We start from the raw sequence: 66432 nt of genomic DNA, 5'->3' as shown, positions 1-66432 counted from the left end.
ATCCTTATCCCCTTCCTCTCCCTCCCCTCCCCCTGCCCCTCCTTTCCTCTTTGCTATATAAAAGATCCCAAAGGCTAAGTTTACTTCAAATTTATAGACGCTAAATCAAAAACATTCTCACGAGTGAATATACAAGATTAATTTCACTTTCAATCGCCCCTAAGAACTTTTGCGCTGTGATTAAGTTGTATTCTTTGGTTCCAACTAATTATTCTCTATTTATAATACAAAATCAACAGCAATGATATCCATTTCATTATTACATAAAGAGTTGTTTGCTAAACCTACCTAATGCTTATGCAAACGAAAAATATCGTAGGTTAAAAAAATATAAAACTAATGAGAAGATAAAACAGAAAAGAAATACAAAATAAATGAACTTGTAAATAAAGAAAAAAAACCAAGCCCAAGTATAGCATCATTTAAAGCAATTAAGCTCATATCATTCTCAGAGCCAAAAACAAGATATCTTAAAAACGTATACAAAACGCAAATTAAAAACCAGTCTTCACGGAGACCAAATGGAGACCTCTATAAGAAGTCTAAAATGCGCTTGTGCCGGCAGGGAAGACATCTTAACAAGACGTCTTACAGAATAACCAGTTTAAGACGTCCGCAAGACATCTTAACAAGACGTCTTACAGAATAACCAGTTTGAGACGTCCGTAAGACATCTGAACAAGCCGTCTGTCGGAACAACCAGTTTAAGATGTCCGTAAGATATTTTAACAAGAAGTCTTTTGGAATAACCATTTTAAGACGTCTTTAACACATCTTAACAAGACGTCTGTTGCAACAACCAGTTTATGACGTCTTTTGGAATAACCAGTTTAAGATGTCTTTCAGAATAACCAGTTTAAGACGTCCTTAACTTATCTTAACAAGAAATCTGTCAGAATAACCAGTTTAAGACGTCCTTAACTTATCTTAACAAGAAATCTGTCAGAATAACCAGTTTAAGACGTCCTTAACTTATCTTAACAAGAAATCTGTCAGAATAACCAGTTTAAGACGTCCGTAAGACATCTTAACAAGACGGTTGTCGGAACAACCAGTTTAAGACGGCTTAAAAAGACGTGTGTAATATATATATGTATATATATATATATATATATATATATATATATATATATATATATATATATATATATATATATATATATATATATATATATATATATATATATATGTTCAACAACAGAAATATATACAGTTATGGTTAAATAACTTATACATAAAATGAATACAGGAAAGCAAAAATAATTTGTCACAGTTTTAAAGAATTTAGCAAAGCCAAATTATGGCTAACCGCAAGAATAGCTAAGAATTTAATATTAACATAATATGATTTACCAGCTATATATAACCTTAATTTTATTTGACAAAAACTAATGGGTTATTATGTGCTTTTTATGATAAATGAAAAAATATATGAAATATGAAAAACAAAAATATGAAATAGCTGCCGCATTTTTAAAGATAATTATAAATTTAAATCATTTTTGAAAAGGTTTTGCATTATCAGATGAATTATAAAATAGCTTGGTGAATGAAGGACTAAGCTGGCGAATGAAGGACTAAAGAATTGAATGAAATCAGATCTTGATAAAAAAGTATATTTAAGCTTTTTTATATTTAGCTATACTTTTTTTAGTCATTTTAAATTTATCCTTACAGGTCTATTTTATCATACACAGACTTTGTTTACACGAAAAAAGTTCCCAAGTTTATAAATGTTCATCTTGAAAAAATGATAAAATCTATTCGTGCCGACAACTAATTTCCTTTATCTTGGTGTAATTTGTTTAGTAATTTGTCAACACGTGAAGTAGTTACTTTATCATGAACAGTCTTATTAAACAAATGCTATAAAAGTTTAAACTAATACAAAAAGTTAAACTGTAATAAGTTGCTCGTCCACTCATACATCCGTGCTTTAATTCCTTCCTTAATTGCGTTTTTTATTACGTCTTTATACCCGTTTACGGAAGAATGACAAGAATTGTGTGGTTTAAAGTTATCCGGTCTGACAATAAAATCAGTTGAACACACTGTTAAAGCTAGAACTTTTCTCTGTGATGCTCCAGCAAGATCATTTTTAAAATGGACTGTTGCTCATACTGGATATTATTCTTGTGAAAGGGTGCATTATCACAGGTTTTTGGGAAGGAAGAGAAGTAATGATGTTTAAAATAGTTTAATGAAGAACAAGAACTTTGCAAGCGAACAGATTACGATTTTAGTTGCCAGTCGTATAAGTAACATCAAAAATATTATCTCTTCTTATAGCTACTGGTATTATATATGTTTCCGGATTTCTGCGTTGACTATATGCAAAAGACTAACTAATAATTCAAAAGAATTTTGAACAATTTCCGTAAAGGGCCTATGGCTAGGTTATTACAATCACATGGCTAGGTTATTACAATTTTACAGATTACAATCACATGGCTAGGTTATTACAATTTTACAGATATCTGAGAAACTAATCGAATTTAGAAATTACATTGTTCGCTGATGATAAATTTCAACATGGATAGACAGAGAGGCGGATAGAGAAATTTTAAAGAAACCCACCTTTATAAATGTGTAATTAGTAAGTGTCTTCTAACGCTGCTTTCCAAAAAAACAATGACTTTCTTGACCTATTATTGCTTCATTAATTTTCTCTTTTTAGCGGCTGTCTGAAAGACATATCCAAAGGAATCGGAGAAGACAGTCCATAAGTTTATTCAGGGTGTCTTAAAAAACGCACCAGCATCACGAAAATATTAATAAAATTTTATAGTCATGTAATCTTTTTTTTTGGATGTTTTTGTGGATGATATTTTTCTATAGTAAATCATGTCTCTTTTTTCAGTTATTGCATTTGGATAGTTCATATATTCACACCTTTCTATTTTCTATCACCACCTTCCAGTCTCCTTTTAATACAATATAAATATATATATTTATGTTGTATTGGCAGGAGACTGAAAGGTAATATATACACACACACACACACACACACACACACACACACACACACACACACGCACACACGCACACACACGTCTTTTTAAGCAGTCATTAATACGTGTTAAATAAGGCAACTTTAAGACGTTTTAGTTAAGACGACTTACTGTGTTTCATTTGAGAGCAGTTTAAGACAACTTTAAGACGATTTAAGTAAGGCAACTTTAAGACGTTTTAAACAAGACGACTAACTATGTTTCATTTGAGACCAGTTTAAGCCGTCATTAATACGTGTTAAGTAGGACAACTTTAAGACATTTTAAATAAGACGACTCACTGTGTTTCATTTGAGACCAGTTTAAGAAAACTTTAAGATGTCTTAAATAAGGCAACTTTAAGACGTCTTAGATAAGACGACTTACTGTGTTTCATTTGAGTCTAGTTTAAGACAACTTTAATACCAATTTCAAAACGTCTTCAATTTGTCTTTAAGACGACTTGTTGTTGGGTGGGAAGCTCTTATATCATCACATATGCGTAAACACTTGTAATTAGAAAGAAATCATAGTATTAGTAAAATAGAGAAGTTAAGACAACTTTTTGACAGATTAAAAATACAAATAACAAGTCTCAAGAATTTGGCTATTAGTAGTGATATGTACGGATCTCTCCTTATCCCAGTAATTTTTGAAAAGATACCTGAAGAACTAACATTAACTGTCAACTGTCATGAATAACGTCTTCAAGATGCAATAATGTGTTTGTAAATTGTATGATTCGCAGTCAGATGGGAAAAATAATATCAAGTTCATAAAGAAAACAGTAACTCATTAGTGTCTCAGGGAAGGTTAAAATAATTCCCCACACAACCGTCAATTTAGTAACAATGACAACTGGGATATTAAATCAGTTGTTGATCTTCTAAAGACTAAATTGCGTGCGCGCGAACAAGCCTTAACTAACTCATTTGATAAATCAGACAGGTTTATTACTGCAGAAACATTTCACACTAGTGCAAATAACAGAGAATCAAATTGAATTCGTTTAACTAATTCATTTAAAAGGATACCACATTGGTACAATTTATATCCAAATAATACAAGTCAAGCTTCCTATTTTGAAAGGAGTAATTCAAGAGATCTCCAAAAACTGATTGAAGACTTAACTTAAAAGTAATAAACCAATCTTTTCATTGAACTGAAAAGATTGGTTTATTACTTTTAAGTTAAGTCATTTATCGGCTGAGATACATTCAAAGTTAAAAGTTAAAACATTAGGTACGAAGGAAACAAGTATAAAAACATTTGGTAACAATAATACAACAGAAGTTTTAGAAAAAGTAAAGTTACGAATTAAATGTCTACTCGGCCGAACAACACGAATATTTTATTACGTAAAAGAAATATGTTCTCCTCTTAATGGAGAATATTTAAATCTTGCTTGTGAAAAGTACAGACACTTACATAATCTTAAGTTAGCAGACTGTAATTTGAGAAATGGTAGTATGAAAGTAGATGTTCTGATTGACGCTGACTTTTATTGGTCATTTGTCGAGAATACAATTTTTAGAGACCACCACAATGATCCCATTGCTTTAAAATCTAAACTAGGTTTTTTTACTAAGTGGTCCTATTTTTGTTAAAAAGGTATTTGAAAATAATGAGCCAGGTAGTTGTATTAACACTGCACATGTCATGTTAGTAGAATCGTCTGTTCCTCCAGAATCTTTAGTGAAAGAATCCATGGCGTCAGTTTGGGAGATTGGGGAGTTTGACAATTCCAACTTTGAGATCTCGCCTCACAATTAAATACAACAATACCCAAAAGAAATATAGTGTTAGATCACCTTATAAAGTAAACTACCATCCAATTTGCGACAATTATGACTTATGTGTAAAAAGGTTTAAGAGCCTACATAAGAAACTAAGTGAAGATGAGGCACTCTTTCATACAATGGCATTTTAAAAGATCAATTTTTACAAGGTGTTATTGAGCCAGTAATCTAAATTGCTGAAAATCAGCGTTTTAGATTACTGGTACACTAGGTACACTACTTACCCCACCGACCTGTTTTGAGAGAGGATAAAATTACAAATAAGATAAGAATCGTTTTTGATGCAAGTAGTTCAGCCGAGGATCCATCATTAAACGATTGTCTGTACTCAGGACCATCATTGATAATATCCCTTTATGGCGTCTTATTTCGTTTCCTTGCCCAAAATATTGTCTGCATATAATATATAGAAAAAGCCTTTTAACAATTAGCATTGTCTCCCCAAGATCGTAATTATCTCCCCAAGATCGTAATTATCTCCCCAAGATCGTAATTATGTCCGGGTTTTATGGTTCAAAGATCTCAACGACATTAATACGGGCGACTTTCATACGAAAGAAATTCAGACTTTTATTATCACAGACTTTGTAGGGTACTATTCGGTAATTAGTACAGACTTTGTAAGATACTATTCAGAGTTACGCCATCTTCATTTCTTCTTTCGGCAACACTAATCACACATGCTGAACGATACATAGACAACGATTCAAATTTTGTTCACAAACTAATGAGCTCATTACACGTAGATAATTTCATTACAGGAGCTGATTGTGAAAACGCACCACTTGAATTTTATCAAAAAGCCAAATGACGTCTCCAAGATGCAGGTTTCAATTTACGAAAATTTGAATTGAACAGTAAAGAATTTAATAAACAAACAAAACTTTCAGCCTCTCAGCACAACCAAAGTATTAGATTTAAACTGGAATAAAGAAAGTGAAATAACATTTGATTTATCAAAGTTAAAAGACAACAAGACCACTCCAACAAAGCGGGAGATTTTACGATTCAAAGCCAGCATCTTTGATCCGCTCGGTATAACAAATCCAGTAATAGTACGGTGTAAAATCTTTTTTCAGGAACTATGTTTGAAAAAAATAGGATGGGACAATAAGCTTGAGATTAATTTGTTAATAGTGTGGCAAGCGATTGATGATGATTTCCGTTTCTCTCAAAATATCATTATTCCAAGGTGAAATATTAATCATTGTAATAGTCCAGTCCTGGACATTTCATTTAATGGGTTTAGTGATGCCAGTCTTAATGCTTACGGTTGTTGTCTCTTTTTACTTTACTCCTTTGTTGATAAACAACACCATTGTTCACTAAATACAGCAAAATCTAGAATTGGTCGAGTTAAGAAAAGTATTGTTCCTCGTCTAGAAATAAAGGCTGCGTTGTTACTAGCGAAAACTATGTCTGTTGTTTTAAAAGAAATCCAATTTTTAATTTTAAAGAAGTTGTTTGCTGCACTGATTCTACCATTGTCTTGCATTGAATTAATAACAGTAAAAAATTTATCATCCCTATGTCAAAATAGTCAAATAAAAATTCGAAATACTTTTGACATTTCCCACTGGAAATAAGTTGACTCTGAAAGCAACCCAGCAGATACAGTATCAAGAGGTTCAACTCTGGCAAATTTACACAATTACAAACTTTGGTTTAATGGACCTTCATTTATACATAATAACCCTAAAGATTGGCTGAAGTTTGATTTAGCAAGTCAACCTATGATTATGTTAGACGAATATTTAACTAATGTAATTACAAACGACATACCTATTGATTTAAATATTGTCATCAAAAAGCTTAACAACTATTTATATCTATTACGTAGCTTTAGTAATGAGATTCATAAAAAACCTAAGGAAGAAGAAGACAAAAGAAGATTGAAAGTTATCTACTTTAGACTCGACAGAAAATTAAGCCACGTTGAAAATTTGCATTCAATATACGCAAAAAACCTTGGCAAATATAATAAATTATAAACAACTTCAACGTGATCTAAATTTACACAATGTTGATGGTATTATGCGATGCTATGGAAGAATAGAAAATGCGCCGATCACGTCAGATATGGAACATCCTATCTTCTTACCGCGTGATTCAGAATATACTGACTTATTTACTATCATCACTCGTTAGTCATGCACAATGGAGTGAAAGAAATATTAAACTAACTACGCAGTGTGTTCTAGGTAACTAAAGCGAGAAATTATATTAAAAGGCTTATTCAAAGATGCCATTTGTGCAAGCGTTTCGAAGGAGTACCTAACTCTTACCCCACCCCCACCCCCCACCCCCTTTGCTTTTAAGTAGGCTTAATGATGATCACGCTTTTAACTTTACAGGTGTTGACTACGCAGGCCCATTATGCGTTAAGAATATATATGAGGGCAACAGTTTATATAAAGTTTTTTTTATATACTTGCTCTTCTATACGCTCTTTGTTTTTAGATCTTGTTCCAAATTTTTCGGCTGAATTTTGTGTACAAAGTTTACAACGATTTTATTGCGAAATGAGGCTAAAAATATTTAAATTACTCAAGATTTTATCTCATCTTATGGAATATCATGGCATTTCAACGCTGCCGCGGCGCCCTGGTGGGGAGGATTCTTCGAAAGACTTGTTGCTTTGATTAAACGTTGCCTCCGCAAGGTAAGAGCAAATGCTACCCCCTAGCATACGAAGAACTTCTCACAATATTAGCCGAAGTTGAAGCCGTTATCAATTATCGCCCGATTACATTTACGTACGAAATGCCTAGAGACACCCCATTAACACCGAATCACATGTTATATGGTAGAACATGTTATATGGAAGATTTAATAGAGTATAATTTAAATACACCAAGTACATATATTGAGTGTTCTAAATCATCATTGGAAGCACTGGCGACAAGAATGTATCGCCGAACTTAGAGAATATCATAAACACACAAAAAGAAATAGCACAAACCAAATTGAATTAAATGATTTTGTATTAATCCATGACCCAAATGCTAAACGCGGATTGTGGAAAACCGGAATAGTGCAGAAATTGATCAGGTCACACGACAAGCAAATTCGAGCAGTAGCGGTTAGGTATATCAACAATCGAAAAGCAATTGTTATCGAGCGACCTGTAAACAAACTGTTTTTGCTGGACGCCTCATATAGAACACTGGACTAAAAGGTTATTCAAGTGAAATTTTGCGATGAAGATAACATTGAACTTTTAGTAAAAAATTAATGTTAGGCGGGAAATATTGCGCGTAATCGCGCAATCAATTAAGCCTCTCACGCTTCCTTTTTTATAAAAAAGATCATTTTGTTTCTCTCTTTCTCTTTACAAAAATAAAGACAGTTTTTAGCACGCATTGTTATAAGTAAAATATAAATTTCATTAAATTGTATTTAAGTAATACGACAGAGATGTCCCGTCCTGGTCCATAACTCCTTCGGGAGGATTATCAACTTATAGTAGTTACTTATGTAATGTATGCAATTTCAAAAGGTTGGTCTTTCATGATTAAGAAACAAAAGCTGTTTTGATCTTAGAACAACACAGTAAATTTTTTCAATACCTTTTTTTTAATGTAGTAATAAAATTTACTACATAAAAAGAAAAGGAAAAAGCAAAAAAGTTCTTTAAACAAAGCCTACAAAAAAAAAACAAAAAACAGACCTCCGGAGATAAAATTGGTTCCAAATCATAAAATTGAGAGCATGTTAACATTGGCTATTTCATCACTATGATACAAATAATCCAACCACTTAGTGCTTTAAACAATATTTATAAGAAAACAATTTCTGAACAAACAACTTTTCTGAACTCTTGTTATGCAATAAACTCTTATGCAGTCGCTAATAACATTATGAATTTGTCAAAATCATGTTTGAAATATTTTCAGTTGGACAATATTTCAAACATGAAAGAACTTGTTCTTCTTTAAGTTCATATTCTTTAAGAATCTTTTCTACTAAGGCCTGGAGAAATTCGCTGGAGTTTTGGCGTCTTTTACTGCCAATGTCTTGGTAACTGCTTCATTTTTTTCAAAAAAGAATTAAACATTGATTGCAAAATAGTTCACTCTGTTAAGAAACACAAAGCGTCCCTTGAGACATTCATTAATTTCTTCTTTTTGTTTAACAGCTTCTTCAATCACTAATTTTCTAATATTCTCTCTCTCCAGAGAAACAAAGTTAATTGAATACTTAGTCTTTCTGTTTGTGGAGCAACTCTTTGGTGCTTGGTGGTGGCACGCCTAGCTTTCTACTAAGAATATGTAGCACAGTACCAGACAATTTAAGTCGGGAGTTAGGGGATCATGAAGTTATATAGTTTAAGGGAAGGTAGAGGAGAGCGCAAGGGAGGTGATATATGATTCTCAGGGATAAGCAGCAAAATACCCTATTGCTTATCACTGTTTTAAAGGCCAAAAATAACATGTCAAACTCCTTTTCCTCCAGTTGTTGCAAACTACAATTCCCATTGTGTCTAAATATCTTACAGCTTTCAGACCATCCTGGGTCTAGTAGTTTTGTAACATCTATAAAATCCTTATGAAAATTATAAAACTTTGAAAGATTTTTTTTAAACCGGAGTCGGAGTCGGTACAATTTTTCCGACTCCAGCCAAAATGAGCTCCGACTCCAAATCCGACTCCACAGCCCTGCCTAAAAGTAGGGTGTTAATTCCTGAATCATGTAAAAGAAAGAAAAAAAACGAAAATTTTAATAGTTAAAAATACTTTTGGCAACAGCATTTACATTGTTAAAAAATATATAGCTCCTTTTTTATTAAAAAACGTAACTAAATAAAATGTAGTTTTAATTGTCAATAAGGTAATTCAGAAAAGCGTCTTTTTTGTCCATTAAAAAAATTGAATGCTAAGAACAGCCAAAAGAAATAAATGGAAGAAGGTCTCTTCAAACTTTTTAAAAAAATTTGGTTACATTTCCACGATTAGAAATCTAGAACGCAGGGTCCAAAAAGTGTAAACAAATCACGTGTAGTTAACCAGCCATCTTTCTCAACAACAAATGTTAACGAACGTTTAGTTGTTCCTTCTCTTGTTTTAAGTGTTTTAGTATACAACTGGGTTATCGTTAAACTAATTTGAATTAAAATAGCAACAAAAAATTTTATTTATGTTGGCAAATATGCAATTACTTGGTTTCTAGTGAAAAATTACGTTCGTTCCCAAGGACCGTAGCCATTTTGAAAGTGTTGATTTTTTTTGTAAAAATAACTCATGCGTATAATAACATAGCACTACTAAACGACCGTGAGCACACATAAAAAATTTACAACTACAAAAAGTAGGTCACTGCTATGCAAAAAAATAGTTATCCATAGCAACTAAATAAAAAATAATGCCTTCATAAGAAGCTCAAACCTTATATTGGTACTCATACCAGAAATAATGAATGTAGCACTAATATTAAATTAGTTGTTAATTTTGCCTCAAAATTGGCCATTCTGGCCCACTGTGCATCGTTAATATCGCCGATTCTATACTGTTGTTAATCGGGGTAAAAAAAATTGACACCTGGCAGCTAATGCATTTTTTGAACTGTCAGAGTTAAGAGGAGGAGTGACACTGTCGTTCACATAATTTGGTAAGAAGGCACTTTGATGTGTTGAGCACTACGAGATTGACCCATGGATGTGAGAGGAGGGGACAAATGGGAAGAAAGTGAGGGTAAGGCGGAGAGAGAGAGAGCGAGCCAGGTTTGTTTTCCCAGCCTGAAATGACACAATGATATATCAAAGCAAAACGAAAATGAATTATTGTCAATTTAAATAAAACGGCTACCGGGATTAAAAACTTTAAAAGCTTGCTTCACTTTTTCTTACGGAATTTTTGTGAAGTTAGACATCTAGTCAATATATATATCATTGATGTTTGGGTGATATCTTATTAATGAAATAATGTAAAAAATTGTTGTGGGGTTTTTAAACAATTAAAAAAGTACTTGAGATCTTTCTATATAATTTTGGCTACATCAATCTGCTCTTTTCTATTTACAATAAATTTATTCAGTTTCAAAAATACGAAAATCCATTTTCGTATTTTAAAAATCAGAACAAATAAACCACTTCGAAGGAAACAAAGACAATCTAATAAGGAAATTAAGATATGCTAGTATACAAACAGGTTATTTTGATGCTAAGAAAAAAATTGTTAAATGCTGGATAAGCGTTCATTAATCCTAAAACCAACACACAAGAAATCAAAGCTAAACAACGGCAACGGATTTCTAAAAAAAAAGGTTTTGTTATTCGTTTAAGAAACAGAAAGGTTCTTGATTATCGGTTTAATTGCCATTTTGATAGCGTGGAAAAAGAACGTGGTATAAAATCAACCTATCATCATATCTAAAACATATTAACAGAATTTGTAGTTTATGCTTTTTTCGTATAAGTCGAATGAAGATATTTTTTCTGCATTTTCTTAAGATGTTATTAAACATCAGTTTTAATAACATCTAAAGAAAACGATTATTATCAAATAAGAGTTATCAATTACTTGCATTTGTGTGAAGTTAGTATGAAAGCACATAAGAGTTTAACATTCCTTTTCTTGCAAACAACTTGTACTTTTTTAAAGATAATAGACTCCAAGAAAGTAAAACATGTAGTGTGATTAGTACACCTTGCCTTAGATAACATGACTTAGACATATCAAAAAACCATTTTATTGGATGTTTGAAAAGTTCCGCAAAAAAGTGAACATGCTTTTATTCTTTTTAGATGTACTTATTATTGTGTTACGAAATGCCAAAGATTGCTTTGATGTGGATTTAACTTGTGTTATTTAGTTCTTTGTCTCTTAAGGGGGAAGGGAAATCCAGTAACACATTTTTTGACTGAGTGTTGATAATTCATGTACAAGAATTCCTGTTACTTAATCATGATGGTGAGAATATTCCAAACCTTGAAAGGTTTGCACAAAAAAGCCCATCGAAATCTCGGTGCATCAAACCATTGAACATTTTGAGTCAGCGAGCTCTGTGGACGATGCTCATGTTCATGGGAGACCTGAGTTCACTACTAAAGAACTCGATCAGCAGGTCAATGCAACTGTAATTGTAGAATAGAAAACAATTCCCACGGTGATTGATAACACACACTTGATAAGTGTTGTTGGACAGACAGTCTGTTTAAAGTGAAACCAATGAATCAATCCATTCATTATAACTCATGATGGGGATGGGAATAACAGCAACATCTCTTTTAGAATTTTATTACTTCGAAAACATACTAAACGATGACAGCTATCATGAGATGCATGTCAACCACTGCATCCCAAAGTTGAAAGCAAAATAATGTACTCGGCAGTCAGACTTGCAAATCAGTTAAAGAACTCCTTTAAATTTGGTAAACGTGTCATCAGCCACAGTTTTCCACAGTAGTAGAGATATGCCGGTTCTGGCCCATTGATACTTTTCCATAGTTAAGCGCGATAACTTTCATGCGTTTTTTGCGTGACTTACCTTTTTTTTCAAAAAAATCTGTAATGATATTTATTTTGTTTTCTTACCGTGATGATGTAATAAAATTTTCTTGTCGTAATATTTCTTTTCTTACCGTAATGATATAATAAAATTTTCTTCCCGCAATATTTCTTGTCTAAATATTTTCTTAGCACAATATTTGTTTTCTTGTCGCAATGATATAAATTCATTTTCTTTTTATTGTTGTTGTGGTGGTGGTAAACTGTAGTGTCCATGAGCAAGCGTGCTGATTCCATCCTCTAAAATGATTCTTTTATCATCTTCAGCACTGAGTGCGACTTTGTTGATTTCTTCAGTGTAAATGTCGTGAAGATGAGACCGGATGACATTCATGGTTGCGAACTTTTTTTCTCCATTCATTAAGCAGTCTTTATAATCTTGATGATTTATTTTATTCTTGACGACATTCTTCTTGACGCCTTTGCATTTTTTGTGTTCTTTTCCTTTATATATCTTGTAAGAGCAGAGTTTCGGTCGAAGCCAAACAAATTCTTCAATTGTTTTTCCACAGGTTATGTCTTTGAACATTCCTATGACCTTTTTGTTAGCGCAAACTTTGAAACCGACGTTTTTAATGGCAGGATGGTTTTTATCGAAATCGCTCGTGTCGAATGTGCTTTCGATATCATCAGCAATGTCTTTATAATAGTCTTCTGTTTCGATTTCGTAAATGAGTGAGTCTGTATCAGTCATGAGAAGTTTTGCGCGATCATTGTATTTTGGTTTGATGTAGTCGTAATGGTGTTCAGACATTAAAATCTTGCTTATGTCAAGGATGCACATTCCTAAATAAATGGGTTTGTTGTAAACCAACTTTGTTTTCTTCATGTGCACGGCGATCAAGTTTTCATCGAAAATGGTGCGACTTTCGAAATTGGGTCTTTTAGATAATTTTAAGGCTTCTTTTTCTGTAGTGACGAGTCTGACATCTACATGATTTTCAATGTTTTCCATGGTTTTTCCAAAGACTGAATTGTTCATGAGTTTGAAGAATTCCTTTTCAAAATCGTTTTTAGCATCTGCTCTTAAATTGGTGTTGCGATCAATGTAAATTTTCATAAAAGGTTCTTCTTCAAATGTGATACCTCTATATATTTTTGTAATGACCAATCCCATTCGTTCATACAGTTTCATGTTTTCGTGATAGACGACGTAATTCTCTTTGTTGTTTAAATTCGGAACGAGCTTTTCTACTTTTCCAATGAGCATTTTTTCAGGAGCCAAAGGGTAATATTTGTGATAGTCGTGAAGATGTTCAGGATAATCTAAGTCAACTTCAAGAATGCATGGCATGGATTTCCAATTGGAGAGTTCGTCTTCATTCATCCATCTAAAACCTTTAGTGGGAAGAGGTCTGCTCATCGCCCATCCGTATAAATTATTAGCGTCTGAGTACTGGATGAATTTAGACGGTTTTGTGGGATCATACGAGTCGCCCATGTATTTATTGTTTAAAGTTCCATATCTGTTTGAAATCATGCTGATTCCACCGCGTATTCCTTTTTGAACCATGAGAAGCTTGTCAGGATCGCTTAGAAGCTCTAATTCGACTTTGGTTATTTTTAACATAGCGTCCCAAGCTAGTCCAGGGGATGTGTAATACCAAGTGGGGTCAAGACCGTAATATTCACTGCACACGTCTCTGAAATTTTTATAAACATCTGCCAGCATCAGCACATCAGAGACGTTGTAAAGATCGTTGTAATCTTTGAATGTTTTACATCCAAATTCGTTCCAAACGTTTTGAGCATGTACATAGTCTTCATCGCTTATTCCAGCGTCATTGAGTTTGGAGAAAAACTCTTTTATAGGAGGCAATTTTGTTTTTGAAAACTTTTCAATCGAGTCAACCCAATTGTAAGGGTAAACACCTTTTCCTAGCAACAAATTTCGTTTTGTTCCACTATACATTGAATTTAGATTCTTACACATACTATCAGCTTTCTTAAGGCTTCTAGCATTACAACCTTTACAATTTGTTTTACATTTACATCCATCTCCTTTTTTATCTTGACAGTTTTCTTTGCATGTCTTTGGATTTAATGATTTACATTCAAAGCACAAATCTTTAACAAGGTTGTCTGCCAAATCTTTTAATGAGCAAGCCATGAATTTAAAGCTGTCAATTAATCGTAATTCTCTCCAAACTTCACGCAGTTTACCTTCTTTGTCAATAAATTCTCTTTCTTTGATTTCTTTTGAGAAGCTGATGTATTTTTCTTTGTTGTTGGGGATGCATTTTAATTTTCCACCAGTCAATTTTTTGATGAACAAGTGGCAGTCGTAACTAGACAAATTGTGTAAAATGATGGGTATGAATTTTCGAATTTGATAATCCAAGTTGCACTTTTTTGTGAGCAGCTCCTCGATATTTTCCGTTGATGTGACAGTGGTCTTTCACTTTGTCGTCTTCGAGATCTTTACCGCAAATGTGGCATTTTGTTGCAGCTTCAAAATTCTCATTATCTTCATCAGTCAAAACCATCTTTTTTTTAAAATCAATCTTGTTGAAAATCTCTGTAAGGTCTTTTTCGAGACTGTTTACAAAATTTTGAGCAACGTCATCATCATCGCTTTCTACTGTGTACGTGACAGGTTTTCCCTTATAAACGGTTTCGTCAAAGCATTTGATAAAATAGCAGAACGAGCTTGGAACGTGCTTTTGGTACTGTTTGGTGTAAGATTGATTTGAGCTTGGATTGCATGTGTTAACAGGTTTGATGAAACTTTCAAAGTCTGCATACACCACAAACGGAACCCTCATCAACCTTTGGTAGTTTTGGAACTGAACTGTTGTTCCTTCTTCAGGAAGTTCGATTCGGACCGAGCTGTGCGTATAACAGTCACCTTGATGATTTTTAAGCTTTTCTTCCTGATCATAAGATTGTAAGCAATTTCTTCAAAAATATTTTTTGTGTTGACGAGCTGATACTGAAGAGGAGGCAAATCGACTGAAACTTTTAATCACACAATAATGATCGGTGTCTTCGTTTGAAATGAGCAGCAAATCGATTTCTTTCTCTCTGTTGTAATGTTCTGATATTCGTAAAGGGTAAGGTTTTTTGTTTTCATATCCAAAAACGTTGACGCTAATTTCTTCATTGTTATCTTCAAACTTGTCGATTTTATTGAGCTTGACAGGAAAATCAATTCCTCCCCATTCCAACTCTTCTGATTTTTCAATCAAGTCTTCATCAATTCTTCCATTATGTTTATTTTTTAGATTCAACGCTCTAGTGACGGACCACTTAAAGCATTGGTCGTCTTTGTTTTTCATGTTGATAATTGTCTTTTTGTTTTTCAGTTCAGGTGGAATCTCGATGTATGACGAACCGATGAGAGGGGTGTAATCGATCATGTTAATGTCTATTTTCAAAATTTTAGTCATTTTCCAATTGGATCCCTCTTTGCTGTAATTAACCATTTTTTCAAGAACTTTTTCTTTCGCTGTGTTATAAAATTCTCTTTGATCTGTAGACTCTAGTATAATTTCATAGTCGGAAGGAAAGGGAACAATTCGAGTGGTTTATTGTCCAGTTGAAATGCTCACACGCGTCATTTCACATGTCAAAACAAGGTTCGTCTTTGTATTTCTTTTCATAACTTTAACTGCTGACTCTTTGACCAAGTCTAAAAAGGCAGAAGCGTCTTGATAATTTATTTTAGGAGTGTATGTAAATTGTTCGGTGATGTGTCTCAGCTCGTGATTGGTCAATTCAAATTTTATTTGTGGTTTACCGAATACAATGTCTTTGAGAGACTTTATTCTTTTTTCAACTCCATTTCTTACATTGCTCACTGTTTTCTTCACCACCTCTGGGACGTAAGGATCAATGAGAGCATGCACACGGTTAAAACCATGAGTAACCGCATTTATAGCATTCTTCTCAAACCTTGAAAATAAACCAGGTCTTTTTGCAGGAACCAGTCTAGGTGTAATGACGCTTGATGAATCTTGAAAAGGCTCATCAATAATATGACGCGATTTAGTTGCAGAATGTTTCAGAGAGAGTGTTCAGAGCAATTTTTATAGGGAAAATGGAAATAAATTTTTAATAACATTAACAATATTTTTATTTATCAAAAATAAGAAAGTACAGAAAGAGCTGAAAAATGACAGAAAAATTATCTTAACTCGAAACTACAAAGAAATCTGTTTCAACTAGTCTATGCTCAATTTTACAGTTTTACAGTTTTTTTAGATGGTTTTACAGTGAAGCATATATACAGTTGACTTTTTATTATCGTGCTTACAATTATATTGTATAAAGTATAATCTATAAAATACTAGCTTGTGTGAAATTCTCCAAAAAATATATGGTTTTAGACTATTATAGCTTATAGGGGCGATAAAAAGTATATGGTTTTAGACTATTATAGCTTATGGGGGCGATAAAAAGGTGATAAACTATTTTCAACTGAAAAAAAAAAATTTTTTTTGCTTTATTAAAAAAACTAAAGGCGATAAGTTTTTAAAATATACTACAGTTTTAAATTAAGGTGGTTTTACTCAGTTAGTTGCCAAGTAGTTTTTGACCCAAGAGATGGTTTTTAAATGACAAGTCAATATTCTTTGTTAAACTTTATTTTTTTTATATAGGAAAGCAAACAGGTATAGCCTAAACAGGTGCAGCCTAAATCTCAAGCAACAAGCGCACTTCGGTAGGAATGCACTGCATTTATCTAGCCATGTTCTGAAATTGAATTAAAAAAGATTGTCAGTTGTATATGTACACGTATACGGCATGTTGATTCTACAAGCAACCAATAGTTTTATTTCAAAGAAGTCAACAGTAAGGTAAACAACATACAGAGTTAAAAGTAAATATTGATCCGTTGTTGATAAAATTGCTGTTGAAACAACATCCATTAAAATAGTTGATCACTTTTGATCGCGACTTTCAACAAAAAATAAGTGTTAATTAACATTTGTTATGTTCTATATTTTTTAGATGATATCTGGAGATCTCGTTTTTATATCTATTTATAAAATTTCTTTACATGTACCTTTGGTTGAGTAATAAAAACATCTCTTCTACTCTTTTTAAGTCGAAAAGTGAGCGGTGGAGAATTTTAGTGAGAAGTTAAAATGTTGTTATTGCTATTACTTTTGGATATTCAAAGTTGTAAATATTTTTAAAAAGAAAATGAACTTTTATTTTCCTTGAACTGAATAAAATACAGACCAGTAAAGTGTTTTGATGGTTAGATCAAATGATTAGTACTGGAAATATGTAAAGAAACGAATAAAATTTAAAATTTTAAAACTTTGGACATTTATGGAGTTTGGGCACCTATAGCAAACATTAAAAGCTGCAATGGAAATCAATTGCCTAAAAAACGTTCATTGAAAAGTTCGTATAAAAAGGTAATGTTCTTTTTTTTATAAACATTCTTACTCTGACTTTTAAAAACACACCTTGCATGAACTTTGATGATATTTATCTCGGGACCTAGTCTATCTTGGGAGTTTGGAACAGAGTGAAAATTTTTTGTTGTAACTCAGTTACAAGAATAATGGAAAAAGAATTTTTTACCTATTTGAAAGACAAAAAAACTCGCCTAAACATTCATGAAACCGAATTAAAACAATATTTATTTTTCTGAGAAATAAAAAAGGTGATATGACCACACCTAATAACAACCATGAAACAGCTCACAATTTTGAAATGCAGATCCAGAGCAAGTGGAAAAGTGCAAATACAAGAGGGAATGTATTTAAATAAATGAATATAACCTGGTTAGAACTTGTTTTTAATATCGATGCTCTAATAAAAACTAAGATGAAAGGCCTAATAAAATTTTGAGAATTCAGCAACAAGAAAAAAGGATAAAAATTGAAACTGTTTTAAAGTATTCCAATCAAGAATGTAACACGCTGCAGTTAAAAATGCCAGGAAAATAACCAAAAATTAATAGCAGTTGGAACATATTCTATGGGAAGAGTTCAAGAAATGTTTCCTGAAGCGGAATTACCCAAACTCAATTGCCTATTATTAAAGATTTAGCTATTGAAATATTCTCTTTGTCTTCCTTTAAACAATGTTAAGCTAAATTTGATTGTAACTCTCAAAAAAACACAACTGATTTTTCAGCAATGCTTCCCTTTTTAAATTTAGGAAGCGTATAGATAGCAGAATACTTGAAGTGAAGTTCATGTCATTTAAATATTCAGTAACATTTCCCACGCACTAAGTATGCACTAAGGAAATAGATATGATGGTTCAACATATCGATCAACACACAAACAAATAGCAAAAAATGAGGGATTTAGCCCCTGAAAAGTTATTTGGCATATAAAGTTCCATTACAACTTTACTTTTAAAAGATGGTACCAAATTATGAGATAATGAAGCTCTCCTCAACATTTTATTATAAACCTTTGATATTTATATTCCACTGCTATCATAGTATCAGAACAGTGATGCAACAATGGCAGAGTATAAGAATTCAGGAAGAAATAAAAAAATTATTAGTGGTAGAAATGTATTTTTGGCACTACCTGGACAATCTTTAACATTATTGATCTGACAATGATTGATGGTAAACTACAAACAGTCATTTTCATTGTAACCAGCTCTTTCCAATCATGTTCAATATGTATTACTTTACCAACAGAAATGAATGAAACAGACATTATTGAGTCTTGAGACATCATTGAGGTTGTGCAAATGAACAGATAAAACCTAACAACTGAATTTTATCCTTTTTCTATTTTATTTTTGTTTGGATCAGATTTTTGAATCTTGATTAAATGTTACTAATAGACTTCCTGCTAAAAAAAAAAGGAAAGTAATAGGTAACAAAGCAAATGCGCCAATTAGAAAAGTAGAATACAGAAAGAGTTCCAAAAACAGATGGATCTCTTGGAAGAATTTTAATAAATGAACTAATGAGAAGAAATATTGATTAATATTAACTATAGCCTGTTTTTAAAGGCTTTACTTCTGATTTTTTCAACATATTTTCCCCACAATCTATATTCAAAAGAATGAAAAAAAAGTCAATTATTGGATCACATTTCTCTTTAAGTTAAAGGTCAGAGTACATAAATATTAATTATTTATAAATTCTAGATATTCCATTAATATTACAAAACCATGGAATTATGGGATATGCAGATTTATATAAATACACTAAAAAAAAATAAAAAGTTTGCAATAAATTAAAGAGAAATAGTAAACCAGCAAACAATTTGTTGTTGTAAAACCTAATCAATTTTACTGCTATCATTACTTATCAAAAGAGAATTTCTATCTGTTGTTCCATCATCACTTTCTAAATTACTTTGCTCATCATCACTTCTGTCATCTTTCTCCACCTTCCCAGCAGCTGTAAACTTGTACACCATTTTACCAATTAAATAACCCCAAAATAAATGTAATCCAAATAAAATAAAGCAAGCTCCTAATAAGATATATGGAGCTGTCAGGATTGAGCGAAGATGACCAGCCAGTTCAGTATTGTATCTCATCCAAGTATACAAAACCCAAATGGGAAAATAAACCCACCGAGTCAGAAGAAATGTCAATGCAAATACTACAAAAAGTGCATCACAAACACGCTGGTGTTTAGCATAGTTGGCAACTTTAGCTGCTTCAAGCCAGTAATCAGAAGCATCATGCAACCAGATAATTATAGAACCAATTCTAAAGTGACCAATTATATATGACCCACTCAACAGGGTGATGGTTAAAATGTGATGAACAAAAAGCTGTACAAAATCTTTTCTCTTGGTATCATAAAACTGGGAGCAAAGTAATGATGTATAAAAAGCTGTTTCTATTATGTAATACCACTTGAATGAAAGAGGCAATTCCTGATGCTTGATAAAACCTACAAAACAAAGTTTTATATCCCAGATCCACCCTGTTGGAATAAGAATATAGCTGCCATAGCCAAAAAATATTAAATAAACAAAGCAACGCCAACAACTCTCCTTGCTCTTTTTAATCAATGAAGCTTTTGTACTTTGCTTTCTACGCTTATTAAACCATCGACTACATTTTAGTACACTCCATCCTGTTTGTATGCTTATTTCTGACAAAAGAACTTCAGAAGGATTTTCTGTTTTATTTGAAAAAACCTCCTCGCATATTTTACTAGCTTCAGATTCAACTTTAGTGATGCGTAATAATTTACATATTGGCAAAGCAATAAACTGTTCAAAAAAATATCGAACAATTAAAAAGAGAATTGTTATCACTGGTGTAATGTAAAGATCTGATAGTTGTGGGCGATTGATATCTGTCTTCTTAAAATCATCCCAACTAAATTCAACAGGAAGCCAGAAGTGATCATCCCATATTAAATCTAGTATCTCTTCAAACATTTTTCAAATCTAAAAATTTTAAACATACTTTTATAATTGTATTTCATTTTACTTATTTTCACAAATAAATAGATATTTTGTAAATACAATCATAATTTTTATACATATTATCATCATTTAAAAGAAAAATATGTTTTACATTCTGCTTTTTAGCCGAGTTTTACCATACCAGTTTAGTGTAACTGGTAATTGCATGGTTACTTTTAGTTTAGGGAAGAAAAAAAACTTTAGTAACTGCTTGATACAACTTAAAACTTTCAGTTGTATAAAAAGCAACTGACACTATCGAATATTTAAAAGTGTTATCAAAAAATTTCTAGCTGTAAAGTTTGCTTACTATTATTCGCTGCTGTCAGTGATTAAGTAGATTTTTTTGTTTTTTGGTAAAGCTACCAATTAAGAACATATTTTTTATGCTTCCTTTTTTACATTTATTTAATGGAAACGAAAATTATAGAATATATCAAATATATCGCATCATATTTCTGCAATGTTCGATTACTAATCTTGAAGTATATGATTAAAAAACGTTAAAAAGTTTGGTTTCGATTTCATGCAGTGTTATAGGAAAACACCCATGCCAAAAATGGTAAACAATCCGTAGAAACCAGACCTGATAATTTTATGAGTTTCTTTTTGATTTTTCAACAGAAACCATCCTAAATAAAAACGCGTCTTTACTTCAAAACTACACCAATCTCAATTTAGTCGAATTAAGGTGCCGATCGATTTTTTAAAATTCGATTGCGTTAGCCTTTTAATTTAAAAAACTGCATTCAAAAGTATCAAGCTTATGGATCCAAAAGAATAATTTAGTAAAAGTTTTTTAGTGTGTTCTTCTACGTTGCGATCAGTCTATATTTTTATATGTTTATGGAGCATCTTCACATTTTTAACAACTTTTTTTATTTATTTTAGTTGATAGAAACAAGGGATTTAAACAGAAATGTGGAATCTAAATGTAGTCTCGATTGATAGCTTTGTTATGTAAATGAAATGCTTTACTTTGTTATGGATATACAGAAACGCGGAATCTAGCCTCTATTGATAGCTTTATTATGTAAATGAAATGTTTTACTTTGTTATGGGTATGCAGAAATGTGGAATCTAACCTCTATTGATAGCTTTGTTATGTAAATGAAATGTTTTATTTTGTTATGGAATATTAAGTTTCGAAACGTAGTGCATAATGTAGAGAGATTTTATTTTAAGAATCATCGACATAATTTTAAAAAAATTATAACATTGATGAATTAAAAGCATAAAAACGTGTTTATAAAGTTCTAGGATATTGGTTACTCAGAAATTACCCCTAAGAAAATCACCCCTGAACATAATCTCCCAAGTATATTATACCACCTAAGACAGCTACTTCCCGTATCATAAAAATTTTAAAAATGTCTTATTTCTAAAATAATGGCAGATTGTCAATGTGTTAGTTACCACAAGGGTTATTGTTCTTGGGACAAATTACCATAGAGATCAGGAAAGAAATTGTCTTAGGGAGTAGTTGTTCAGGAAAACAACTTTAAGTCAATAAATAATTAATTGTTCAGGGGAAGTTCTCCATATACCTATGTTCAAATCTTGAGTGATAGGCTCTAATTTATTCTATGTGGTTTGTAGGTCTTCTATTAAACATATCATTGACACTTTAAAAACATTTAGATGTAAAAAAACATTCAACCTGCTTGGATTTCCTCAATATAAACAAAAATTTAATAAAGTAATACAAAATGACAAAAAGTTGAAATAGCGAACTTATGAATTGTTCTTCCTTTGAAATGTAATTCTTTGAGTGCCGGACGGGTAGGCAAGACTCAATCTAAAACCTTAAATTCGCTAATGGAAGGCGACAAGTCATCAAAAGAGATGTAAAATATCAAAGCTTAGTTTAACTTTTATTTTTACTTTTTATTACTTCTAATGGAAAACAAAAATGTCAGGTGATTATTTCTTATTAAGTCTGTAACGAGATGATTTAATTATTGATTTTTCATTTTTAAAACAATGCGTGCAGGTGTATATACGGTAATAGACAAAAAGCTTATTTGCTGCCTATTTTTTTCTTCGTTTTGATATAGAGTTGTATCGGTGACGTATTTTGAAAAACTTTTATCCAAATCTGTTGAATATTTCGAAAGTTAACAATTGCCACAGTTGCGTCATAAACAGACACAAACAGACATACAAAGACACAGGCACACATATGGAGATGTTTAGATAAGTTTAGAATTTATGTATGGGAATTTTTTTAGATTTTGGAAAGAAATGCTTGTTAAAAACAAAACAAAATACTGTATCATATATAAGTATCACATATCCTGTATCATATATAAATATGTATCATATATGCAGTATATAAGTGTCACATATATTGTATTTTTGTATCATATACACTGTAAAAGGCATTTTTTTTTTATGTTAAACACTTTATTGGTTTTATCAACATATACTTTAGCGTGCAAAGTTTAGAAACACCAAATTTTTTTCAGTTTTTAAAGCATTACAAATTTTCTCAAATCAGCTGAAATTTTTACCAATTGTTCTTTATATTAATTCAATTCATAATACAATAATACAAACCAAAAAAATGATAAATAATAATGGTTAACTAAAACTTAATTTTTTTTTAAAAGGCTTCTTGCAAAAGTTCAGATACAATATCACACCCCGCAATTCAATTAAGCTTTTGTAAACTAAAGTATAATAGCAAAATCCAATTGATTATTTTGCAGGCCAAAATATTTGTTAAATTTAATAATTCAACTGCTTTGAGATATTTCAAAAGCTTTGGGAAAGATTAAGTAAGTTTCAAATAAAAGAAAGAACTTTACGATGTTTCAAAACTAGGAAAAAGTCACATGTTGTATCAAGAAATTTCGTCAGCGCAAAAATATTAAAAATAAGTCTTTCGCAGGAAGATATAAAGTTACAACTGAAAAGGCCGATAGATTATTGGTTAGGTATTCCAAGAATGAATTTCACAATACTTCTGTCGAACTTAATACATTTATGCGTCAGTTTCTGGCACGAACCCTAGAGTAGATATAACTAAATGTTGATTACATCAAAATAGCCTGCAGTTAAGAAACCACTGTTATCTGCCAAAAATCTGTAAGCCAGAATAAAATTTGCAATAAATCATATAAACTGGACAATTATTGACTGGTTAAAAGCCCATTTCTCTGACGAATATAAATTTATGCTATTCAGTGACAGAGTTAGGTATGTCAGACGTCCAGTACGCTGCATCAATATAGAGGTTATAAGTTGAACATCATGGTAATGTAAAGTTTATTTTAAAAACTATTAGATTATTTCAGCCTGAAAACGAAATAAAAACTGCATCTTCTTGGGAGACTTTGCGGATTTTTTAGTAAAACACACGTAGTAAGGAGGTCACTATACATTCAAACAAATACAGTTCAGGAGGTCACTATACATTCAAACAAATACAGTTCAGGATGTCACTATACATTCAAACAAATACAGTTCAGGAGGTCACTATATGTTCAAACAAATGCAGATCATCTATTAAAATTTTCTTGGATCAACCATGGATTAATAATATTTTTGTTAACCTGCATGTTCTTGTATTACTGACTGTCTTTAACATACTTTAGATGGCAATAATAAAGATTTTGAGCTGTTTTAACTGCCTGAAGATTCAGTAAACAAGCTTTCCACCATGCCCCTAATAGTAAAAAGAAAATGATAATAATAAAAGCTCCAAAAACATTTTTAATAAGTTTTTTTTAAATTTAACATATTTATACATATATTTAAATTTTATATTAATTAATACAACAAAAAAATTAATTTTTTTGTTGTAAATTCTATAAAATTAATTTACTGACAGCCAAACCTACAGTTGAGATCTGCTACCACAAAATTTCAGTTCATTTAGCTTTGTCATCTTAATTAATCTTCTTAAGTCGTAGTTGTTCTCTTGAACTCCATGAACAATGCCCTAAATTTGCATTTTTTTGGCGCCAGTGAGCTTAACGTTTTTATAGTCTGCTGAAGACTCGTGATCAAAAATATTTATCACAGTTTTTAGAGAGCCTTAGCCACCATCGATTCCCAGCCTAATGATGGAACTGAATGGGTTCAGGTTTCTTTGATTGCATACCTCTTCTACTAGTTTAAATGGTTCAGAAACCATGGAAACTACTGGAAGAGATATTTAATCAGATTGCTTTTTTTTCTGGTAAAAGTTGACTAAGTAGGTATAAGTATTACTAAAGCTGACTTTGTGTCATCAGATTTTTTTTTGTTCCAAGAGTTTTATAAAAACCTTAAAAAACTGTCAAATTAAAGAATTGCTAGTTTACAAAATCTATTTTTACAAAAAACTTTTAAGCTGATTTGCAATTAGTTCAAAAGGCAACCTAATTATTTTATAGTACAAAAATCTAAGTTTTTTTCAACCATTTTTTTTAAACGATATGTTTTGTGAAATGTTTAGAATACATAATGCGATGTTTAGAAAGTTTGTCTACTGCACTAAAATTAATAGTGTTTAACTGCACTAAAACTCAATATTCTGAATTTGAATACCTCAAGGTAGAAGGATTTGTTTTTAATGGTTTTCAATGCATTAAGATCAATACTCTAAGCTCTCTGTGAAATTTTTTATCCTTTAGATTGTATGAGGTTCTGGAGATTTCGAATTTTATTTCGCTTTGCCCATGCCTAATACCTTTTCCTAACTTGTGATCATATTGCGACCAGAATAGATCATCAAGGTCTTCTTTTGTTCAAATGATGCTTCATTTATAAAAATAAGACTGCATATTGGACAAGACATATAAAAAGTAAACCTTCCCTTTTTCCAGGACCCTTCTATTGATTTACTGGTATTTTCTATAAATTTTTTAAAATTGCAAACTTTTGAATGAATTTATGTCCAAATTAAAAAAAAATTATATTATACTAAAACCTTCTTTACTATACTTGCCTTCTTTAAGTACAAGATTTTAACACAGGTGCCACAAATGCTAGATGGACGAATGTTTATTTCTAGATTGAAACCATGAACCACATCTGTATCACTAACTTTACCAATTCTCATTTTTTAAGAGTAAAATACTTTTTTGTCCTTATTTAGACAGCAAAAGCACTTTTCTATGTTCTGAATGAAATCTTGCCTTTGTCAACTTCATTTTAATTAAAGTTTTTAGTTTTCTATCAATTTATTTTAAACCTTTTTTAATAAAATAAGGAATTTCAATAAAAGCTTTTGTCAAATTTCATTTAATTTAAAATATATATTAAAATGGTTTACATTCAAAGTTGAAATTACCGAGTAAACTTTTGAGTCTCTACAAAGTCTTCAGTTAAAGAACAAATCAAATGATCATATGATTGGTTCATATGATCCAATTACATGTTTTTATGAACCAATATTAAAAGTATTAAAAATAAAAATGGTATTTTGAAATGTATACAGTTTTTCTAAACGTTAAACATAAAAATATCAGTATTACATGAAGTTTGTTTACACTCTATGTATACAAACTATTTGTATTGACAATATCCCTCTAAACTGATGCAGGGAATAGGAGACAGACTCAACCCAAAATATAAATTAACTACTGTTAATCATAGCGGAGGAAATCTTATGGTTTGGGGATGTTTTGTGTTGGTAACGACAAATTACGTCACGACATCGTCAAGATTCATCGCATAGAAGGTTTATCTAAACATCATGAGTTTATTTAAACATCATGAAGAATGTAAAGTTACCATATGCAAAAGATAAAATGAATCGCAAATGTATCTTACAATAAAATGATAATCCAAAGTATTGCACCGGATCTATTAAAGATTATTTTGAATCATAAGAAATTACCACATAACCCAGATTTCAATTCTATTGAGCATCTCTGGAAGTCCATCGACCAGCAATTGGTAGAAAACCAAGCAACAAACGCCATTGATTTGTTTGATTGAAGAATGTTCTCATTAACTTTGTTGATTCAATTCGTCGCTGTGATGCTATTTTGAAGGCAAATGGGTATGCCACCAAATACTCTTATTGAAAAAATGATATTTTACTCATTTTTGAAATAACTTTTAATCAAATTCAGTTGTTTTTAAACTTTTACATGGAAACCTTTTCAAAAAAAATTCAATTTTAATTAACCGTTAAATTTATTATTTTTGTGGTTTGTATTATTAACTGAATTATAATAAAGAACATTTGATAAAAAGCTGATTCGAGAAAATTTGTGAGAAATTATGCTTTAAAAACTGAAGAAAATTTGGTGTTCATAAACTTTTTTGCACGCTACTGCATCTGAATAACTTGATTTATAAATCTACAAAGATTAATATAAAACTGTTAAAGTGAGTTTTTGATCATTCAGGTTTTAATAAATTATAAATTGGGACACATTCGTAGATTGCATCCATATTTCAGCGTAGCATTTTTTTAGAAGGATTCATAATTTTAAAAAGGCTGCCATAAAATGATAAAACTTCAGCATTTTTTCAAATAGAAAAAATGTTAGAAGTTATTTTAAAACTAATAGCAATTAAAATCTACTTTAAAATAGTACTTTAAAATAACTTAAAAAATAGTACTTTAAGATAACTTAAGATAATTGTACTGTCGTCCATTTATGTTTGTTGGTCTACCCCAGCCACAGTGCGTCTCACCTGACGATATTTGTATATTGTTTGTGTTATAGATTGTAATTCTATAAATCGTTGAATGGTAGACTTAAATTCAATTCTTTTCTATATCTTCCGAAAACACTCATTTCTTCTTCATAGATTTTCTTAACCTTTCTTTTTCTGCACACGCAGTTGTTTCTTAAATCAGGTGTTGTTCAAACAGAAAAATATTTTTATTGTTCTGATTCAATTAGTGTTTTAATTTAGAGCTCTGATTTACGATTCTCAACAGGTTTTTCCAGTTAAATTCTTATTTAAACTTTTATCTTTGACCTTAGTTCATTTATAAAAATCATAAAATAGCTACAATAGTATTACAATGCTTAAAAACTGAACTATGATAATTTAATCAATGTAAACAAAATTGAATGTCTAGTTGTTATTAAGAAATCAAATTTTAATTTAGTTGTACTGTTTTATCATTCATGCAGTTGTACAAGCCCACCTTCTGTTTTGATTGTCATTTTTTTCACTGCTCGATAAGTAATAAGCATGAATCGAGTGAAAATGATAGACTTATGTTTACTATTTCTTTCGTCCCCCCCCCCGTCACCCCTCACAATACCATCGATGAAAATCTCAAGTCTTCTTTAAAGTGCATTAGTCTCTAATGCAATATCAGTAAAGCCAACATTTCGTCGTAAGACGTGTGACATAAGAAGAGGGCTACTTTTATGAACCATAAAGCGATCAATAGAGTTGAAAAGGAGACACCTAATAAATACCGAGTAAAGTGAATCAAATCAGTGATATAGGGGTAAGAGGAGTGACGGTTCCTGCATGCGAATGGTCTGTGGAAACCTTTTTAAGTTATCACAGAAAGATTTAAGAACACATACAGTATTATTGAGCGATTAAGTTAACTAATGGAGACTGTAGGTCTGAGATTTTTTCATGTTTTTTTTGTTCTTTTTACTATTGAAAGCTTTAATACAAATACTTATACTCTTTGCTTGAACCACTCACCCTATTAAAGATAAAAAATTATCAACAGAGCCCTCATGAAATTAAGGCTAAAAAATTAAGACACAGCACTTCAAACCAGTCAGTTAGCTTTATTTGTTTCAGCCTGTAGCTGGTTGGTTAGAACTAAAGCTGATGGTAAATATAAAACTGTTAAACGTTTATATGTTATTGCAGTTATTATACATATGCTATACCTACACTACCGACAGAAAGTTTGAGGCAGGTAATGATTTTATCCTTTTGATTTTATTGATAAAAAAAAATGTTTAATGATAATTGGTTCTTGTAAATATAACAACTAGAATAAAAACTTGATCTGAAAAGGTTTATTTATTCACTTGTTTCTAAAAATTCAGTACCTGCCTCAAACTTTCTGTCGATAGTGTTTGTGCGATGAATGGCTTCCCTAACCCCCCCCCCCCCCCCACACACACACACACACACAAATATCGCTACTCACGGTACTGATATTATGTGTTGTTATTATTTACTTTTTTTTTGAGAAAGTCTTTAAATCATCAGTTTATTTTGAACATTTGGAATTTTACGCGAAAAGAAGTCATTAAACAGTGAAGAAGACTAACGCTGAAGGAAGTCAATATAAATGAAAACAAAAAACAAAAAAACAAAAAAAAAAAAAGGCAAATCACTTAAAGTTGCCTTCTCCTATCATGGATTATAATTCTCGTAGGGAGTGGATTTTTGATTATAATTTGCAACACATTGATAGTCAAAATGAAGAAAAGATAATTAACACAGACCAAGGTAAAACGTACGCTGAACTTTTAAGTGTTTGGGATGGATGTGATAATTCATGGCGTTACTTTTCTGAAAAGTTTACTGAGAACAACAATAATGATACATTTTGGAAATCGACTAAAGAAATATCTTATACTCCTGTGCACATTTCAGACAGCTATCACAATCAAACACCAGGGTATTGTGAACGTATCGTTATCAATAATAATTGGTTAAGCAACCAGTCAACTTTTGGAAATTACAGAGAGTTTTTTCAAGATTTCAAAAATAATAGCACAATAAGCCAAACAGATTTTGAAGATTCTCAAATACTTCCAGTAAATAATGCTGAAGTTTACTGCAACTACGCAAGCACCTCACTTAATCAAGACAGCAATAATCAAGCTTTAAAAACGTCAAGCTCAGGTGATTTAACGATTTGTTACAAAAATGATAAGTATGTTACATCATCAAAACATACCAATCTTAACTTTTTCTGAATTTTTCTTTTTATTATCTTTATCTTAGGTGTTATGGAAACCAGTGCATACAAAAAAGAGGAGGTTTCTGATGTCTTAGAGTTGATTGATCGAGTTGACGATATTGACACAAACATGTTCAAAATAATAGGTTGTACGAAAGAGGTTTCGAACCAATTAGAGCATAGGGAAATGTTTTTAAACGATTCAAATTTAAATGCCGCACAACTCCTACCGAAAGCGTTTGATATATGGTCAGAAAAATACAGGTAATTTATGCAATCTTAGGTCTGTGTGTATGTAATTTGTGGGCGCGCTTTTTTTGGAGGATGCGAATATTTTACTTCAACGTAAAGCACCTTTCATTTGAATAATGATACAAAAAACGATTCATCAAGGTATTAAAACCATTCGTTTTCAGATCTTTGGTGTTGACAGAATTCCCTAATGCTGACGAAAAAACCATTAATGAAAAACTATCAGAAGTTTGGCAAAAAGTGCCAGTTAAATACCAAGCAAAATATTATGCTAAAGCTCACGAAATTTGTCAGGAGTTTAAAAATTATATTCGTGGTTCATCAAATAAACTAAAAACTGCAACCGAAGAAAACTTTAAATCAAGAAGACTATTGAAGCCGAAAGCTCTAAAGTTCGACTACATAACGAACCATTTGGTTGAAGACGGAAACTCACGTCATTCTGATGATGAGATGCCTGATCACGAAAAGATTTCTACATTTAATTACATCAATTCTTTTAAAGAAACCATGACGTATAATTTTGCAGACAAGTCCATGAAAAAGCGTATTACTAAAAAAAAATGCAATCAAATAGACTCTTTTGTCGAAAACGCCTCCGCAGTCGGCTATCTACAGGATATCTTATTGAGTCAACAAAATAATACCAAAGTATCGAACAAAAAATACACGGTAGACGATAAATACGAATGCATGCTAAACAACCTGGACGTGCACCAACTGGATTCCTATTTAACAGTTGACGATAGCGTGTTTGATGAATTGGATTGTTATTTATCAGGTGACGATAGTGTGTTTGAAGCAAGTGGACTGTTAGCTAGCACAGACGAAGTGGAAAATACTGTTAAAAAAAGAAGCCAAGGAATGAGAAAAAGAAAAACACACGAAAGACCACGTGAGCATGGAGAAGCAACATGCAACAAAATACCTCAAACAGAGATTAGTATTCAAGATTTACAAGATGCATGCTATGGCGAGCAACAACTTAAAGACAGTAAAAGAGCAGCAAGCAAAAATGAAACGTGTGAAGCAAATGAGATTTCAGACTCTTTAAATAAAAACGTCAATAAGAAACCGGTGAAACTCGGATTAAAAAAACGAATGCGAAATTTCGTAAAGAGAAAAATGATGAGAAAAAAATAAACAGAAAAAAATAATAATAATAACGAAGAAAAAAAAAAAAGACTTACCATGTATATTTTTTTAGTAATTTGTATTTTAAAATGATTAGTATAAGAAATGTCGTTTATGTTTATTGTTGCTTCAACTGACCGTCAGCATTACTTTTATGAAATTTTTTATGTTTGAGAATTTCAACAGTTGAAAGATCGAACTCTTCATTACAATTGTCGCAAAAATACTTTTGTTTTATCACGCTATGAGATGCAAGCTCCGTTTTGTTTTCCGGCATCAGCGAGGTTTCAACCGATTTTTCATCAAGAGCATTTATAACACATTTTTTGTCATGTTGTATTCGTTCAACAACAGTGCAAATGATGTGCTCATCACATTTCGGACAGTGATAATGTTCACGAAGATAATTTGCCTGACCCGAGGCGACACTGGAAGTCAACGAATCTACTATGCAACCGTATGTAAGATAAGACGTCACAGAAATTCCACCTTTTTCCATATTTACCGCCCCTGAAAATGGTTTGCTAGCAAACGAATCTTCATTTTCTTTCAATGCAGTTTCCAAACTTTGCCCTTTAATAAACATGTGCTTGACTTCCACAGAAGAAATTCTACGAAGTTTGTATGAAATATCTGTGTCAATGAACTCTGCAAGTTTCTGAGATACAATATTTTCTAAAGCAGATATTGACCGCAATTTTTTAGCAATCTCCTTCTCATCGTCTAGCTCATATATCCCCAACTTTTGTTCAAGAAGCCTCTCCCATGCGCTCCTTATTTGAACAACGTTTGAAAGTAACAATTTAGCATCAAAATTTGTTTGAAAACTCATCTCAAGCCAATTATCAAAGACCAGCGAAGTGCAATCCGAATTAGTATCGATACTCGACGATAATAACAACAGCGTTTGAAGGGCTGGAACACGTGCAGTGTTTACGATATACGCTTTGTTAGTTTCAAGCAAAGATACATACAACAGGAGCTCTCGAGAGTGTATATACCGTCCTTCGGTAGTTGGTATGTTCGAAGGATTTTTATCAGTGTTATATAGGCTTTCAAGAAAATCAGGTTGCAAAAAGTAAACGGACGTAGGGTGTAACATAAGAAATTGCTTGTCTTTAGTATGGAAGATTTGTTCGCTTTGTTTACGCCATGGATTTGTTTCGTCAGGAATTGCAATTTGTGGGTATAACCCACTACTAAGAATCAGCTTCAACAAGTTAATATCACGATGACTAAACTTTTGATTCTGAATTGAGGATTGTTCAAGTTTAGACAAGTTGTGACGTAACTTAAAGTTAATATCATTTATATCCACACAATCGCTGTCACTTTCACTACTCAAATCTGCTGAGTTATTTTCTAACTTCAGAACTTTACGTTTGCGATTGGACTGTGAATTATACTCTTTCTTTACTTTGAGCAAATGACTTCGCTCACTGCGCTCCGTGCTGCTCGATTGAACATGTGATTTTCTCATTAGCCCATGATCAATTAGCAGATCCTCAAACTGCTGCTTCAATTTAGACATTTCATAAAAACGTTGCTCTTCAAGACCGCGGTGTTTACACCACTTTCGAGAGTTAGTTCTGCGGTCAGATTTTACTATTATCCACTCATTGTACGCCCTTAAAAGAGTGAATGGATCTCCGTGCTCAGAGAATAGCTCTTTCCTTTTCATATCACTAGACTCAGCATTGCTATCAAAACGCTTCGTCAATGGACTTTGTACACTTAACGCCGTTGCAATAACTAGGATTGGGTCAATTACACTAAACAAGCTTCCCATGATTAGCATCTTTCCAATTACAATATCAACTGGTAACCGTGAAAGCATGCGACCAAGGGGAGTAAGGTTACCATCTGAAGTCAAAGCATTCTGGAGCTTTAAGAAGTATGTGGCATTTACAAGACTTGATTTCATAGGTGGTTCGATAAATGGAAATCTCGTAGCGTCACGCAAACCCAGACTAGCCATCTGCAAGACTAATGTATCAAGAGGCACACGGTGTATTTCTGGGGTAGAGTAATTCGAAAATTCACAATAATCTTCATCTGAATACAAACGAAAACAAACACCAGGCCCTGTACGCCCTATTTAAAAAAATGTAACGACGTCTATAATCCGCGCTATGCATAAACTATAAATAAGCAACAAAAAAAGCAGACTTTTACCTGCCCTTCCTTTGCGCTGTTCAGCACTAGCTTGACTAATCCAAAATTCCTGCAATCTTTGCATTTTTACTTGAGGATCATAACTCATTTCCTTAACCTTATTTTTGAAAAAAATTAATAAATAAATAAATAAAAGATAATTGTTTTCTTTAAATTAGTAGTCATTACATAAGCAATATTTTCTAATGTTTAGCTTTTGACAAAGAGTCTTCTCACATTAAAATTGTATACCTTTCCTGAATCTGCAATAAATCTCACTCCGTCAATAGTAATAGATGTCTCAGCAATGTTTGTAGATACGATACATTTTCGAACACCATCGGGAGCAACATCAAATATCTTTAAAAAACATACAACTACGTATCTTAAAATTAAACAAATCAAATGTAACCGTTTTTAAGAGTTAGTTATCTAATAAAGATTATAACTAACTTGCTCTTATACCTTGTCTTGTTCTTCCACAGACAACGAGCTATGCAAAGGAAGGATAATCCATGATTTACTCTTCGCGGCATAATCTTTTGCAGCTTCAACAACTGCTGCAATTTCGCTCATGCCGCTCATAAATATCAGCAGATCGCCTCTCTCATTTGAAGGATACTATCATATTAAAAAAACATAATTCACGTTTAAAAAAAACAAAAAAAAAAAACAAAACAAAATTGCGTAAAAAATGTTTCTTAAAAACAGTATCAACAAGAAACCTTTTTGTCAATCAGTTGCATAACTTTTAAATAAGGAGTAGGATCAAGCCGATCGTGCTTTTCTTTGAGCTCGCTTTTCTAAAGATAAGAACCGAGAATGACTTTCTTCTCGAAGAGTCCTAAAAACAATCGCTTCATAATTATATAGACTCTATCGTTACCTGAACAAAATGCGGCATGTATTGCAATTCGATTGGATACAATCTTCCCGGTACCTGGAGATTTTATATAAAAATGGTAGTACTTTTACTAAACACCTTTTATACAACAAAAAAAAAAAAAAAGAAAAAGAAAAAAGTAAACAATAAGTTAATACTTGAATAACTGGTGCATCGTGGAAGTAGCTAGCAAAGAGACTAAAAAAAGGAAAGGTCCTATGACTATTCAAAGACAAAAACTTAATAATAAAAACTACACTTTTTATAGCGTATAAAACATAAGGTTAAAAAAGTTTTCTAGAGTTCTGCTCTGCTTAAAAAAAAAATTGTATCTGATAAAAATCGAGTTTAGTTTGTTTTCGTGTTGATTAGTTAATAATGTATCTAGGTGCTTAATAATTAATTGTTATAGGTGCTTAATTATTTTGTTGTTGTTTTTTTTTTGATTTTTTTTTTTTTGTTTAATAAGGTCTATTTTCTAAGCAGGGCAGAACTGATAATACTTCTTTCATCAGAAAAATTTCAAATTCGGAATGAAGATGAAAAAATGACTAACTCTATATTAATGGTAGCAGACATGAGAATGAGTTTAAGATCAGATCTATGCTGAAGAAGACACTTTAATACACCTAGTAGAAAGTCACCGTTTATATGTCTTTCATGAACTTCATCTACCACCACCACATCGTACATAGAAAGATTGGGATCTGATTGAAATTGGCGAAGAAGAAGACCTGAAAAAAAAAAAAAAAAAAAAAAAAAAAAAAAAAAAAAAAAAAAAAAAAGCTAAATTACAAAATTCAAGATAATATTATTAAAAAAATTTCCTTTTTGCAAATGTAGAACTAAAAAAACTTAAGGAAAGACGAAAAAGAAAAATCAACAAACCTTCAGTCAAAAATACAACCTTTGTACTTTTGGTCCGATTTGTTTCAAAACGCACCTTAGGGAAAATTAAATTATCAGTATTTTAATCGGTTTGTTGAATCAACTTAAACCACGCAAGAGATTAAAACATAAATAACCAATACCCAAAAAAATTTACCTGGTAAGCTATATCTGATTTATATTCATTCAGCGTTTCGAAACCAACTCTCTTTGCTAGAGAGATACATGCTAAACGACGAGGTTGTGTACAAGCAATATTATAATAACCGTTTAAAAGCAAATATTGTGGAACCTAAAAGAGTAATAGGTTTAACATTTATTGATAACAGATGCTGTAAATTACTTGTTCTATATCTAAATTGTTTTGCCACCTTTATATAAATTGGAAAACATTTCTTTGAATCCTCAAAGTAAATTAAATACAATTTTCTATACTGCAGCCTAAAAGTAACGTATTAAAAGTAACATGTGTTAAAAATAAAATGACAATTAAAAAGATAAAAACCAACCTTGATAATTAAATATTAATTTTACCAAAATATCTTTTTATAGAATGAATTAAGTCTAATGCAACATACCTGAGTTGACTTTCCACATCCAGTGTCTCCTGCCACAATAACTACTTGATTTAGCTGAACAGCATAGACTATACTCTGCTCATACTGCTTGATTGGAAGGTTATTCTGATCTTGCTTTAATTTCAGAAGTTTAGCAAACTAAAAAATCCATACAAAAAAATAAATATAAAAAACGTTAAATTACGTGAAATTAATTTTACTGAAAAATTGGTTCACAACAAACTTACACTTTTTTTTTGAACAAAGTCCAAATAATACAAAAGGATATTTTTGAACTCTATTATATCATCCATTTTAAGCAAATTATCTATAAGATTGGAAGCAGAAAATCTATAAATATATTTTCAGATTAATGAACAGCTAAAACTTGGAAACTTGAAAAAATATTGAATAACAAACATCAAAGTTGTACCTTTTTTATTGTATTTAAATGTGTTGAACCTTTTTTTAATAACATCTCGAGATAAGTCAAAGTTGATTTTGTGGTATTTACTATAATCTTCAGGTATCTCATATAAATTTCTTTTAATTGAAGAACCATCTTAATGAACAATTACAACATTTTGAAAAAACACTTTATGCTTCATCGAAAAAAAATTAGAAATATTTTGCATTTTTAAAATAGAAGAAACATCTTATAAAGCTTACTTTTTACTTTAAGTTAAAAAATAGAAACAATTTTATTTACTTTAAAAATAGAAAATAAGGTTCATTCCAAAATAATTTGGATTATTTGCTACAAAAAGAATAAAATATAATGAAAAGTACCAGGTGCTTTCTTTCTTTGCAAGTTGAAACGCTCATACTTCTCCAAAAATAACCAGAAATCTTTGGCAGTATTTGTGTTTCTGAAAAAATAAAAATAAATTTTTTTTTTTTTTCTCAATTATAATTGCAACTGAAATAAAGGATTTGAAAATTACAATATCAAAAAATGACCTTTGAATGATATCTTTATCTGTAAAAAATACAGCATTTAGAAGGTCCTTGTTGTTTAACCATTTTTCCATTTTAAATAATTAGAGTATTCTAGAATATATATATATATACACACACACACACACACACACACACACACACACACACACACACACACACACACACACACACACACACACACACACACACACACACACACACACACACACACACACACATACACGCATAAATATATATATAACATATATATCCATAACTTTAAGATCCATAACTTTGTTTTAAAAGATTTAATACAAATAAAATTATTTTTTTTATTTGAAAAATAATATTTTAATATGATTTTGGTTAAAAATGACTGATTCTACAAAACTTAAAAATAATTTTTTTTCCCTTAATTGATTAATACAACTGAGGAGGAAACATGAATTTAAATTTTCTCGTAAATCTTTATCATAAAATTATTTTGTTTTAAGAAAATACAATAAAGAAGAAGTCGTAGCAACAACATTAGGATGGAAACATATCAACAATAACTTTAAATATATGAACAAAAATAATGAAACATGAAAAAGAAGCATTTTAATAATAGACGCAACAAATTTCATGTTAATTTTAACATGAAATTTTACAAATGTAATTGTTTACCACAATAAACAATTAAAATCTAAAAAAAAATTCAAACTGCTAATTTGAGTTCACATCAATTTTTTTATTATTTTGAAAAAAGGAAAAAAAAATACAGATTTGTAATCAGAGTATTTTGAATTTTACTCTTCTAATTGACTATGATCTCGTGAACGTTGGATACCAGATATCACATCTGCAAATACACGAGTCATCTAAAACAAACAAAATAATGAACTTATACTTTAACTACAATAAAGTTACAAGAATGTGTGTATTTAACTTGTTAATTTGTGGATTTAATTAACCTACTAATTTAGTTTTTTTCTAAAGAAAAATAATAAAAATAAACTTAACACTTCAAAACTAGAACAACAAAACTACAGGAGTTTAATTGAAAAAAAAAAATGCAAAAGTTTTTCTGTGTCAAAGTTTTTTTATACTTACATATACTGATAATCAAGTCTAGATCAATTAAGATTTAAACTGAGGTTAATTAGTAGAAAAAATCATTTAACCAATAAAAGAGTTTTTGCTGAAAACACCTTCACAGAAAAGATCTATAAATTACATGGGGTTCATAGGTGCTCTTTAAGTTAGTAAGAAACTTAAGAAACTTCATTGATAGTGTACACCAACGCTCAGATTGACTATAATGGTTAGCGCTAAAAAAAAAAAAACAACATCCTGCTACAGCTATATTGAATAAAAAAATAAAATAAAATAAAAGCATTACTATACAGATGAAAGTAAAATAAAAATATAACTGCTTACGTGTAAAGGTGAATCCCACAATTCCATGCTTTTGTCATTAACCAAACAAGCTCCATCTCTGGATATTTACCCTTATAAAAAAAAAAAACAAAAAAAAAAAGTTAATAATAGCATAACAAAAGCAAGTTAATATTAGCAAACTAGAAAGAATAAAATAGAAATGAATAGCAAAATACAAATAAGTTGTAGCTGTTAAATATTTAAAACATTAAATAACCGGCACAAATATTTTACACCTTTTCTAGAGTTTCAATTACTTTTATTGTATCTTCATAAAAGCAATAAGCATCCTCTTTTGTTTCTGCATTAGTAACGCTTCCATATTGCAAAGAAACATTAATCAAACAATGAATATTTTTGCTAAAAAAATCAAACTTAAATATATAATAGCTTGTTGCTTCTTTTAAAGGATTTTTAAAGAATTTAAATATTAGAAGAATGGAAAATATAACATATTTCAAATGATAAAAAGCATTTTAAAAAAGTTTTCATACCTAAGAGCTATACAGTCAATAACTGGCTGTTCAAGTTGCCATTTGATAGCTAGTTTGATACACTTTATACCAATTTCTGACATCCCATTAAATACCAAAAATGACACATCTAAAAAAAAAATTAAAATTGGTGAAAAAAAAAATTTTAATTAGTTATAAAAACTCTTTGCATTTTTATGAAAATCTGATTGAAGAAAATTATCAATGCCACCTAAAAATATTGTGATAGAAATAAAATAAAAAAATAAAAATGTAAACGTTGCACCTCATGAAGTTACACTTACACTTGAGAGAATAATTTTAATAATTTTTGTGAGAGAAGGGAGTTGACAGAAATAACGAAAAATTATACAAATGATTGAGAGAAATCAATACTGAGATAAACCAAAAAAGAACATGATTAAGAAATTCAAGTATAAAATTCCATGGTAAAAGAAATTTTTTAAAAATACATACTAGCAAAGTTTTCAAACACTTTAACATCTAAACTATTCATTTGCAATGCTTTTTCGATTAAATTATCCAAATCAGTGTGACCAAGCCTTGCTTTTGCTTCAAACTCATAAGCCAACAAAAATGTTAGTGCTGGATCTAAAATATCATTTAATCAGTTGCTTAAAAAAAACTTTTAAATTTAGATAACATCTTATATTATTATACAACAGAAAATTATATAACAAGCTACAACTTTATACAAAATATTACTTTGTTATTTAATGTATTATATTACATTTTTATTTAACACATAGTTACTAAAAAATTAATGTTCTATATCTTTTTACCTTTAGTGTTATGAAGTTTTGCAATTGTGTTATTGCATTTATAAATGAGCTCTAACACTTTTTCTAATTGTAAATTCTAAAATACAACATTCAAAAATAAGCAATATGGTTTATACTATGTGGAAGAAGGGGCTTCAGCATTGATTTAAAAATTTATTACTTCTGCATTAATAAACTGATTTTTTTTTTTTTAAATTATGCATTAATTATTTTTATAATTTTTATAATTCGCATTAATTTTTATTCAGTTGAAGTTCCCTTTAAACTTTGCCATACATCTTAATGACTAACTTATTGGTTTCAGCCAAATTAATCTTTGTAAAGGAGAGTGAGGAAAGAGTTAGTTTTGCTCTTAAACTGATGATTATGCAATTAAAATTTATTCAAAAAGCATAAAAATTTATATTAATAGAAGATAAAATTTTTTCAAACAATAGTTTTTGTTTACAAAGAATTATAAACAAAATCACAAAATACCTTATCTGTTTTATTATCACGTGCTAGTTGCAACCCACAACCTGCTGCCATTAAAAGACAAGTCTTTTGTTGAATATAGCTCTGGTCAGCTTCGGGTAACAGTAAAGAGAACTGCAAAAGTAAGTCTGATCTTTATAATTTGACTATTTATAAGATTATTTATGTTATAAGATTATATAAATAATCTTATAACAAATAATCTTATAAATAGTCAAATAAAATTTTTTTCATCTTAATGCTATTGGACTTAAAGATGTCTATGCATAAAACTTTAATATTTAAGAAATTACCTTGTAACAGCAAATGAAAGCTTCATACATACACAAATAGAACTTCAAACATGAGAGTGCCAAGTTCCAAGCTTTAAGTTTAAAAATAAAATTGCTAACAATTGAATTATTTCAATAAAGAGAATTTTAAAATGCAACAACAAAAAAGAATAACTCAAAAAATTCTTTTTAAAAAAAATGATTCTTAAATAAATTTTTCATTAAGCATTTTAAGTACCAATTTTATTAAACCATAAGATTTCTTCCTGAAAGTCAGCAGTGGTATCTTTACATAATTCTTCTAGAAATGTATAAGCTAAAAAAAACAGTTAATTTATGTAATATAACAGTTAATTAATAATAATAAATAAAAATAAATATTTAAATAGATATTTTTAATAACTTTAAAGTTTAGAAAAAAATTACCTTTCAATACAAGTTTTAAAACATTCTCAATATCCTCGCTAAATAAATTTAAAAATATTCTTATTAAGTAAAATTAAGAACACACTTGACATGAGGAATAATAATAGCAACACCAATGTCATGCTTATAAGTGTATATTAAAAAACCCATTGATATTTAACTTTCCTTGAAAGCACAACTTAAGCAATTTTAAAAATACATTCAATCAAATAGATTTAAAAACTTAGAACAACAAACAAAAGAAAACAAAAGTCTCACACTTTGCTCTCTTCACATAAACTTGTAAACTTAAGTCGTGTTAAACACCTAAAAATATTGTGTAAAACAAGTGGTTTACAAACAATTTTTTTTTGTATTATGATCCTGCTCATGCAGCAAAAAAAAAAAAAAATTGTATGTAAAAAAAAAGGAATTTGTTACATTACAATAAAAAAAACATTATCTTGAATACCTGACAGAAACCAAAGCTTGCTGTGGATCTTTTATATGAACTATAAGTTTTTCAAGTGCCATCTCAGAAACAGCTTTGTTTCCACTCTAAACATCAAACCTCAAGTTCTTACTTTTTATTTTATTTCCAATTAGAAACAATCTTAATTAAAGAATAATCTTTAGTTAACTTTAATGGTTATATACCAGTACACACCTCAAAAGCCAACTGAGCAGCAAGATTGATTAACCCACATACAATTTCTAAAGAGCTGCTTTCTAATCCAATTAAGGATAACTTTTCAATAAATGATATTGCTAATAATAACAATGTAGCACAAGATTTTAAATCTTCTTGAATTTAAAATGAAAATTAAAAATCAAAGAGAAAAAAACATTTAAGAATTACCTTTCTCAAAATTACGAAGATTTAAGTGTATCTTAAAAAGAAGGAAGAATATTTGTGGAGAAAGTGGCTCCAAAACACAACATTTTTCAGCAGTCACTAGTGCCTTAAAAAAGAAAACAAGAAAAGAAAAGTTAACCACAAAATTAACAGTTACTTTAACTGTAAATCATACCCAATGGATCACAAACCTTTTCATATAATTGAAGTTCAACTTCGCATGCACACAGGTTTCGCTAAACAAAAAAATTTAACTTAATGAAGTATTGAAGTTTAACTTCTTTCAAAAAACTAGAAATCTTTATTAGCGTTATATAAAAATCAATGCTAAAAGACCAACAAAAATTTATTTCATAAAAATATCCTTTTTTAGTTACAAATTAAACATTTCTTTTTATTTAATTGCACAATAATCTTTTAATTTTTTTTTTTCATTTTAAAGATTCTTAACAATCTTCAAAGGCATCGGAAAAAAAAGATAATTAAAAGTGCAAATGACCAATTATGTTTTATTTTGCAATCCTGTCCAATATGAGAGATGGTTGCCTTCTTCTCAAAACTTTGCACTAACCCTCACTAGTTGTCCTTTATTCCAAATTTAAATTAATCTAGGTAGAATGCAGAGTGATAGAATAATGGTAATTTTTACTATCTTTCTCCTATATATACTGTTTTGAGTTCCAGTAGTATGTTCTATTTTGAGTTTTTACATTCTTATGAATCAGAATGTAAAAACTCAAAATAGAACATACTACTGGAACTTTTCTTTTATACAAAATTTTTTGTTAAAGGATTTCTTAAATTTAAATTTGATTCTATAAACTTCAACAAACCATTTATAAAGAACACAAAACAGAAAATTCTTGGTAGACCTGCAATTTAGCTAAATTAACTTTGTCATCTGAAGATTTTTGCATGAACCTTAGGGCATAATCATACCAACAGTATGCTTCCTGGAAATTGCCATCCTTAAATAAAAAATGTAATTAAAATCAATTAAATAAAAAAAGCATAAGAATTAACTTGAAAGCTGCCATGCTTAAATAAAAAAATGTAAAATAAATCAGTTTAATAAAAAAAAGTATCAGAATTAAAAAGATAACTCACTGAAAATGAGTTCTGAGCCTGCTCCCATAAGAGCAATTGCAGACATTTTATTGCAACTTTATCAATTGGAGGACCATTTGTATTGAGTAATTCTTGAACTATTTCTTTTGCTTTTAAAATTTGCTTTGTAGATAAAAATATATCCTAGAATAAAAACAAAGTTTAAAATAAATTTGAAGTAAATCAAAAAAACAATCAAAACTTTGAAACTAACTACATACAAGCTTTTTAATTTTGAAACTAACTACATACAAGCTTTTTAATTTGTACTTTGACATTGTCAATTGGTCGTAGGGACTGTTTTTTCAAAATATCTAATGCTTTTTCTGATAATCCTTCTCTACAAATACAACATAAAAAGAAACCTTTTTAAAAACTTCTTTTGTTTTATTAACTATCAAACAAACAACTTAAATTACTCAGAACACTTTTATTACAAGTAAAATTGCATTCTGTAAGATACCAAAAAAAAACACCTTTATAAGAAATAGAAATAGAGTTTGGTCATTAAATTTAGATAACTGTGCAGAGAAATAAAAATTTCTCTTACTCAAAATGCAGAATAATTATAAAAAGAACAAACCTTTTCTTTTCAGAAATCAAACTCACACATTGAAGAACAATGTCTATGTCACACATTAATTCATCAGACATCTCACTGAATGCTAAGAAATTTTCACAATTCACTGAATGCTAAGAAATTTCTTTCTTTTCAAAAAATTTGCACATTTCTTATTACAAACTTTCTAATTAAAAGCTTTCACATCATTTTCTTATCAAAAAAACTTTCATATTTCTTATTACAAACTTTCTGATAAAAAAAAAGTTTTTATTACAAAGTTTAGAATTTCAGATAGGGGATTTAGAAGTAAAGGAATAAAGATCTCAAGACAAATATTTCCAAATTTTTCCATCAGTGTATGTTTTATCATTCTTTCCAACATTTTTCTTGCTGTTTAGGACTTTAGAAGTTTTTAATTTGCAATAATAGAGATTATTTCCTTTCAGAACCCTTCAATTAAAATTTTTTAAAAAACTCTTTAGTATTAAGAAAAAATTATCTATAAATTAGTTTTGTAAGTAAATATAAATTTAAAATTAACTTCTGATTTAATATTAATATAAGTTATTTTTTTAATGCTACAAAGTATATAAGTGAAAAATTAAGTGTTTTAAGACATATAAAAACTAACCTCTTAAAATGATGTCATCTGTTTCATTTACACAAAGCATGAATTTTACTTTTAAAACAAAAGTCTTTAAATTCGGTCGAATCTATAACACAATAACATGTTTTCAAAAATCAACTTAGTAGCATTTCTTTTTGTTTATCCATCTTAAGGAAAATTTAATTCATTTTTCAAGCAGAATTTTTTCATAGCATTTTAGACAATGATCCATTATGTGAAAAAAGAAAAGTATATTTTTTAATGGAAAAGGAATTTCAGAATAAATATAGATATGTAACAATTTTAAAATATTGTAGTTGTAAAAGTTAATACAATATTAAAAAATGCATCTAAATAACATTATTTCTGGAAATGAAAAGACAGTTCAACTTTTAAAAAAGTTTTACTAAGTTACAGAAAATGATATGTCCTCTTATTATTAATCTGAAATTTCAAAATTATTTCAGTGAACATGCCAAGAGCTGGATAGAATAATTATTATGTAATATGTTAAATTTTTTTTAAGTTGTAAAATAATATCAAATGATTGTAGATTGTCTTGAAATGGCTTTTGTCTGTTAAAAAAAGTTGATATTCTCGCAACAAAATAAAATTTACAATGAGAAAAGATGTTTTTAAGAAGATTGGGAGAACAAGTTTCCATTTATTTAGAAAGACATTAAACCCAGTAGTTTAGTTTGCAATACAGCTGTTACTCTTAACAAGATAACCTAGTTTAAATGCATTTATAAATCAAAATATAGCACATTTTCCAAGACCTAGTAAAGAAACAACACAGTTGAGTTAAATAAAAAAATGTTTAACTTGTTAAATTATTTAGGAAAATTTTACATAGTCTTCAATCATATGTAATATTCTGTTAGGGGGAAAAAAAAGGAAAAAGAATCAAAAAATACAAAAGTAAATACCTTAAGCGATGACTCTAAAAGCAACAAACTATAGATTAGACATTTGCTATTGGATGTAAAAATTAAATTTTTTGCAAAAATACTAAATGTCACTTAAAAATCACTTACTGACATTTATTTTAGGAATGATTGCTAGGTATGATTAATCTCTTAAAATCTTCTTAGAATAATTTAAATCAAGATATCTTCAATAGTCTTGAGAATTGATCTCTAATTGCAGTGAAAAATCTTCAGATAAATTTGAAAATTGTACAAGATTTTATTGAAGAAAAAATACCTATTACAACAAGTCCTTTTCTATAGTTCTCCACTCCACCCATTTTTAAATAAACTGTTCCTAACAACTGTTCAGTGACTGTCTAAAAATAATTACACCTTTATAACTAAAACTCTTTTCTTTTAAAATAATAATGTTTGATAGTAGCCACAAAATGCTGACCAAAATGTTGTCATTGAACATAAATACGCATACTCTCATACAATAATCATCTTTAAATTAAAAAATCAATGGGAAATAGCAGTTTAGTGAATTATGATACAGTTCTTCATCAAGAAAGTAAAAAGCAAACGCTAAATCATTTATTTTTACCACAATAAACTTAATAGTTTTATTTTTGTGTGAAAGTGCTTAAACTTATAAAATATATATATAACTATAGAAAACTTAAAAAAAAATTTAATTTTACCTGTTTTTTATCTCTCTCTGTAACTGCTCCAATATCAATGCTTTCTCTAATAAAAATGAAAACAAATTCCTTGAAAAAAAAAGGAGAGTGTAACCAAAAAATGAAAAAACCACCGAAATAAAAATAGCTTTTGTAAAAAATAATCATTTTGAAAATGCAATTTGTTTGCAAATTAAGAAATGATTCCGCACATAATGGCACAAATTAAGAAATTAAGAAATGATTCCGCAGATAAAGTGGCTTTTTTGAAATAAAACTTATTCTTTACTAAGATTTGACCAAAGTAAATATTGAGCAAAATACAGACTTTAAACCAACTTTATGCATGCAAGACTTCATAAAAGAATATTTAAAAACTACTTAGATCAACTATAACAAACTTATTCAGAATTTTTATTTTAGATATTGAAATTAAAAGAAACTTTACAAATCTAACCATCTATCATCATTATTACTTTAACAAGAAGGAAGTAAAAAATTCAACTACAAATTTCATATCTCTTATAACTTTAATTTTAACCAGTAACATAAATACTAACTACAATAAAACTATTTTATCTAAAAACTACAACCAAATAAAAAGCTACCTAAGCCATCTTTCAGCTTCATTAAGTAAATCTTTTTGATAACAATCCAAACCAAAATTATAACACACACTACTTAAGAATGAAGCCTGAAACAGAATTGTAAAAACTTCAATGACTTATAATTGCAAACTCAAGCAAACACTCAAGGAACTCAGCATCAATCACAATAGCTTATGATGGAATAATGCCACCTGCACCATCATTATCATTATCTGCAGGGAAAAAAACATTAAGAGGTAATATCTTCCAGCCATAACTGAAAGATGGAAGTATTGTAATGTAAAAGGATATTACACTAAAGTTGGACCGTTGAGATATAACTGAGATATATAATATAAAGATTGTCCAGAATGATAATGATCCATGGGGTTTTTGAAATAAATCAAGAACCACTTAGTCAATTTTTATAATTTTTTCTTTTGCTTTAAAAGTAAATTATCTCCCTCTCAAACAATATAATGGTAAACAATAAAATAAAACTTGTTTACATGAAATAATATTTAAAAAAGCAACTTATGCCTATGATCTGAAAGCAGGATGATCCATTTGTCTTCTAGAATTATCTTGCATCTTTCCATTGCTAAAGAAGTGTAATCAAATGGTATCAACAAAAGGGTATCAAATTTGTCCCAAAAAACATGAGTCCAGCAAACGTTCTACAAAAATTCTACAAAAAGTGTTATCCAAAAGCTCATGTGAGGCATCCACACTAAATTGAGAAAATATTGTGATCATCTTGAAGATGATGTTTTCTTTATAAATTTGCTTTAAAACAAAAAAATTATCAAATTTGATTAAGTGGCTTTTGAAATACTTCAAAAATCCCATGATTCATGATCATTCTGGAAGTCTTTAGGCATGAATTGAATATTAAACACCTGTTGAAATCTGACAATAGATTGTGTAATTTTTGAAAAATCTTTTTAAAATTCATTTACTTCACAAGAAACTTTCTACATAACTACTTTTATATCTCTTTTTATTGTTCATAATTACTTTTTATCATTCATCATAATTACTATAATTTTAAAATAATTTAAAAACTTCCATCAAATCCTCTCTAACAATATTTTTTATTTTACCTGTTGATTTCCATAACAAAGCAGATCTTTAGCTTTGCCAAGAAAATCAAATGCAGTGACATACTGAAGTTGATTTAAAGCCTAAAAATGTTTCACAAAAAATTATTTAAAAACTAAAGTACTTGCTTTTAAAAAACTAAAGTATTTGCTTTTTAGACTTAAATTAAGTATTTTTAAGTTCAATCTAATTTTTTATTGAAACATTTAACTTTAAAAAACCATACCACTTCAGCTCGAAAAGCATATACTTTCAGCATATTCTGGTGTGTTTCGTTGATTTTTTCCTCATTCATATTGCTTTCTTTTATCTTCAGAAGTTGATGCAACTTCATATAACACTAAAGTCATAAAGCTCATAAAAGGTTAGTTATACCTCTTTACTCTTAAGACAAATTAAATTTGCGAAAGTAGTTTTTTTAGAATTTTTATCGAGCTATCATTATTTTCAATTTGAACATTTTACAAGTTATTTTACAAAGTAATTCAAATGCCTCAAAAAAATAATTTTTTTTTATGTCTAAAAAACAAACTCTCTATTTATTGTAACAGAGAAAACTGACAGTTATAAAAAAAAAGTATGTAACTGTATTAATGATTTAAACTGTCATTAAACTTTGTGTGATTATAAGGATTAAAAATAAACAGTAATCTATAACATTGAACTTTTGAAGCAATAAAAACATGTTGAAATTTAAATGAATGTAAATGCTTTATATTAGATATATGTATAAGTTAACATCTAAATACATGGTGACCCTTGCTACATACAAGGGTGGTGCACCTTGCTACATACTAGGGTGGTGCTTAAAGCCTTTTTGAAAGTTAATAGGACAATCCCTAGTTATGCTTCTTTTAGCATAACTAAGTTTTGTGCAAAATATGAGAAAGAAATTTCATCATTTAAAGGGAAGAATGTTTTACTAAGCTTGATACCAATGGCTTTAAACATTTTTTTAAAAAATCCTTTTTTTATTATGCAAACCATCTTTTTTTGGAAATTTTTATATAAAAATTTTTTTAAAAAAAAAGGTTTTTAACTGATAATTCAATACAATTAGTTTTTTTTTCAATTTACTTTGAATGAAAAATGTATACTTCAGTCTGTGAGACAGTTGAGAGAAAAATTCAGGAAGGTAATTAAAGACTGTTGATATCTTTTATAGAGCTATGACCAATTTAACAAGGTCCGACTTAATATGCATAACATTAGCAATTTTCAGTGGTCTACCAATATTTTCATTTGACAGCTAGCTTTTGAATCAAGAGCATAAAAGAAATGATTAAACCTTCACAGTGAAAAAAGAAAATTACCTCTGAGGAGAGTTTAAAACAAACATCTGCATCTTTGAGATTGTTACAATCTGAAAAATAAAATTATCCAAATATTACACATACAAAAAAATTATTTTTCTAGTTACCAAACTTTTTTATACTTTTAAAATTATAAAATTTTTTAAAATAAACAATTTGTACACATTCATTTAAAAACTTACATTCATTTGTGGTACTTTATTTGTCAAACTAAGGAAAAAAAATACAAGAATACTAAATAAATATATAATTACCTAGCCAATCTTTTCCTACTTTCAAAGCCATCTAAAAATATTTTTAAAATAACTTAATTTAAGTAATCCAAGAGAATATTGTTGAAAGTAAAAACTTATGAAAAATAAGAGTAAAAATTGATTTTTCCTACTTACTGCTTGATGTTTGCGCAGTGTAGATTGGGATTCTTCTTCAAAGTTAGCCAAGAATGTTAAATGTAGAGCCATGTGACGAACTATGTTATCAATAATTTAACTAAACAACTGTGATAACACTATATTAAATTACCTTACAAACCTGCCTGTGTAAGCAGGTTTGATGAGGCAATACCTTTTTTTTTATATTACTAAGGCCAGTAAAAAAATATGTTTCAAAAACAGGAAAATTTACAAGTTCACTTAATGTCATACTTAATACAATCTGAATTGTCATAACATTAAACATAAATAAAATTCATTGTCCTGACATTTCAAGTATTATCATCAACTCTAATGATAATAAAAATATGTTTTTGAGTTAGTAGTACAGTAAGTTAATAAGAAATATTCAAGTTACTAGGAAATATTTTTTTCTCCTATAACATCATTCTCTTTCAAATGTATGTTTCTTAATAAACCATTTAGTTTGATTTGATTAAAACACTGAGACCCCATTGTTCAGGTTCATCAAATTCTATGTAAGAAATGTATTTAATATATATTTATTTATTCAAATGTAAGATATACCCAAATGAAAAACTTGTACAAGTATCAGGTTCTTATCCATACTTGATAGCGTGTTCAACACTTATCCTGGTTTAATTTAACTTGAATATAAGCCCAGAAGTCTTCAAAAAACACTTATATTCTTCTGTTGACTGGGTACAGCGTAGCTTTCTCATATAACAAAATGGGCTTTTTAAACACTTTTTATAGAAATACTCATATTTATATGCTTGCATTAATAGTTGAAGTTAAACTGAAGAAAAAAATTTATTTTCAATTTTTAAAATGGATCTAACCTTTTACACAAACAAGTTGGCTAGCTTTTTTTGCAAGTTCTTTTGTAATAGCTAGGTTCCATAATTTAACACCAATAGTGTGAATAGCCAACAAAAGCTTTCCATCTTTTATCTTAGGACAGCTATTTAGCTCTTCAAGAGCACAAAGAAAGTCACAACTAATTCTTTCCAATTGGTTTTCTGTTGATAAAGGAGACTCAAATTCCTCTACAAGATCTATGAAAAAATGAAACATTCAAAGCAATTTAATAAAAGGTTGAAGGACCAAATCCATGAAAAAATCTATTCTGATTACTTTGATATGTTAGTATTAAAAATGTATTAGAGCTTTAAGGTCACAAGTGTTACATAGCAGCACCTAGCAGCAGTTTTTAATGATTAAAATGATTCTAATATTCAAATCCTAAAATGCATAGTTTTGCAACTTTTAAACTCCCCTAACTCTCCCTACCTGTTTTGCTTTCATTAGATCCCCTCTCCCTTAAATATAATCTAAATAAAACTAAGGCCACACTAAATAAATTATTGTAAAACTTTCAATTTCATTTATTACACACATAGAACACATTTCATATTATACCGCAGATAAAATGTATTATACAGATTAGAAAATAACATAAATTCCATAGCAGGGAAATATTGACCATGTTAATTTTTATTAAAATTGAATTGTACTTATGACAGACTACATTTATGGTTAATCAAGCTTTTGGCACTTATAACAATGGTAGATCAGGTTATATTTACATTTAAAAATCTCTTTAAAAAACCTGTGACTAGCTTTATTATATAATTGTTTTGGCATTTAAGATTCTCATATTACATGTTGATAGCATTAAAAATGGCTATTAATAATTTATTGCATATCCTATATGTAAAAAAATAAAATAAAACAAATTACCTTCAATTTTTTTAAATACTGAAAAGTATGACATAATTGCGTTGAGAAAAAACAAAATGTATATTTTTTACTTATTTGTAAAAAACTTCTTGATTATGGAAATCTAAAAACAAAATAAAATTTTATATTTTTATTATTGATATCATTAGTGTCATTATAACTACCATTAAAAATATGTAACACATAAAATGTATATTATTGTGTATATTTTATGTGTTACATATTTTTAATTGTAGTTATATGATTGATGATATTATTAGTATTATCATAACCACCAATTAATATATAACACATAAAATGTATACTAAACTATATTTTAAATTACAAATAGTATTTTTTTTAATTTTTTTATTTATTTTTTATAGCTTATTGAGGTCTAAAACTTGTGTATAACAAAATTTACATCATTTTGTTTATAAAACCTTCAGAGCATTTTTTATCTCTATTTTCTGGAATTTTGTAGAAGTACTTAATTTATATTTTAAATGTTTTAAAACATTAAATGTAATATGTAAAATAAAATGTAAATATGTTTTAAAGCTTTCTAGGTGCAGGTAAATAACTTTACACAATTCGATTGACTTTAGAGGCTAGGTTGAAAAGACACTTGCACAGAATAATATGTGAAGGGACCTCTGAATGCTAATTATTTTTTAAGACCCTGGTCAGACACTTTTTTACTTTGAAAAATATTCCTAATAGACTGCTAAAAAGTTTCAAATCATTTTGGATGTATTTTGATGAAATTTCTGCATAATACCCTTATTTTTACTGCTGAAAATACTTTTTGATTGTTGGTTCCTTTATAATTTCTATATTCAAGCACATAATGTTAAGTAAAGAAATTTAATTTTAAAAAGTTGAAAAGTTATATTTAATTCCCTCTTGACATTGTTAAATAGACATTCTGCCTATATATCCACTATTAGCTGGATTATAAATATACTGGATTGCGTTTGACATTCAAAACACTTTAAAGGCCTTTAGTGTACTTTGAGTTCTTAAAGTATTCAATTTTCTTTGCAATTCCATTGAACTATGCAGAGCAAGTATTGTTTTTCATCCTTCGATTTGAAGAGATGTGAGTGATAAAAGTGTTTCTCAGTCATAAACTATTTACAAAGAGAGCTTTCATGTTTTAAAAGACTAGACTTAGTGCTATATTGAGGTATTATTCATAAGAGATCTTGGGGAAAAGTAAAGAGTATTTTTTTAAAAACTGATAAGGTGGTCACAAAATTCTTTTGTAATATATTGTAAAAGACGAACGACAGTTTAAGACAGTTGTAGCTCCAACTTAGTACAATAGATTAAGAGAATAAATGAATAATTTTTACTTAAGACGGGTGAACGGTTTCCATAAGCGGGCAAGTACGGGCGCGATTGCCTGTAAAATGCCTGTACAATAAACATAATTTGTGCAAGTATATGTATATGCAAGTATAAGTATATGTGCAAGTATATGCTCGTACAACTTTACAGAAATACACTAGTATTACTTGTATAAAAAGCTACTACTCGTAAAAGCCCGTTCCTTTTACCCAATATCTTTAGGATGCGCGTATATGACCGTTAAAAGACCACATAAAACGATTACATAGCTCAGTTGTTATTGAATTTAAATACATTTATACATACAAACAGACATATATATATACAAATAGACAATTTTTTTTATCAGAATTGGTGAATGGGTGAATGAGCACAAAGTAGTTGAATAAATTTAAAACTTTAATAAAAGCTGAACTCTGAAAATTCCTCAATTATATTCGTTATGGGGAGGGTATTTCTGAACTCTGATCTAAGAAATTCGTAATTTTATTTAAAAATGAGTTTCTGCAAGAAATGAGAGTTTTATTTAAAAATGAGACCACCATTAAAAATGACCGCCATTAAACAAACGTGCATCTAGAATGGTGGAAACTTGTTTCTAGAAAGGAATGAAAGTTTATACGTAGCAAACTTATACTACACACTCTGTAAAAATGACAATTAATGCCAACTTCATTTCCCTTGGAAAAGGGTAAATAGTATATGAGTACAAGGTTCACCACAAGAAATTTCAAAATTAAATATGGCTGTCCGAGCGAAATATTCACATTCAAAGTTTTTGGTCTATAAATCTCATTTTCTCCATATAGATATTGTCAAAACTTAACACATTTTTTTGTTGTTTTTTTTAATATTTAGAAGCTCTTTATTGCTGCTAATAGAAACAGCAACTATTTACAACATTGGCACCACAATCTACTTGGAAGAGTGGATATACTAGGGTGTAAGTTTTAACTATATCATGTTATTTAAGCCAAAACATGAAACAGACAAATAAAGGTAGCAAAAAAGTTGAAAGACTTGACAAGGGTGCAAGTGCAAGTTGCCTTTCAACAATTGGCCGAGGCCTTCCACATTTCTGCACAGCAAGAACAAGGCATGAAAATTTAAGAAAACTTGCTATGGAAGATTCACAGGGTGCTGAACAAATAGCATCTCAAGTGGTTAAACTTAAGGAAGCCTCCCCATATGGTACAATCCAACTAAGCCAAGGATCTGGTGGAAGACAAAAATAAGACAATTGGTATCACGATTAAACCAATCTTCAACAGGCAAAGTCGTTGAGCCCAATTTTAAAAAATGTTTTACAGCTGTTGGTCGAGTTTTGCAAGATTTTTTACCACCTCACAAATTAGTATCTCTACGCATAAAGGAGTCATCCCATGTGAGACTAACCTAACTCAAAAAAGCTATTCTGAATGTATTATCTACATGGTGTCCATACAAGCTGCAAATGCTAGCGAAATTTACTGCTTATAAAATTTTTTAGTTCATAACCTTTCTATTACTTTAGTTATTACAGATTTTTTTTATCTTACTTTGATCCCAATTATGATTATTACTTTCTAAAATCATTTACAAGGTAATCGAAAGTAGCAGCTTTTGAGTTTTGAGTCAAATTTTGAAAAGTTATTTGTTGATACATTAAGTAGTGCCGACCAAAATTTTATAAGCAGTACATTTCGCTAGCATTTGCAGCTTGTATGGACACCATGTAGATATTACATTCAGAATAGCTTTTTTGAGTTAGGTTAGTCTCACATGGGATAACTCCTATAGTGACTTTAAAAAATGATCTACCATCATCCATGCCAATCTTTAGAAAGTAGTTATTCTACAAATCTATTTCATTCACAACCTTTTGTGCAAGTTGCTTAAGACTTTTGCAAACTTTCTTCGTCTGTTCTTTGCCAGTCCTCTCCGTAGAGACATAGGCGCCGAGTCCACGGAGGCAGTGGCCCCCCAGGAAATTTATATTAATAATATAAAACCATGGATTATCATGAGGGCGAGAGTATCTATTCGCCCCCGTAATAATCCGTGATAATATATTATTAGTATAAATTTCCTGGGGGGCCACTGCCTCTGTTGCCCCCGTGGACTCGGCGCCTATGCAGTTCCACGGGCGGACTTGATTCTGCCCATGGAACTGCATCTCACGTTGAGAGTTGTAAATCACATATTCAAGGGCTTGCTTCAAGTGTGGCCAGGTGCTAAAGAATGGCCTTTAAAGCTGCATATTAGCATGCAACCATACCATGGGGGTCAATTCAATTGAAATGAATGGAAGAAGGTTTTAGAAAATTTTGATCTGTGGGAGTCTCTTGCACCAATAGACAAAGCTCAAGAAGTGGCAAAGTTCACTGATGCATTTCAAACACTTCATGCTGTTGTATCAGCCTGTTTTGGAAACCATTTGGAAGCCAATTACAGTCAGAAGATTGAGGTGTTCAAATCTTTGTACCTAAGACTTTCAATAACTGTGACACCAAAAGTTCATACTCTTTTTCACCATGTTCCTCAGTTCATTTCTAGAAATACCTGTTCTTTGGGACTCTTTAGTGAACAAACAACCGAGGCAATGCATTCCAACTTTATAAGCAGCAATAAAGAGCTTCTCAATATAGAAAAAAACAAAAAATGTGTTAAGTTTTGACGATATCTGTATGGCAAAAATGAGATTTATGGACCAAAAACTTTGAATATGAATATCTTGCTCGGACAAACATATTTGATACAAAGCATACTCGACATGGTTTGGTTGGGAATTTTTTTTTCATTCGGTGGTATTGAAGACAAGCAGTGGAAGCTATTATTGGTGATTCGAAGCATAATTTCATTAAACGTTCACTCAATAAATCCGTAACAACTAATTCTTTAAAGATAAGCAAGGAAATTGTTTTATCTACCCCATATTTGCTGTTTAGACGCAATATGTAATTAAGTCGCAATATGTAATTAAGAAACACAACATGTAAATAAGAAATCGAAATATGTAATTTGAAACATATATTACAAGCTTTTCTCAATTACAACTTTCATCTTCTCAATTACATCTTACGTTTCTTAATTACAACTTTCATCTTCTAAATTACATCTTTCGTTTCTTAATTATATCTTCCATGTTCTAAATTACATATTGCGACTTTTAAATTACATGTTGTATTTCTCAGTTACATCTTACTTTCTTAATTAAAACTTTCAAGTTCTCAATTACATCTTGAAAAGATTTAGTCACTGCAATGAGTTATACTTATTACGGTGTTACGAGTATTTCGGCACTGGAGAAAAAAATTTCTTCACCATGCCAAACTACGAGTATACTTGTAGTGCTTTTTTTTGTCAGTTATATTCAGAATAAAAAATACTATAGAATTATTTCAGATTAAAAATATTTTTTTTATTGAAATGTTGATATCTAGCCTTGGCAATCAAAATGAAACCACGTAAAACAACCTCGGCAAAAATTAATCATTGCAGACATTATGGCTCGGCAAAGAAATAACGCATAGTTTAAAATAGCTCGGCAGCGACCGTGTTAAGTTTGTTATGAGTTGCCTTAACTTTGGCGTAACTTTAAAATCACTAAGTAGTAAGAATGGTATTACATTATTATGATGCATATGTAGTTCTATTGTCAGATTGATATATTACTAGGGATCTTAACATACATAAATTATATATATTATAAAAAGGTTTAATAATAATCATAGATATTAATAATAAACAACTGCATTTTAATGATATAACATCTTATTAAGATGTTATATTATTATATATATTAAGCTTAATATATCTTATATATAATGATATAGCATCTTATATTAGATGTATTGTCATATTATTAATAAGACAATAAGGTATACTTACATAATAATAGTAATCATATAGTTCGTACAACTGTAAAATACATTGTAAACTACAAGTAAGTCAATTTATTTTAAGTTAAATAAAAACCAGGCAGTGGAAATCCTGCTCAGTGGCGATGAACAGATTAACCACTCAGTTATTTGGGTTGGGTGGGGGTCATTAGATAATCGAAAGTAGCAACTTTTATGTTTTGAGTAAAATTTTGAAAAGTCATTTGTTGATACATTAAGTAGTGCTGGCTAAAATTTTATAAACAGTACATTTCGCTAGCATTTGCAGCTTGTATGGACACCATGTAGATATTACATTCAGAATAACACGAACATGTTTGTGCAATTATTAACAAGTCTTTTAACTTATTATTAAATAAAATAAGATTAAAAAGATATCAATAAAAATTTGTTACAATAAAAACTCTGTACTGCAATATGAATAAAACAACATTATACTATAATTTTTTAAAAATGTCTTTAGCTCTCAGCAGTGATCATGAAATTTAATAGGAAAACATTAAACTAATTAAATTAAAAACATTAAACTAATTAAAAATTAAACTAAAAATCCAGAAAAATACATTTACATAACTATACAAAATAAATTTTAAAACATTCAGGTTTAAATTTCAATAAAACTTAATTTTAAGAAATTTTAAAAAAATATTCACATCGTTAACATGATTCTCTAAACAGATTATTTATAACAGTTCTACAAGATCAAAAAAAATCCTATAATACATTTGACATGCTTCTCACTTTTTTCATTCAAATCATGTCTATTAAAGTTTATCATTTTAACGATTAGCGCATACATTCTCAATGGCACCCAAAATCCTTTAAAAAACAAAATGTGGTTTATAAAAATGAACTCAAGTTAGTAAAAATAAAATTTTAAGTAAATTCTGAATTAACAAACAAAGCTTAACTCACCGGACAGTGGGTATGCCTTCATCACATAAGTTAGCAAAAACATAAACATGTCTTAATGCGTGCTCATACTAAATAAAATAAACCATTTCAAATTTGAATCAGTTCTCTTATATTTTAAAATTAATTGAAGAATATTTTTTTAAAAGTTTGCAGAAGAGCAAACATTAAAAAACTTTCTAATCTAAAATATTTAAACTTGCACCTCATTAAAATTAAAACAACTTTTTCTGAACTGAGTTACTGAGTACTGATAACAGTCTTCATAATAAGGTGTTGCTGGTTTATTAAAAATTCTCTCTTGTTTCCTCGGTTGAACAAGTTGACTGACAATTTTACGAACAACATCCCGACATTCAATGCGTTTCTTGAAAATAAATTTACATATAAAAACAAAATAGTTATGAACTGTGGTCAAGGTTTTATGACTAATAATATATGGTGAACACATGTTACAACAATTTAATACCTGGTTAACTTTATTTAATGCTTCTTGAGCATCTGCTTGGTCAGAGGGTGATCCTGTTTTAATTATTTGTGAAAGAATGTTTGGCACAACATCATGAGATGGGACAGCATCATTCTAAATGAGAAATCTCTTTGTAATTACATGACCTATAAAAATATCTTTGTTGTGACACAGGACTTCAGTTTAAAAAAAAACCTTTTAACAAAAACTTACAATTATTGATTTCTGAGAATACTCATTGCCTGAATAAAATTTATTGCCAAATCCTTGAAATAGTCCTATTGGCATCTGACTCACTGCCTAAAGAGAGTTTAAACCAAAAAACAGACCAGAATCAAAGAAAAAAAAAAACAGAAAAAAAATTTAACAAAATAAATAATTGAAATCTAACCATATCTCCAAACTGCATCACATGACTTGTGTTTGTTTCTTCTTGAACATCTTTGTATTGTTCCTCTAATGTTTCCGTCTCAAAATTTGCCTTAGAAAATGCAAAAAGTGATTAAAAGTAATATGGGGAAAACTTAACACATTCAATTTTACAAGAAGATAACATTAAAATCTTTACAAGTTAACCTAATTATAAAACAATTTAACAAAAAATCTCTTTTAAAAGTCTATATAACTATTCTGTTCCCATAACAATTCCTTAAAAAAGTTAGCAAAACAAGTGATTACTGCATATACAATTTACTCATTTGTTAAAAAAAAGTAAGTACGCTAACTGCACCAGGTATTTATACTGATTTTTTAAAAAAAGTTACTACTCCAGAGAAAGTTAAAAGGAAAATGTGTTTGGAAAATCCAGTTTTAAAATCCATTTTTTACACTCACATTATCAGAGTTCTCCATCCATTTTACACTATAAACATCACCCAGATATGTTTGTCGTTCGTCATCATAGTAGCAAGCATATGAAGATTCAGCACCATTTGCTGCAGTTGTAGCAAATACTATGGTAAAATAAAACTTAAAAATATAGCTATATTAAACTTGCATTTGCTTCAACAATAATTGACCTAAATGTCTTTTTGTTACCATTAATGTTATTTGGCAACTTGTTGTTGAACATTGAACCAGATTCACAAGCCTCAATATAGATAACCATCTAAACATAAAAATAAAAAAACTTTTCTACCATAGAAACAAAAACATAAAACTTTATAACATAAAAAAAAAAATTTTAAGTCTAAATGAATACCTGGCGATACTTTTTCTGTGCATACATATATTGGATTGCTGCATTTAGGTCTTTAGCATGGAGCTAAGTGTTAGAATCAGATATGCATAATTACTTTCATTCATTAAATTTCATTGTAAAAAACTGTAAAATGATAAAACAAGAAGTTGTACCTCATCAGAAGGAAAAGCAATTATGTTGGGAGCACCATGATCAGCAAAAAAAATAAAAACATTATCATCAGGCCCGCTAAAAATACAATATATATAAAGTTACTATAAGCCCTCTACAAAGCATTGAAATTCAAATAAAATCAGAAATTTGATTTAGCTCATAGCTATTCTTTATATTTAAACCAGAAAAAAATGCATTTTAAACCTTTCTACATGCAAATATGCTTTAAAGTTATGTTATAGCTGTATTTAATTTTAAAATATATAAATGAAAAAAAAAATTTACTAAGTTAAGAAGATATAAGTTTAGCATTATTTTACCAGAGAAAAGAAATGAACCGAACAAAAATTTTTGAATGAAATTTTCACTAAATTTACTCATTTTTTAGTGAACAGAAGAAAGAAGTGTACAGAAGTGAACAGAAACATTTGTCATTGAATTTGAATCAAAATTGAAAAGTATTGTTATTAGGTATTAGAATGTATGTGTAAAGAATCTTATTAGCAGGGTATTGTTTTAAATTAAATAATCTTCTGTGGTTGTATAATTAAGACAAGAACAGTAATAAAAAATTGAATTAAATTTTTAGAGTGACTAGGTTTAGTATATCAACTAAAATTCATTCAATTTTTCTAAAGCAATATGAGTGTAGCAAATAAGCACTGGACCACATTGAATTAGGATAAGATGTATAAAAAAGCCCCAAAGGAAACTGAAATTCCATCTATTAAAGTGGCCAAAATCATCACAGTAACCATAACATGATTGGAATAACAGCTGATTTTTGTGGAAAAGACCAAAAATAAAAGACATTTGAAGCTATTGATAGAGACATCATCATCCAAATAAAAAAAAACAGGTTTCTCTTGGACATGGATTACAATGCTTTAATCACTTAGTAACACATTGTATTCCAACAACCAATCCTTGAAATTTGATCCTAGGTTTTCCCATATTTATTTCTAGAAGTATGATCACTTCTAGAAATAGATATGGGAAAACCTAGGATCAAATTTCAAATATGGGAAAACAGGGGATCAAATCAGTCAATTATGACATTTGACAGCTAAAGTAAAGGGTGAAGGAGATCTAATAAAATTATAATATTCCTAAAATTATTATTATTTTTTTTCATTTTGTTCCAAGTTGTTTTTATGAGGAAAATCTCTGTAAATTGATTAAAGTTAACTTTTTCAAATCATTTGATACTAAATATATCTTATGATACTAATCATATGATAATAAATATATATATTTTCAATAAATTTTCTTCATTTATAATAAATTTTCTATATGTCAAACATTATTTTTTAATATTTTTTTTTAACTTAGAAAATAAGAGAAAATATGTCATGGTTTTCGTCTTATTTTAAAATAAAATTAGCATAAGCTGTTTTTCCAACTAACATATTTGCTCATTGTGAATAGCACCAGCAGCACTTCTAGAAATGTGAACAAAAAGTATAAAAGCAGCATGTACTAAGTGATATTTTTTTGTATAGAATGATACTCTATAGAAGTCATTTCTATTTTTTAATGGAAATATGATTATTTAGAGTAAGTTGTTTAGTTTTATGAGGTTTATTTAAAAACATCATTACACTTGTATAACTAGATATTGTAATAAAAGTACAAACACTTTTGAAAGTTTATAAGATAGTTCAGGAAGAGAAGAATTTCACTGATTTAAAAATGTGATTTGATATTCATCTTGGTTTCCAAACCTTAAACTATTTGATTCAAATTTCAATGTTATATAGAATTAAATTATTTACAAGGGTCAAGTATATATATTTAGTTAAACAATAACTATCTATAACTACTTATAGTAATCAGAAAGCATTGAAGTTCATTCACAAAATAAAAAAATCAGCGTTTGTTTCACAATATAAATCAGAAAAAACACAGATTTTTTTTTCAAACTAATAAAAAAAAAAAAAATTTGAGTTTTTGCTTCTCAACTAGCCATAGGGGAAAATGTCAAGAAAACCCATTTTAGAATTAAAACTAAAAATAAAAGTATAACCTATCAATAACTTTGCCACTACCAGCTCCCCTTAAACCTTCTTTGTCTCCTTTTAAGACCTTTAAGAAGTTTTCAGGTGTTACAGCCTAAAAAAAGAAGTATTTAACTTAAAGTAGAAAAAAACCTTTTTTTAACCACAAAACAATTAACTAAATAGTGATGAATTTACAGCATTATTTTATAATCTAAACAATATATTACTTCTCCAGTATAATCTTTTGGAACACCATGATACACATCATTGCCACCAGGCTAAAGAAGAACAAATCACATCTTTAAAAATAAGTCTTGATTAAGAAACATTTAATTCAAAAACAAAACTTAAAAAATACCTTGTTAATAATAATGCCTGGTGTTGGGTTACTATAAGAGAAAAGGGATATTCTTCTTAATATACTACTTTCATATTAGCTAATTAGAAATTATAATAACAATAAAATGAATTAATGCAAGATATTTACTAAGTACTCATTAAATTTAGCATGTACTGATAACAAAAGATTGTGTGTGTACACACACACACACACACATACACACACACATACACACACACACACACACACACACACACACACACACACACACACACACACACACACAATATTTTGTTATTATCACTAAGCATCAAAAATTAACTAACCAATTTAATTTGAAATAAATTGGTTAAATTCATTAAACAAATTTTTTTAACTAACTTTATGCATTTTCCAAAGCAACACTTACTTAGTGGAATTCGCAATATCATCATACATCATAACAACAATATTCTCATCAGGAATACCATGTTTGTGTAAGATTTGGTATGCATGGCAAACATCAGCCTAAAACCAAAAGCATTAGTAATATTATAAGAAAATTTATCTTGAAATATCATTTGCTAAAACAACATTAACTTGAATTAGCCGCAAATGACCTTTGAGGTATTACTTTGATCACTAGAACTACCTTGGTATTTACTTCTTACTATCATATACCTGATGTCTATAGTTGTACCATCCATTTGAGCCAGCAACAATCAAAGCCCAATGCTTTGACTCAGATACATGAAGCAATAAAGCGAAAGACAGAAAACTAAGAGCGAATTTCATTTCAGCTTCCAACGCCGGACAGTTATCACAGTAGTTGCAAAAGTTTTATATCCTGAGCTTTTATATAAAAAAAAAGCCTATTGTGCTTTGTTTTTCTTTATGTTTTGTAGTAGTATCAAGTAACTCATGTCAATCACGTGAGACTCATTTACTGACCTTAGTTAAATATTAGATATCGTTTTTTTTTTTTTTTTGATTATTAGGAGATTTTTTATTATCCAATCATTTTGCTGTTTGGCCATCACCTTCACGGCGCACAGTGACTCAGAACGATCAAAAAACGGTAAAAATTAAATAAAATTTGACATAAATTGTAAATCAATAATGTTATATATCAAAATAATAATTTTTGGGTCAAAGATTTCAAATTTATTAATAATTTTTTTTTTATGCGTAGCTTCGACGCGTATAACGCGCGCTTATGCGCGAATACGCGCGTTTAAGGTGACTATACGCGTACAAAAATTTTTTTTTTCAAGTTTTAGAATCTTCAAGACAAACACATTATCTTGATATATTACTCTACTTGATATTTTTATAAAAATGGTTTTTAAAGGAGGTTGATACATAGAGAAAAAAAACTGTATTTATTACATTCATTTTATTATTTACATTACAATTAATTTAATAACTTCATCTGGTAACGGTTTTCCTCGATAGCTCTTATGTTTTCTAAAAGATATGCTTGATACTTTTGGATCTGATCTTAGTAGAAGGTAGTGCATCTGATTCATCATTGTGTTTAACCTTGAAATTTTTGCCGTGTGCTTAAGTCTAGAATTTCTTATCTGTTTATTTAAACTCTCCAGTGCATCTTCCGAATATACCCCGACTGGCAAAGGTAATTTATGTGATATGGAAGAACTATGAAGCAGCAGTTTATGTACAGTGGGAGGCATAACATACCAGTTGTACAAACTCACTATACGTTTAGCTGTTTCAGTGCAGTATAAATCTAATTCATTGATGTTAATAGAATATCCACAAGATATGGTTATGAGAATATTATGCAATCTTTCAATTATATCACAATCAACTTTAGTAATTTCAGAAAGAGCTTTACTATTTTTAAATGCTCTTCTGGCAGTATTGCCGTCATTGGTATTTCCAGACCCAGTTTTAGGCATGTCAACATATAAGTTTAACCGTTCTCTGAAGAGTACCTGAATCTGTTTTTTTTTTAAGTCTACAGATAATTTTTCCTCAATTGTTTTTGGCTTATACTTTTTAATTTCAATTTTATAACTCAAATGAAGAATAAATTCCAAGCATTTTATCCAGCAATGCAAAGCTGAAATTCCAAGCCCCAAGGCTGACTCATTCTCAGTTTTTGCTTTTAATAAACCAATATTGTTCATTTCGTTGGGTTTAGCATTGCAAACATTGCAGGATTGAGTGGATTTTGTCTCTGTAAGTGCATTAACTACTTTATTATCAAACATTGTAAGATCAACTCTATAGCTGATATTAAAGATCACCTTTCTTCCTGCAATATCAAAAACTTTGGAAAACGTTTTTTAGATCTGATTCTTCTTCTCTGGATAAAATTGGACTCTCTTTTTTATATTGTAGATGAAGAGGTCTACAAAAGTGACAACTTGAAGGATTTGCATTTTTCCAAATTTCGCCATCTTTTACTTTGAGCAATAAAGGCACAAAAGCTGTACTAAAAAGATTTTCTTCACTCTTAAGTTCTATACTTGTGATGCTTGTCTCAAAGTATTTCTGTTTATAAACACTTTGGCTTGATGCTCCATCAAAACCAATCTTTCCATACAAAACTCCAAATATTTCGTTACCTTGACCACAATTAGGCATATCAATCATTCAGTTATTCTACTCACAGTGTGATCTAACATGCTTCGAAGAGTACACTTTGCAGAAATTTCAGAAAAATGTATATTCTCAGGATAACATTTCAATTTTTCCACCAAAATATCGTGCAAGGTAGGATAAATATGTACATTGTGAACAAGAGCTGAGTTTCTGATCATTTGATATTGTTTATCGCTGAGATCAGTGTTCATTTTTAATGCAAGAGCTTCCTCTACACTCATAATGATGGGAAAGGTTTTATCCAAAGTTTTATCAACTTTTTCTATCTCTAAAACATCAGACATATTGTTTTTTAAAAAAGAAGCTTTTTTTTTTTTCTCCAGCAGCATTTGCACTTTTTGCAGAAGCTAAAAATAGAGCTTCATGATGTTTAGTGGCTAGTTCTTTTAATTTTTTTTTCTTTTGCTTTGCTCTCCAACAACACTCAATTGCTTATGGGGCCTTCCAGAACCAAAATGACTATTTTTATTGTTCATAAGATTTCTTTGAAGCCAACGATTTTCTTTTTGTATAAATGTATCATAATTTACTTTATTTAAGTTTTCTTTGCGAACTTCTTCAGTATTTTTTATTTCATTAAGTAAATTATGTAAATCACTTTTAAAATTAAGTAAATCACTTTTATTTAAATTAAAAATACTCTATTTTAGTTAAATAAAAATCTCACATTTTTCAGATTTCTTTGAAAATAATATCAAATTTTTTTACTTCTTTTAACTATAAAATACAAAACAAAAGTTTTATGAAACAATTATTTATACTTTTGAAATAAAAAATTATTGCAATTTAATATTATTTAAAAAAGGGCACTTAATTTATAGAAAAGTTGTGAGGGGTTTATTACCATTTTTTTGCTGTTTTGAGTCACTGTGCGGCGCACAGTGGAAAATAAAGGTGTGTTTCGGACCAAAAATCGATAACTTTTTTGTTACTAAAAATAGAGATTTGAAAATTTGCACAAATGTAAAATAGTATATGACGCTTCTAATGAAATACTTTTTGTAAGAATTTTTTTGTAATACAATATTAAAAATAAATAAATAAAAATCAAAAACTTCAAAATTGGCAGTTTAATAATTTACACTTTAACATAATTCTTTACAAATATATGAAAATATCTTAAAGTTATTAGAAACGACGAAAAGTACATAAAATGCTTACCTACTAATTATAGAAATATTTAAAACAGTTTCTAAAGAACAATTTTTAAATAGTTGTTTTTATGAAATAATGTATAGGTATGTTAAAGGTACTATATCACAACTACATAAGGACTTTTAGTTCCTGAAATCAGTTCGTTGACTTTCAAAAGCTGCAGAGTATCTTCATCAAGTTCCTACACATTTTTGTTATACGGTTTTCTAATGCTGGTGATGTACGGATCGGAAGTGTACAGAAGGGTATGAAATACATCCTCATTTGTAACTGATCGAGAACATTTTCTGGCATGATGAAGGCGAAATTTTTTATAATCCTTATTACGGGATTCTTGCGCATCTTCTGAAAGTTGACCAATAGGAAGTACTGCAAAATGCTTTATGATATTTTCTCCGTGAAGTAAGATTTTGTGTACTGAAGATGGCATATAGTACCATCCATAATTGGTCACATAGATTCGGGCAGTTTCTACAGCATAACTACCAAAACTTTCAGCATTTATCATAACACCTGAGGAGAGAGCTTGCAGAATTATGTAAAATCGCTTAATCAAATTTTCATCCACTCCAGTGATTTCAGCAGAGCAGCTTGCATTGTAAAAAAATCTTCTAGCAGTATTACCGTCATTGGTATTACCACTTACTTGTCTTGGTTTGTCAATGATCAACCCTAGCTCTTCACGAAAACGTTTCTGCACCAAGATCTTCTTCTCTTGCTTTAGCCGTTTTTTTTCTTCACTTGTGGCTGCCCATGTTTGGAAAGAAAGGTTGTAAGAAATATGTAATATCATTTCCATACAACGAATCCAGGCATGTAATGTAGACAATCCGTATTGATACGAACTTTCATTTTCAGGCCTAGAAGCCACTTTAGTCAAATCGTTCATTTGCCGTGGAGTAGCTCCACATATTGTACATGTAGATCCAGAAGGTGTATCCGTTAATACCTGAGCCACTTTTCCATCTATCATTGTTAGAAAAAGCTCATGTTTTACCTGAACACTTTTACCATTTTTATTAATTATAGACGGCCGCAAAAAGTTTATTTGGCTCTTTATTTCATCTACAACGGCTTTATTTTTCTCGGGAGTCTCTTTGCAAAACTCTATGCATATAGGTCGACAAAAACGAACTGATGAAGGTGCCGGATTTTGCCAAACAACTGCGCCAGTTACTATATCAATTAGTTTGATAGGCACCAAAGAACTAGTAAACAAATTTGCATCAGAAATAAGTTCAGATTCCTCTGGAAGTTTCTGCTTGTATTGGCTTTGGCCAGAGGAACCATCACAGCCCCATTTACTATATAAAAGTAAATGTTTGAATTCAATACTGTACACGGAATCTGTAGTCAAAATTCTAGCTACAGTGTGATCCAATAAATCTTGCAGTTCCAGAATTTTCGCATGTGTGTTCGTAATTTCTATTGCAGAAGATGGTGGATAGCAGGTCTGTTTAATTTCTTGAATTTTACAATATGGTGGGAATATGGAACAGTTTCGTTCATTTGTCACCTTCCTCATGTACAAATATTGTGCTTTTGTTAAATCTAAGTCAATAAACACGCTGAGTGCTTCTTCATCCGTTAGCATATTTTTCTGGCTTGCGTTTTCCATAAAACTCGATATTAAGTTTTTTTTGTCTTTATCAGCCATCCTTAATGATTCCACAAGTTTTGCTTCTGCTTCTTCTCCTATTGAACGCAACGCCTGAAGATATGTATTAAAGATGTGATCAAATCCATATTCCTTAAGTAACATGGTATTTTTTCTTTTTTTGCTGGATTCTGACGAATCTCCATAAGACACGCACGGTCTTCCGCGTTTTTCAAAAGAAGTAGATGGCGTGGAGTCGGTAATTGCCTCTTCTGAGTTAGGTAAAGGTACACAATATTCAGAATCCAACCAATCACTGTTCTTAGATAAAAAAGCATCCTTTTTCCGTGACGCCTGTATCCATCGTTTATTAAACGACGGAATAATGTACCTTTGAATATCACTGATTATGAAACACAAGTTGTCCTCAGAAAGTTGATAATTTTCTTTTAAACTTGTTGACAGTGCCTCAACTGTCCTTCCTCCATCAATATAGGAAAGCAATAATTTACATTTGGAACACTTAAAAGTTGTCATTTTAACAAGTCACAAAAGTAATGTACATAATATTCAATAGTCAAAAGTGTCGGTTTAATTTCCACTGTGAATTTGTTATACTGATATAAATGTTTCAACTCTTTATATATTGGCAGTGTACATTCACCACAAAATGAGTGTAAAAATACAAGAATGCCATGGTATCAATAAAAAATTGATAATAAATTTAAAAACATATACCAAGCTATTGTTATAAATGAACAAAATTTA

At 29.8% G+C, this 66432-nt stretch overlaps 4 protein-coding genes, 1 long non-coding RNA gene and 1 pseudogene across 19 annotated transcripts; 2 read left to right on the top strand and 4 right to left on the bottom strand.

The window, feature by feature from the left end:
* Positions 1 to 17143: 17143 nt before the first annotated feature.
* LOC149890801 (uncharacterized) lies at positions 17144 to 23099 on the top strand. 2 transcript variants are annotated; one of them, XR_016450893.1, is made up of 3 exons: positions 17144 to 17663; positions 21546 to 21687; positions 22712 to 23099. It is a non-coding gene; the product is annotated as an uncharacterized LOC149890801 (long non-coding RNA). The 2 variants fall into 2 exon arrangements; XR_016450892.1 differs by having other exon boundaries at positions 21546 to 21760.
* On the bottom strand, positions 17340 to 20627 carry LOC145180688 (ceramide synthase 6 pseudogene; annotated as a pseudogene). The gene has a single exon (XR_016450891.1). The product of XR_016450891.1 is annotated as a ceramide synthase 6 pseudogene (transcript).
* A 2966-nt stretch (positions 23100 to 26065) lies between the features above and the next one.
* LOC145180686 (putative ATP-dependent RNA helicase DHX34) lies at positions 26066 to 36560 on the bottom strand. 5 transcript variants are annotated; one of them, XR_016450638.1, is made up of 17 exons: positions 36328 to 36419; positions 36157 to 36236; positions 35801 to 35929; positions 35616 to 35695; positions 35389 to 35526; positions 34968 to 35102; positions 34811 to 34865; positions 34567 to 34656; positions 34081 to 34120; positions 33926 to 33979; positions 33765 to 33842; positions 33505 to 33660; positions 33292 to 33399; positions 33061 to 33157; positions 30942 to 32979; positions 26485 to 26666; positions 26066 to 26331 (listed from the first exon to the last, which is right to left on the bottom strand). XR_016450638.1 is itself a non-coding variant. In XM_090081499.1 (15 exons), the coding sequence occupies exons 1-15, from the start codon at positions 36396 to 36398 to the stop codon at positions 31004 to 31006; spliced, it is 3375 nt and encodes a 1124-aa protein (XP_089937625.1). In that variant the 5' UTR covers positions 36399 to 36560; the 3' UTR covers positions 30934 to 31003. The 5 variants fall into 5 exon arrangements, 1 of the variants encoding a protein (XP_089937625.1); XR_016450637.1 differs by lacking the exon at positions 26066 to 26331 and having other exon boundaries at positions 26587 to 26666; positions 34479 to 34656; positions 36328 to 36560; XM_090081499.1 differs by lacking the exons at positions 26066 to 26331; positions 26485 to 26666 and having other exon boundaries at positions 30934 to 32979; positions 34479 to 34656; positions 36328 to 36560.
* Positions 28831 to 30991, top strand: LOC145180687 (uncharacterized). Its single transcript, XM_080055620.2, has 3 exons — positions 28831 to 29441; positions 29544 to 29763; positions 29916 to 30991. The coding sequence occupies exons 1-3, from the start codon at positions 28949 to 28951 to the stop codon at positions 30892 to 30894; spliced, it is 1692 nt and encodes a 563-aa protein (XP_079911746.2). The 5' UTR covers positions 28831 to 28948; the 3' UTR covers positions 30895 to 30991.
* A 455-nt stretch (positions 36561 to 37015) lies between the features above and the next one.
* On the bottom strand, positions 37016 to 51426 carry LOC145180332 (testis-expressed protein 11-like). Of its 9 annotated transcripts, XM_090081501.1 has the most exons (33): positions 51352 to 51426; positions 50015 to 50117; positions 49114 to 49329; positions 48269 to 48348; positions 48134 to 48164; positions 47880 to 47929; positions 46793 to 46906; positions 46569 to 46649; positions 45487 to 45572; positions 44900 to 44945; positions 44491 to 44572; positions 44214 to 44227; positions 43309 to 43390; positions 42699 to 42780; positions 42368 to 42455; positions 42116 to 42259; positions 41881 to 41976; positions 41200 to 41244; positions 41012 to 41114; positions 40820 to 40920; positions 40625 to 40710; positions 40432 to 40479; positions 40174 to 40211; positions 39986 to 40063; positions 39769 to 39839; positions 39479 to 39589; positions 39002 to 39077; positions 38676 to 38810; positions 38220 to 38328; positions 37962 to 38085; positions 37726 to 37796; positions 37523 to 37616; positions 37016 to 37166 (listed from the first exon to the last, which is right to left on the bottom strand). In XM_090081501.1, the coding sequence occupies exons 2-33, from the start codon at positions 50046 to 50048 to the stop codon at positions 37095 to 37097; spliced, it is 2688 nt and encodes an 895-aa protein (XP_089937627.1). In that variant the 5' UTR covers positions 50049 to 50117; positions 51352 to 51426; the 3' UTR covers positions 37016 to 37094. The 9 variants fall into 9 exon arrangements, 6 of the variants coding, with proteins under 6 accessions (XP_089937627.1, XP_089937628.1, XP_089937626.1 ...); XR_016450642.1 differs by lacking the exon at positions 44214 to 44227 and having other exon boundaries at positions 37399 to 37616; positions 44307 to 44572; positions 51352 to 51389; XR_016450641.1 differs by lacking the exon at positions 51352 to 51426 and having other exon boundaries at positions 37399 to 37616; positions 50015 to 50144.
* Positions 51427 to 55543: 4117 nt separating this feature from the next.
* LOC145202334 (legumain-like) lies at positions 55544 to 61253 on the bottom strand. The gene is made up of 15 exons (XM_090082219.1): positions 60963 to 61253; positions 60712 to 60809; positions 60321 to 60351; positions 60190 to 60240; positions 59989 to 60074; positions 57962 to 58037; positions 57810 to 57872; positions 57647 to 57716; positions 57443 to 57561; positions 57000 to 57089; positions 56822 to 56908; positions 56609 to 56722; positions 56345 to 56506; positions 56143 to 56210; positions 55544 to 56046 (listed from the first exon to the last, which is right to left on the bottom strand). Exons 1-15 carry the CDS (start codon positions 61074 to 61076, stop codon positions 56007 to 56009), a joined length of 1269 nt encoding a protein of 422 aa, XP_089938345.1. The 5' UTR covers positions 61077 to 61253; the 3' UTR covers positions 55544 to 56006.
* Positions 61254 to 66432: the final 5179 nt, after the last annotated feature.

Source organism: Hydra viridissima, unplaced genomic scaffold, assembly GCF_058129835.1.
Source record: "Hydra viridissima isolate aposymbiotic clone 2 unplaced genomic scaffold, HvirCarnegie_v1 scaffold_3, whole genome shotgun sequence".
Classification (NCBI taxonomy): Eukaryota; Metazoa; Cnidaria; class Hydrozoa; order Anthoathecata; family Hydridae; genus Hydra; species Hydra viridissima.
The sequence above is the reverse complement of the archived record's forward strand: the minus strand, read 5'-3'. Positions and strand labels throughout refer to the sequence as shown.

Bases quoted from the DNA above. Each gene is read 5' to 3' on its own strand.
- LOC145202334 (XM_090082219.1), bottom strand. From the start codon at position 61,076: ATGAAATTCGCTCTTAGTTTTCTGTCTTTCGCTTTATTGCTTCATGTA. The intron at 60,810-60,962 runs GTATATGATAGT...TTTTGGTTTTAG, and splicing joins GGTACAACTATAGACATCAG to GCTGATGTTTGCCATGCATA. The intron at 56,909-56,999 runs GTTAGATTTCAA...AACTCTCTTTAG, and splicing joins TGATGCAGTTTGGAGATATG to GCAGTGAGTCAGATGCCAAT.
- LOC145180687 (XM_080055620.2), top strand. From the start codon at position 28,949: ATGGATTATAATTCTCGTAGGGAGTGGATTTTTGATTATAATTTGCAA. The intron at 29,442-29,543 runs GTGATTTAACGA...TCTTTATCTTAG, and splicing joins TTTAAAAACGTCAAGCTCAG to GTGTTATGGAAACCAGTGCA. The intron at 29,764-29,915 runs GTAATTTATGCA...ATTCGTTTTCAG, and splicing joins ATATGGTCAGAAAAATACAG to ATCTTTGGTGTTGACAGAAT.
- LOC145180332 (XM_090081501.1), bottom strand. From the start codon at position 50,048: ATGTCATACTTTTCAGTATTTAAAAAAATTGAAG. The intron at 44,946-45,486 runs GTAGCTTTTTAT...CATTTTTATTAG, and splicing joins GAAGCTGAAAGATGGCTTAG to AGAAAGCATTGATATTGGAG. The intron at 44,573-44,899 runs GTAAAATTAAAT...AATTATTTTTAG, and splicing joins CAGAGAGAGATAAAAAACAG to ACAGTCACTGAACAGTTGTT.
- LOC145180686 (XM_090081499.1), bottom strand. From the start codon at position 36,398: ATGGAAAAATGGTTAAACAACAAGGACCTTCTAAATGCTGTATTTTTT. The intron at 34,866-34,967 runs GTAAATTTTTTT...ATTTTCCCTAAG, and splicing joins AATCAGATATAGCTTACCAG to GTGCGTTTTGAAACAAATCG. The intron at 32,980-33,060 runs GTAAAAGTCTGC...TTTTTTAAATAG, and splicing joins ACAGCGCAAAGGAAGGGCAG to GGCGTACAGGGCCTGGTGTT.